Source organism: Telmatherina bonti, assembly GCF_933228915.1.
Source record: "Telmatherina bonti genome assembly, chromosome: 6".
NCBI lineage: Eukaryota > Metazoa > Chordata > Actinopteri > Atheriniformes > Telmatherinidae > Telmatherina > Telmatherina bonti.
The window spans coordinates 38,055,300-38,126,853 of NC_136624.1; the positions used below are offsets into that span (position 1 = coordinate 38,055,300).

At 40.5% G+C, this 71,554-nt stretch overlaps 5 protein-coding genes across 5 annotated transcripts in view; 1 reads left to right on the forward strand and 4 right to left on the reverse strand.

Moving 5' to 3' along the window:
• The window catches only part of rhobtb3 (Rho related BTB domain containing 3), a gene marked incomplete at its 3' end in the record, with an annotated part of 22,318 nt that extends 2,918 nt beyond the window's left edge, over nt 1–19,400 (forward strand). Inside the window, exons 4-13 of the mRNA XM_079242794.1 lie at nt 927–1,084; nt 1,297–1,405; nt 4,074–4,269; nt 4,355–4,551; nt 12,392–12,501; nt 13,636–13,741; nt 14,441–14,614; nt 17,171–17,337; nt 17,549–17,645; nt 19,282–19,400. Of these exons, the coding sequence (XP_079098920.1) occupies nt 927–1,084; nt 1,297–1,405; nt 4,074–4,269; nt 4,355–4,551; nt 12,392–12,501; nt 13,636–13,741; nt 14,441–14,614; nt 17,171–17,337; nt 17,549–17,645; nt 19,282–19,400 (1,433 nt within the window). The remainder of the gene's footprint in view (nt 1–926; nt 1,085–1,296; nt 1,406–4,073; nt 4,270–4,354; nt 4,552–12,391; nt 12,502–13,635; nt 13,742–14,440; nt 14,615–17,170; nt 17,338–17,548; nt 17,646–19,281) is intronic.
• Nucleotides 18,265–23,315, reverse strand: glrx (glutaredoxin (thioltransferase)). The gene is made up of 3 exons (XM_079242795.1): nt 23,054–23,315; nt 21,257–21,377; nt 18,265–19,421 (listed from the first exon to the last, which is right to left on the reverse strand). Exons 1-2 carry the CDS (start codon nt 23,258–23,260, stop codon nt 21,264–21,266), a joined length of 321 nt encoding a protein of 106 aa, XP_079098921.1. The 5' UTR covers nt 23,261–23,315; the 3' UTR covers nt 18,265–19,421; nt 21,257–21,263.
• Nucleotides 23,316–26,444: 3,129 nt separating this feature from the next.
• On the reverse strand, nt 26,445–42,725 carry ell2 (elongation factor for RNA polymerase II 2; the record flags this gene model as incomplete). The annotated part of the gene is made up of 12 exons (XM_079242916.1): nt 26,445–27,039; nt 28,301–28,345; nt 28,991–29,162; nt 29,268–29,331; nt 30,861–31,530; nt 31,617–31,686; nt 33,741–33,865; nt 34,488–34,747; nt 38,586–38,749; nt 38,862–38,986; nt 39,905–39,952; nt 42,552–42,725. The coding sequence occupies 12 exons, from the start codon at nt 42,723–42,725 to the stop codon at nt 26,923–26,925; spliced, it is 2,034 nt and encodes a 677-aa protein (XP_079099042.1). The 3' UTR covers nt 26,445–26,922.
• Nucleotides 42,726–49,950: 7,225 nt separating this feature from the next.
• LOC306757612 (globoside alpha-1,3-N-acetylgalactosaminyltransferase 1-like) lies at nt 49,951–52,533 on the reverse strand. The gene is made up of 3 exons (XM_079242719.1): nt 52,325–52,533; nt 51,822–51,884; nt 49,951–51,528 (listed from the first exon to the last, which is right to left on the reverse strand). Exons 1-3 carry the CDS (start codon nt 52,356–52,358, stop codon nt 50,570–50,572), a joined length of 1,056 nt encoding a protein of 351 aa, XP_079098845.1. The 5' UTR covers nt 52,359–52,533; the 3' UTR covers nt 49,951–50,569.
• Nucleotides 52,534–57,120: 4,587 nt separating this feature from the next.
• On the reverse strand, nt 57,121–68,894 carry pcsk1 (proprotein convertase subtilisin/kexin type 1; the record flags this gene model as incomplete). Its single annotated transcript, XM_079241621.1, has 14 exons — nt 57,121–57,540; nt 58,248–58,409; nt 58,554–58,687; nt 58,782–58,939; nt 59,684–59,917; nt 60,051–60,151; nt 60,243–60,455; nt 60,807–60,979; nt 61,884–61,972; nt 63,460–63,536; nt 64,583–64,729; nt 67,544–67,666; nt 67,766–67,870; nt 68,706–68,894. The coding sequence occupies 14 exons, from the start codon at nt 68,892–68,894 to the stop codon at nt 57,121–57,123; spliced, it is 2,325 nt and encodes a 774-aa protein (XP_079097747.1).
• Between the last annotated feature and the right edge of the window lie 2,660 nt (nt 68,895–71,554).

The window sequence follows — 71,554 nt, forward strand, 5'->3', positions numbered from 1 at the left end:
CTCCATGTCGTAGCTCGTAGCTGTAGGTTATTAGCAGTATGATTTATCAAATGCCTCAGCTCCTTTTGCCTCTCCCTCCCCTCTCCTCGTCTTTTCTTCGCTTTCACGATTATCCCTCCCCGACCGGTCCGACTTCACGTGCCCCTGCAGATTTTAGTCACTTAGATGCCCCAACTCGTATTTATAATCCTTCCTCCACCCGGTGAACCTAGTAAAGATGTAAAAGCTGCAGCAGAAGGATTTCTGGTTTTAAAGCGGTGAAAGGCAGACAGTAAACAAAGCTTAAGCACATAATAAATAACAACAACAAAGACAGAGTGAGATGCACACGATGAAAGCACATCGCTGGGACATCTGGTTTATATGCTGCACTAGGAAGGTACGCTCAACGTGCTCTGTAGCACAGGTGTCAGACTCCAGTCCTGCAGGTTTCTGTTGTCTCCAGGCTCCAACACACTTGACTGAAGCAGATTAATAGTCTGCCAAGAAGCTGCTGGATCCATTTGATTTGAATCAGGCGTGTTGCTGGAGGAGAACAACAAAAACCTGCCGGGTACGGAGCCTCGACGCCTGGAGTTTGACACGCTGCATGACCTCAAACACAGGCTGTCATTCAGTCAGCCTGAAGGATGAGTGTGTTCAAGTCGAATAATTTGCCCCAATGAAGCTTTCTTCCATCTGAAATGTTATTTACTGGGATCCATAGAGTCAGACGTAAAGATGTCTTCAGTATTTATCGCTCCATGTCCAGTACGGACATTAACTCTGGCGCTGGTGAGCATCGTTGGGTATTTTAACCCTGTTTATTGCATCCTGCTGTGTTCTGGTGCAGCTCAGACGTGGCATTAGTTCTGTATCACTTCATGTACTGCTTCTTGCATGTTGTAATGTACATACAGTGTGTGATTCCTCACCTCTGTGTTCAGATGAAGGCCCTCCATGCACGTGTCCGTTGTGTGCGTCTGACTGGAGCAGCTGTGTGCCTCACAGTGAGGGTCTGCAGCTGTCCCGGGACCTGGGGGCTACCTATCTGGAGCTGCCGTCTCTCAACCACGTCTTCGTCGGCCGCTACTTTGGCAGCGTGGTGAGAAATGAGGCAACACACCAAACCAAATGACTCAGTTTTAGATAAGGCCACTGATGCTGAGTGCGTTGTTTGTCGAAGCTGGCGTTTCCACGTTTATTTAACGCTTTAATGGATTGATCCTGCCAGGGAGCTGTTTTCAATGTGAAGAACTGATGACTTAACGCCACAGTTTTTGCCTTAACGTCTCTGCTTTTGTCTGTTTTGTTCAGCTAGAGTACTTCATGATTCAGTGTCTGAAACACAAAGCGAAAGAGAGGCCGGAGAAGAGGCGAGGAAATAAAGTGAACGAGCTTCGTCCTCCTCACTTAGAGCAACCAGGTGAGAGAATGAGGCTACTATAATCACAAAAAAATATAAATCAAAGCCTTTTTGCTCACGATAACATATGAATTGATTTTCATTTGAATAATTAAAACACAAAAACAAACAAAAACAAACTCTTTGTTTTACAAACTATTATGTTTGTCCTTGAAAAACGAGTAAAAAAAAAAATCAACAGATGATTAAAAAGTCGCAGAGTAATAATTTCCCAACTATTTAAAGAGTGATTTATAGTTTTGACTTTGCCTTCTAAAAGCGCAAATCTTCCGCTTTTCTATGCTGTTGTGTTGTTTTAGTTTATTTAAACGGCTCTTTTCTCTATGGTTTGTGAACATTTAGTGGGCTGAGTGGATTCTCCCCCCTTGAGCTTACTAAGCTGTAAAAAGCGCTGAGCACAAAGGTTTTAATGTGGATCAATATTCTGTTCTGAAGTGGGAAAAAAAAAGACAAAAAAGCGAGGTAGACTACTTTTCTTCACAGACATTAGAATCCATTTCAGACAACAAGGAGGTTAAGTGCCCGGAGTTGAGGAGGCTCAGTGTCTTCAGGCTCATCTTTAACCAAATTATCTCAATGAAATGACATATTTGACAAATATAATTTTCTAATCTGTGCAGCGCAAAGTGGGATTAACTTTTACGTCTGTCATTTTGTTGTGAGATACTAAATATGTGCATTTATTTCTCCATTTTGAACCCCTTTTTCAGAATCTGCAACTAATAATTTGGACTATTTTTGCAGAATTTGAAATATTTAGTTGTCAAAATGCTGATTTCAATTTAAATATTAGTTTATTTTAACTTAAAAAGGCAATTTGTGTTAATCAACAATCAAATATATAAACACTAAAAAGACAAAAGGCTACTATAATCACAAAAAGACTGTTATTAAATATAAATCAAAGCCTTTTTTCTGATAACATATGAATTGATTTTCATTTTAATAGTTAAAACAACACAAAACAAACAAAAACAAACTCTTTGTTTTACAAACTCTTATGTTTGTCCTTGAAAAAAAGACTAAAAAAAAAATCATCAGATGATTAAGAAGTTGTAGAGTAATAATTTCCCAACTATTTAAAAAGTGATTTATAGTTTTAATTTCGCCTCAGATTTCAATTAAGCTTCATAATAAGCTTAATTAAGGTGGGGAATGGGGTGTGTGTGTGTGTGTGGGGGGGGGGGGGGGGGGGGGGGGGGGGTCTACCCAGTTCCAGATTTACTGCAGACGTAATCAGGCTTCCTTTCAGCCAATCAGAACCTGCAAACGGCCAAGAGGCATGCTGATTATGAGGGATAAATGACTGCTGATCAAACTCGCAGAATTAGTCACATTCATGCAGACTTGGCAGCTTAGAGGGAGGAAGTTTCACCACTGGAAAAGCTCGGACATAACAAGCCCAGTTGGAGCGTTTGACAGCTGCGTTTCTGCGACTTCTTCTTCATCTTAACGCTCTACTTTCTTTTAGGCTCAGGGACTCTGCCTCCCTAACCGGATAAAAGATGTGTGACTGAATGTGAAACCATCTGCCGACCATCAGACGTTGCTACAAACTGGGAGTTTTCTGTCTGTGAACATGAAACGTCATTTAAAATAATGTAGCTGGAAGCGCAGCTTCCTCCACAAACACATCCAGCCGTATCTTCTCATGTGAAAATTCTGCTGAACGGTCTAATTCATAGCAACACTGGTTTTATCTGCTTTTATCTTGCTGCAGCTTCCAGCAGCCCTCCCTGGAAAATAAAGACACATGGAAATATTTAACACAGACAAAGCTGTTAAACTGGTGTTAAATATTGATCCGACCACTTTGGTGCTGCTGTGTGTGTACATCTGACGCGGTGACTGAAAGCTTAAAGTCCTGCCAGAAGCTGGTGGATTTATCGCTGCATGTCCGACGCTGCTTAGCTCAACTTACATTAAAAATGACGTGCACTGATTCAGGAGCAGCGCCGTTTTCATGGCTGAATCAGAGCAGCCATAAAAAACAGAGATAAGATGCAGAAAAGGGCAGCGTTTACTCAGCACAAATAGGATGATAATAGGAAGCCCCCCCCCACGCTGCTTTCACCCTCCTGTTTCCTGCTTTATACTTTTTATTAATCTAACTTCATGAATTCATAAATCACAGCCTGTTTTAGGACACTTGTGTCTTTTTTTCCTCGTCTTATTCTCTGTTGTGGCTTTTTGCAAGTTTATTATTTAGTATCAGCTTTGCTTTGATGTTTGTTTTTTTTTGTCTTGCCACCAAAAATAATCCAAAATCTAGGCATGAATGATAATCGGTGAGGTTTATCATTCATGCAGCCCAAGCTTGCTCCTTTTCAGGACTTTTAGTACAAAGACAAACATATCTTCAAGCAGTTTTTTCTCACTTGAGCAGCAGAAAAGGACACAGCATGACTTTGGTTTCTCTCATCCCTCTCTTTATTGGCTAAAAGACTTCACTGACACTATTGCTGTCACAATCACTTTGTCTGCATCCGCTCCGTTTCTCTCAGACAAAACTTCAAGCCAAAGGAAGAAGGGATCAATGGCAGAAGTGGACATTATCTGTACTGGAACACTTCTGATTGGCTTTGAAAGCAGATTCTGCTTCATGTTAGAGAAGCTGAATTTCAGCTGTGATTGTTCATTAAAAAGTTCTTCTCTTCTCTCCGTTCAGCTCGTCTTCCTCCTATCCGGGTGGAGGAGTCCAGCTTCTCCCAGGACATGCAGTGGCTGCTGGAGCGCGGCGTGCAGTTTGCCGACGTGGCTTTCTATGCCGGGGATTCTGGGAAAGAACTGGGGTGGGCGCACGCGGCTGTACTGTGTGCCGTCAGCCCGTACTTCAGGCAGCTGCTTCTGGGGCCGAAGACCAGGTAGGAGAAGTCGGGTTTAATGAAGGGCATCACCAGCAGGAGGTCAGCTGTTAAAGCTGGTGCTACTGTGTCCATCTCTGATCAGGGAACGTCCACAGTCGAGGTGCGTTTGCAGAGAACGGGATGGAGGGCCCCATTCGCTGCTTTCCACTTGGGACGGGGGCATTATCGACGACATGCCACGGACGGATGGGCACGTGACGGGACGCCTTACACGGCTGGTGGTGAAGGATCCCCTCTTGTGCATGTGCTTGTGGGAGACACTCATGTTTATTTACAGAGGTAACCCCAGCAGCCAAACACAGTTCTACTGAAAGTGACATCTTAAATCTGTTGTTTTGTACCTTTTCAGTTTGTCTGGCATATAAAAGAAATGCTGATCATCTTTACAAGATGCGGGTAATATTTAACAATTACTGATTTATAAAGCGCTTTTCTGCTGATGAATCCATTACTCTTTCCACGTTCATACTTGTTGGTGATAAGCTACATGTGGAGCTTCAGCTGCCGTAGGGCAGACTGATGGAAACGTGGCCCTCCATCCACCACCGTACATTCATACGCAATCATACCCCCACGATGCCGATGCTGCAGGCAGGCTGGGTCAAACTGCCCAAGAACACAAAGCCGGATTAACTGGGATGAAGCAGGACTAGACCACCAACATGTCTCACTTCAAGAGCAACTGCTGCCCCCCCCCAGTTTACCATTCAGAATGATCCTGTTCAGATTATATATATATAAATTTAAAGACTTATTTTTTTTTAAAGCAACATACTAAGAGATTATCCCATAATTATTAATAAAATCTCCTGGTTGGTTCATATCAAAATCAGCATCTTAAATTCTATCTGTATTCTTTTATAAGATGATTTTCTGTTCTTGTGTCTCCTCAACGTGTTATTGTAAAGATAATGGATTATTGGGTAGCTGATCAAGACCTATGATTGCGTAAAATTTACCTGTAAACCAGTGTAGAAACCTGTTGTTGTTATGGGGTGGCGGTGAGAACGGTGAAGGTGTGGACCCAAACGCAGAGATCAGGGAAACAGGGATGAAGGTTCCAGAAGGTTTGTTCAAACCAAGGCACTCAGGGGACTAACCAAGTACAACCAAGTAGTGCAACAAAATGATCCAGCAACCAAGGAATGAAACTGAGGGGTATAAATACAGTGGGGAACCAAACAAGAAACAGCTGAACGGAATGAACTGAAACAAGACCAGGTGAACTCAATGAACAGGAAACCAATAAAGCTAAACAACAAACAAGGGAACCAAACAGGAAACACTACAAAATAAAACAGGAAACCTGAACCAAGGAAAAAACACAAACCACCACATCATAACAGTTGTATCAGTACTCTTTGTCTGCAAACATGGAGATGTTTGTGCCCCTTGTTTTTCTTAGATTTAATTTGTTTTCATACAAGTAGTAAACAGTGAACTAATTTATCCAGAAATAATCTAAATCAATGCTGAACATGCTTACACTAGCTGAACAGGTAGCGTTTTAGTTTTAGCTTGTGCTAATAGCTAATTGCTAACACAAGGTGCCAGCAGTTTGATCAGCACAATTAGGGTTCATTTCACTGACATAATCGATGTCTTCACGGCTTCATGACAGTCCATCCAGTCTCTGAGTCTGATATGAGGTGGTGGAAGGATCTATACCGCCATCCCTGGAGTCGATTTATTAGCTCGGCTAAAATCAATTCATACACTGAATGTTATTGCTCATCATATTTAAATGGACATAAGACTAATCCTTTTGGGTCAATGTGGACTCCTCATGCTAGTGAACAGCTGGAAATGACAGCAGTGTGTTACAGGGAGGCGAAAGCAGTTAAATGACTCCATCACCAAACGCTGGACCAACTTAAACAACAACAACAGAGCTGCAACACAGAAGAGCTTGCCATCACCTGATTAAACCCTTGTGGAGTTTCCCAGATCGACATCCTGGCGGCAGGATCAGATCCACGGGAAGTGCCAAACTCAGAAAGCATCTCAGCAATCACACTACACGGGGAGGAAATCTGTTATTTCCTGCTACTAAATGGGATCTTTAGTACTGCATTCATAATATTCTTCAATGAAAAGCCTAATATTTGCAGATATATCATGTGTATCAGTAAAAACGGCGCTGCACTGCTCTGATGCTTCCTTTGTTGTTAATATAAAGTCATTGTGCACATCTGAAGCAGAGACTGACAAAGCTAGACTGAGATTCATGTGAAGGATGAGAGCAGTTTGCTTTTTTTCCTCATAATTTAGATGTGATGATGAATTCCTCTTGGCAGCAGAAGGCAGTCAGCATCCTGTTGGGACTCATCCAAAGCTCCATTACGCCGAGGAACAGAAATCAGTCAAAGTGAAAGTGCTTAATAGTAAACAACTGTAGTATTTCAATCTGGGATCATTCATTGAGTGATATTGTGATCTTGCTTTGTGCTTGGCTTCCTCAGGCCACTTGTGTGGCTCAGTTCTGTTTGTCATTATGGAAGTCAATGAGGAAAGATTGGCACGCCGGAGAAAGCAGAAACTTCTATCAGTTCAGGGCTAATGGGATTAGTTGACAGAAGTCCTCACTTACATCAAGAAATGACGCATTTCTGAATAATTAGCAGACCTGAATATGAACAGAGGCATAAAGCTAATACCTTCAATGTTCTCCTGTCACATGTGAAGCTTAGTTTACCAGGTATGTGATGTCAGGCTGCAGCTTCATTTCTGCAGAGCTGTGCTTGTCGTACATGAGATCAGAGGACTCCTGCATGCCTGCACTTCATCACGGGGCGACGTGTCGTGCACGGATCTTCCCGGCAAAAAGCTTTTCTAGCATCTGATTCATGGCGGCTTGTTAACATGTACGAGAGCAGCACTGATGCTCTGAAACAGTAACACATGATGTAGACACAAATACATAAGCTGGTGGAGGCTGAGCAGAGAGAAGAGGAAGATTATAGGGGGAGACTGATCCTGTGTGAGTGACTGCATGAATAAGAATAAGAGAGCCAGCGGTTGAAATATGGGGGGGAACTGTGTGTGTGTGTGTGTGTGTGTGTGTGTGTGTGTGTGTGTGTGTGTGTGTGTGTGTGTGTGTGTGTGTGTGTTTCAGGAAGAAAGGAAAGTACTGTGTAGGGGGAAAATCGAAGGTGGCAGGATGTGAGGATGAGATGAGAGGGAGAGTGCTGGAGGAAGAGAGAGCAAGGTGCTGCTTTCCTGCAGTTCCATAAGAAAATGTGCTTTGTAAGAAGCTGGGCACACTGTTAACGTGTGTGTGTGTGTGTGTGTGTGGGGAGGGGGCTTGGCCAGAGCAGGGGAATGAGGACTATGAGTGCACATGCTGAGTGGAATGAGAATGTCATGTTCCCACAAAGCCTGCAGGCGGGCGATGTTAAGTCGCGTGAAAATGACTGAAGTTAACCTTCAGCTGCACGTTTGACGGATCAGACAGCGTTTGCACTGCATTGCATGTCTTCGTGTTTGCTTGACTTTAAAGGACGCCTTCATTGTGCACTTCAGCTGCAGCTCATTTCCCCTCTACAGTAAACACGCAGCAACACACTCTTGCTATCATTCCACGCTCCGGTTTTTTTTGTCACTTGACCGTGTGAGGACAGTGAGCGAGGCTACGACTTTACTTGTGTGATGCTAACTCTCCCAGACTCTGTCTCCTTTTGTAATCTGCTGCTGAATCATTCAAATTGTCATTTGGTGGCAATTTTGTGTGTTTTGTACGTGTTCTGCGTACACTGTACCTGTGTGTGGCAGTTAAATCAATGTGTGTGTGTTTTCACTGAGGTTTCATGCAGCATGCTTGTTTTTGTTTGTAACTTTTACAAACTGTTGGGGAATAAAAGGAGCATCGGGTGTGATTGTGACAGTATTTGTTAAAGCAGACTAATCTGTTTGCTGGATTCTGCTGAGGTCTGAACGTATTTTTGAACGAACGACGAAGCACGAGCACGGTTGAGGTGAATAGCTCAGATATTTGCTTTAATCTGTACGAACTGGTCCCACATTGCTCGTGTGTGTGTTTGTTTGTTTAGAGGACTCTTGCTTGTGAGATGCGGAAACGATCTGAGCACTTTGCAGCTTTTTCTTCCTCCTTATTTACTCCATGCAGTCGGTTTGTTTAGTTTCAGTTCCAGATGTGTCTGCCTGCATCACACATCAGCGACTCCTGAGCTAATCTCTTGCCCTGCATCTGAGGATTCTGTGCCACGCTGCGGCGTTGTCCCTCTTTCGGCACAAAACCCACCATTATGGCAATCAAGCTTCCTTTTTTCCTCAACAGTTTCCTAATATCGCAGTGAGATGGAGTGTATCACTCCCATCAAGCTGTGCGGATGTTCAGGGTTTGTGGAGGAGTGCAACACAGAATGACGGTGTAGCTGCTTTTCCCAGATGTTGCAGAAACGCAGAATGGATTTACTCTTCCAGGGCTTGGGTTTGCTTGTAGGTCTGTGTTTTAATTGCAGATATAATGCCTTGTCATAAAAGTCTGCAGGCATTCAGGATTTCTGCATGCTGACTCATAATAACTGGATTTATCTTCAGCAGCATCATAATGTTTTTATTTCTTTTATATGCCATTAAAATGTCTCATATTTTTATGCGCTTCACTGCTTTATCACCAAAACCCACCATCAAGTCATGAAGTCATAACCAAAAGGCTTTAAAATAATAAGAAAATATGTTAAAATGCAGAATGAATGAAATTAATAAACATTACATGGTAAACATGGCAGGGTTCCCCTTCAGTTCAGCCAAACAGAACTGACATCATACAGATAAAGAATATTGTTTATTCCTAAGAAAAAGTACATAGATTATGTTTGTCACCTTTAATAAGTATGATGATCCATACCTTTTAATATGAAAAAGAACACAGTGCAGATGCTTCATTTAATACCTCATAATAATAATAATAAATTGAATAAAAAAATGTTTGGATGCCTGAAATAAATCCTCACTGCTGCAGTGAGGATTTTGCATGAAGTTAAAGCTCACTCTCTTCTGATATTAATTTTTATATCTGTGGATTAAATGAACAACTTGGAACAAATCCATTCCCAGTATTTATAAAAAGGAAAGAAAGGGAAAGAAAGGCGAGGTTCTTAAAGGGGCAATGCGCAGAAATGGGTCATTTCTGGATTGAAGGAATAAAAAACTGTGTATGTGAGAACTAGAGGTGTAATTTAATCTGGAATACAGCGTGACGTCACACACCGTCTGTTCATGTTGATCTCAGGCTTCATGTCCGGCTGCATGTTTACGTACGTCCGTTTGTGTCTCCGCCTCCTCACGCAACCTTCGCCCCTCCCTCCTATAAAAAGCTGGTGCGAGCGAGCAATGGGAATGCGTCTTTTCAAAGCGAAATGAACCGTTCACCCGAAGACGACCAGGATCAAGCATCACCTCTGAAAACGACTGCGGTCGTTGCTGAGGAAGTTGTCGGATAAAGAAACGGGCAGAATGGGATTAACGTTGGCTCTGTTTAGTGCTGAGAGAGCTAACAGTTTGGCTCGGAGGTAGCTCCTCTTCTTCACCTTTTAGCAGAAAAACTTTATCAGTTAGTTCAACACGCTCCACAAAGTGCTGGAATGATTGCATTCAGCGTTTGCACTTTGCACGTTTGTTTTTAGACGAGGCGCGTGGAGGGAAGAGGAAGAGGAAGAGGTAGAGGAAGAGGTAGAGGAAGGTGTGGTTCATGACACTTTGTTTTGGTCTACAGGCCCTGCTCAACAGGAAACATTACGCTGAAACAGTTTTGCATTTCGCTCCTTTTAAAATACCAAAACAAATCAGCATCTGCATCCCTTCTGATGGTTTGGTGCCCCTCTCAACCAAAGAATGCCCCTTTTTTTTTTGCGGTGATTTTAAGCAGGATTTTCTTTTTTTTTATCCAGTTAATAGTATGATCACCTCACAAACGCCTCCTTCTACAAGAATGACAACTTGACAACACTTTCTGTAGCCAACAAAGAATCCTAGTTCTGGTTCTTCTTGTCAGATTCTGGACCCGTCTGGCATCGCTACTGATTTATTTACAGATTTTCACTTTTAGGACACAAACCCTTCAGCTTGTGTCCTGTTAGGAAACTCATTGTTGAGTTTATGATGTGTTAATATGAATCATTGTTGTTTTTTGTTGTTGTTTCTGAAGAGTTTGAGCAGTTTGATTTGTGGAAAACTTCTGAACTTTCTACCAGCAAAACATTCCTCATATAACTGCAAACAAACGGGATTTAACTTCATCTTCGTCTGCAATACATCAGATTTAACTTAGATGCTCGTTTGCAAACTTTTCCATCTGGATGTTTTGTTGCAGACACACAACAGGTTTTTGCTCTCCCGTGAAGGTGAGATTTGTGCAGGTATGGCTGCAGTAGAACAACGAACCGCCGCTACACAGTCTGGGGATTTATTTGCCCTTCTAGCGTTCCAACCTGCAGTTCTCTCTGAAACTTTTTCCAGTGTTTTCCAGACATTTTTTACTTTGACTGCAGTTGTTTTATTTACATTACAAACAGCAGACATGGCTATCAGATAAACATATCTCTATCTTCCTAAAGGCTTCTGCTGTTCTGGGCATTAATTATTTTTATTTTGTAAATGCTGCATTAAGAAGATCAGAGCTGCTGAATGTTATGATTAGAGGAGTCAGTAGAATTTTTAAATAATTTTCTTTTATTTTTATTCAACACTAGTGTAGATAAGCCATTGCTGAAACACTTCAATGTGGTATGAATCATATTTGATGCAGTTGCTGAGACCTTTTTCATTAATTTATGGTAAAAACTTTGTTGGAAACCCTGTCATGCACAAGCTGACGCTTGTCTTCTGCCCCCTGGTGGACATAGTTTGCGGTTATAGTTTTTATATTAATGTCCAAAATAAATATGTTCATTATTTATTTACATTTTGGTAAAGGGACAAAATAAATTAAAATTTTCTCCTAAGTTTTCCTTGAGTCAAGCTTTAAAGGTTAAAGATCTATGAACAAAATCTTTCATTCTGCTGAGTTTTACAAGGTGCTTCACTTGTTTTTTAATAATAAAAAAAAACTGCAGAAACATAATAATAACCGTGTTTATTATAGTTAAGAGTGTCAATTATCTTTAATATTTTGGATTTCTGGTCAAATTTTACTCCTATGACTTTGCATAATTGCAATTATGAAACTTTAAATAAAGACAAAGAAAAAATGTAAAGGATCTTAAGTAAACATTGAACCGAAAAACTGGGACAAATTAGGCCAGGAGTCTTCAACCTGCAGTTTTTCAGCCACATGTGGCTCCTCAGACCTTCTTCACTGGCTCCAGAGGAAAATAGCATTTGCATTCGTTACCAACGGTGCCGACTTACACACGTTTGATTTGTGCCAAGAAATGAGCAAAGAACAGAAAAATTGTAATATTAAAAGAAATTTGCAGAAGAAAAATACATTTTATTGCTGAATAATAAGAACATACTTTGCAGTAAATGGATCATGCCCAGGTTTTGTTGCAGCTCAGCAGACAGTAAAGCTGCTTACAAATGGAAAATACCCAAAAGAATCATTCATTATGATTTCTGAGCATCTTTTCTGGGACACGAGAGAATTTAGGGACATGTCAAGTACAGGAGCATTAAAATGATGACAACCGTTGAGATTCAGCCTCAGCAGACACAATCATGTCGGACTCGACTGTTGTGCACGTGTAAACTCTGATGGTCACTCTAAGGGGAAGTTGTCTTTTTTTCTAAATCATTTCTTATCTATTTAAGTCATTTAATCTTGAGGGACAGGTGGTAAAAATGTTTTTTTATTGGCAAACTTTGCAGACTACTGAACCAGGTAGAGCTATTACAGTATTTTTTTATGCAATATTTCCAACGATAGTGAAATGTGAACTGGTTGCACCATCCATGACCAGCTAAGATTATGTAAACAGGAGCATTTTAGAAAAACTCAACCTTAACAAAGCAGACGCCGGGTGTTGAGTGTACGGTATGTGGGTGGTCAGAGCGCGGTGCTAGGCTCTGTAGAAAATAGTTTGCTTCTTCTTCTTTTTTTAAAAGAACTGTACTTTTGTGGACTGGTTGAACCAGTGTGACTCTGGATGTTTTGTAGGAGCATGGGAGTGGGAGCACCTCCAGGAGGCCCTGGAAGAGAAGCTGAAGAATTCGCTGGCTGTTGCTCAGCTTCTGGAGCGCATACGAACCCTCATTGGCAGAGACAGGGTGAGGTCTATAAAAAATACCTTGTTTTCACTTTCTTTAACACTCCCACACGCCACACAAATAACACAGGAATATGGTGCATCGGATGTGGTATCCATCCCTCCTCAGCAGCGGTTGGAAAGCTAAGCAGCTCTTTTAATTTATGCTTTTGTACCTTAATGATTATGTAACAGTAATAAGCATATTTACACAATTAGTGTGTGTAATCACCTCTCAGATAGTGTGAGAATTAGCACAGAATAAACAAGAGTTTTCCTCCAAGGAGCAAAGTCACAACACCGCAGCTGCGAAGACGGGAAGTTTCTGCTTTGTCTGTAATTAGAAAGCACGAGGTGGTTATGTAGAAAAAGCAGCAGACTTCAGGATCAGCAACATGGCCGCGTCTGACAGGCCTTTTGGCGCCACATATGCTCTACCAACCCAACAGGACAGAAGTAGGTCTTCTACCTGAGGCAGTGAGCTGATGCACAGAGATGGAATGACCACTTTAACGTGATGAGACACCATAATGTTCTGTCACGATTTGATCCGTTTCTCTGCAAACAGCTCCAGGTCATATGTGAAACTGGCTGTCTTTAACGCACAATAAGTTTTATAAAGATGCTTTTTTAAAAAAAATCCAAAGCCTTGAGTTTGCTTTTGTCTCTCTGCAGCAGACGTGTGAGAATGTGGCTCGTTTGTGCTTCAGTGGACTAATAAAGGTCGTGCAATGGTAATGAGATGCATTTGTGGACGTAACAAAAACCATGTGGCATGAAAAGCCTCCCTGACACCGTCGGGGTTTCACATCATACCTGTTTAGTTATTACAGAGGGGGTCATTTTTCTCATGAAAAGCTTCAGATGAACACTGATGTTGTGATAGTCGCTGGTTTGGACAACCGTCTGCTTCCCGCTCTGTTTTCTGTGTTGCCAGCTCCAGTCATGTTGCTCTTGGCAGTTCGAGTGTGTTTGGGTAGCGCTAAGCAAGACTGGCAGAGGGGCCATCTGTATTCCAGGGAGGGATTCGCGATAGATGTGCAGAATGGCAATTTTTCTGCTAATGAGTACCTGACAGCAGCAGAGGAATGCTAACTCCCAGCGTCTTGAATCTTTTGGCTTCTGTGTGTGTGTGTGTGTGTGTGTGTGAACGCAGGGCTCCAGAGACACTCCAAGCGCGCGAGCAGCTCAGCTGGGACCCCAGACTCTCGTCAACCTCTTCAATTCTCCTCTATACTCTGATGTCATCTTCATGGTGCAAGGTAGGATCAGGCTGATCATCTAAACGTAGACATTTTTCAGTGCACGCTCAGGTCACGCACGGCAGAGGAAGGTCACATTTTATCATGTGTGATTGAATTATCATCTAAGTCGCCCGGCCTGGTCATCCTTTTGGAGGCTAAATACGATAAAACGGTCTGAGCGATGCGTTTATTCATGTTTCATCTTGATAAAAGCTCCTCTTTTCTATTAAACCGGAAAAAAAAACAACCTAAAAAAAGCCCCATGAAAAAAAAATTAAAAAGCATCGAGCTTTTCCTGTACGTGCACCTCTGAGCTGAGAGGTCGACGTTTAGAGGTCACAGAGGAAAGTAATCAAGGAATATTTTTAGAAAAAGTTATTTTATTATTATTTTTTATTTATTTATTTATTCTTTTATATAAAAAAAAAGTTATTTTATTTTTGCTAATTTGCTGAAATATTGAGCAGAAAACTGTTGCTGTTAATGACACCTAATAACGGTGACATTTAACAGGAAGCATAAACACAATGAGACGAGGAGTGCCCGTTTCTGATTACATTTTATTAAACTTTTTAGCTGCTTCTGGTTCATTTTGACACCATTTTCTATCTGTTAATATTAAATACATCACCTGTAAACTGTTAAACTCTTTTCAAATGTTGCTCTGAAACATTCAGCCACATTGTTCATCATCATGTGTGTGCGTGGGATTTTTAGGTAGTGTCCTGCCTGCACACCGAGCAGTGCTGGTGGCCCGTTGTGATGTGATGGCGGCCATGTTCAGTGGGAAGTATGCAGAAGCCCGGAGCAGAGTGGTTCCCATCCACGGCGTCTCCTCGGATACCTTTCTGTCCTTCCTGGAATACCTCTACACTGACTCCTGCTGTCCTGGTGAGTTTACTACAAACATCCCAGAGGTCAACAGTTCTGCATCAGTGTTCACACTTAAAGCTGCTTTTTACAAACTAATGGAAACTAAGCTTGAAGTTACTTTGCATGCTGTGCACGGCAGCTTTATTTTCGTACGTAGGAATGAGCACCATAAGAAAACACTTCAGGGATGTGCATGTTTTCCTTTAGCCTTCGGGAACGAAACAAACTGCAGCCCAATCACCCATCTGTGCGACTGCAACCTGCTGCCAGCATCATTCTCAAGAGGCACTTAGACACCAGAAGCTTTAGCTGTAGTGAGCACAAAATCCTCTCATGGCATCGCTGCTTTTGCTCCCTTTGATGGTAAAAACTCGTGTTGCTATTGTGGTTTCCTGCCGTCACACGCTGCGCTTGAAAGTAATGATTGCAGGTACAGTTGTGCTCATATGTATTCATACCCTTTCATTAAAGAAGGACAAAAAACAGATTTATGAAAATCATGACATTATTTTCTAATTCTGGTTCAATAGAAATATTTTTCTGATAAAACAAATAAGATAATTTATTACAGATTACATCAGTCATAAACTAATATTTAGTTGAACAATCCTTTAATGTTTCCGCTCCAGTCAGGTGTTTTCTGTTCCTCTCAGTCAGACTTCTGCACCTGTTGACAGGTATTTTGTCCCACTGTTCAACAGAAAAGTCTCTCATTTGTCCAGGACCAATTTTTTTTGTTTTTTTCCTTTCTTCAACTCAATTAAATAAAAAAAAAAAAAAAAAAAAAACAGTGTCTTATGTTACTAAATTATATTTTTGCAAATTTTTAGTTATTGTTCCTTTTTTAAGTCTCCAGTTATGAGTGACTGTTGTAAATTCAGCCTTTTCTTTAATGAAAGGGGATGAATACATATGAGCACAACTGTAATACTAGCAGGTCATGGCGACGAGCTACAGAGCATTACATGCATTACATGCACAGTTGTACAGTTTAAGCAGAATTAACTCCCTGCAGAGTCAGTGACTACAGAGTGGCTTGTTATGTTGGTCTGCTGCATGTCTGCATTGCAATTCTTTGTCTTACAGGTCAGAAAGCAACACTGGAAGGATCTTTTTTTGATGAGTTTTAGAGTTTTTCTGTCCCCTAGTGGCAGGAGTTTGCTAAATACTGTTTGAACAAAGCTTTGGTGGTGTTTTAATGCAAATAAGAGATAAACTATAGCAAGTGTGCTTCGCACCATCAAAGCTTCAACTGCAGATTATTACAGGATTAAAAGGAGCAAAACTCTGCATCAGGCTCATTAATTATGAATATTGAGTTAGACGCAGCACTGAACGTCGTCTTCCTTTGGAAGATTCCATAACAAAGCTTGTGCAAAAAGAAAAGCCAGTTCCCAGCAGCTGATGATCCCATTTCTTTATAGCAGGAAATCTTTCGATGGAAAAAATAATGAAAAATCCACCAAAAAATCCTTAAGATCCAGCTTAGTTACAGCTGGGATAAGCATAGTTTTTCTAGAGATAACAGCTTGACTGCAGGAAATTAAAGCCACGAAGCAGCTTCAGAGGCTTCTTCGGTTATGCAAGAGGTCTGCACTCAAGGTCAAAACAAGGTCACTCCATGGGCATCAGTGACAAAGGGTGTGAAACCACAGCAGGAGGGCTATCAAAGCATTTCATCCAGATAATGTGCTCTGTCCGTATGACAGAAGACACCCAGATGCACATTTGAGTAATTGCGCAGTGGGATGGAATAAAGCCTCTGTGCTCCTGCTGCTTCGCTGCTGTGCAGCAGCACATCTGAGCCACACATGAAAGGTGAGGGAGGTGGTGTGCGGAATAACTGACAGGAATCAGGCTCTCTGATTTGACAGTTAACATCATGCAACAGGATTGATAGCTCTACTTTGAATGATTTGCATGATAGAGAAGCTTTAGCCTCTGCTCAGTGGAGGATTTCCATTTAGTGTGTAGGACAGAATAATGGAAAATTCCCACTCGTTTACAGGCGGCTGAAATGAGTTTCCTCCGCAGGGTGGCCGGGCTCTCCCTTAGAGATAGGGTGAGGAGCTCAGTCATCCGGGAGGAGATCAGAGTAGAGCCGCTGCTCCTCCGCATCGAGAGGAACCAGTTGAGGTGGCTCGGGCATCTGGTCAGGATGCCTCCTGGACCTCCCGGGTGAGGTGTTCCAGGTGTGTCCCTCTGGAAGGAGACCCCGGGGAAGACCCAGGACACGCTGGAGGGATATCTCTCAGCTGGCCTGGGAAAGCCTCGGCATCCCCCCGCAGAGTTGGCAAATGTGTCTGGGGAGAGGGAAGTCTTGGCTTCCCTGCTTAGGCTGCTGCCCCCGCGACCCGACCCCAGATAAGCAGCAGGAGATGGATGGGTGGGTGTAGGACAGGGACAAAATGTTTAAAAAGAAGAAAAATTACTGAGAAATAAACTGGTGTGTATGTTGGGTATGAGATTAATGTAATTAAATAAAATCAGCCTATTTAAGTCTTTGATTTGACAGCTGAAGAATCTGCATGGCGTTACAGTGTGTCACAGTGGCGTGTGTGTCTCTGTGTCCAGCCAGTGTGCTGCAGGCCATGGCGGTGCTGGTTTGTGCTGAGATGTACCAGGTGAAACGTCTGCAGCATCTGTGCGAGGTGTGCGTGTGTGCTTACCTTCAGAGCATGCCCAGTAGAGAGCTGGCATCGACGGGTATCAGCGTGGTTCGACTAATCCGCAGAGCAAAGGTGGGTGCTACCACCATGTATGTGTGTGTGTGTGTGTGTACAAAGGGTTAAAGGCATAAAGTGGGGACAGATTATGTGCAGCTTTACTCTATAAAGCTACAGCTACTCCATTATGATGCAGATGATTCACATTTCCGTTGAACTTTCTAGCAGTTTGCATCTGCAGATACGTGTGATGGTGGTTTCATGTAGCCTCCATCTTTCTCTCCAGTGCCACAATGCAGAGCAGCTCTATATTTGGCTTCTCCACTTCATCGCCAACAACTACCTGATCTTCAGTCATAAACCCGACTTCCTGGAGCTCTCAGGTTAGTGACCCTTCAAACCAGTGTCTCATTTTTGGACCACCTTTACGCTTTTAGTCTTACATATAAAATATAAATATATGAAGATAGTGTTTAAAAATGGCTGAAAGGATGTGAAATACCAGAGGTGTAACCATGATGCCCATCAGTTAGTTGTGGATTAAAATGCAAAGGGTTGCATACAGTAGAAGAAGGTAAACCCAAATGATTCAGAACATATCAGGCTTTATAAAATCACTATATTAATCACTATATAAAGACATATTTTAATTTTTAAGACTTTTTTTTAACATTTGGTTTAGAGGATAGAAATATTTTGAGGTCGATCCTCCAGTTGGAGCTTAAAACATGATTGTGACATTAGAATTCAGGGTCTAAATGAAGTGACGTTGCGACGTGAACTCGTCATTCTCTATAGAGAAAAGCTGGAACAACTTCCTCGGCAGAGCGGAGTTGGGGGGTAAAAAGCATTTTTTCCAGCAGAGAATATGAGAAGAAAACATCTTTTCCTGAGATATGTTTTGGTTATCATCCATTATGAGCCCAGCGTGACATATATGATACAGATTCTGAGATATTTGGCGTCACTTTGCTACAAAATTTGCTCAAAATCCCGTGGAACACTATTTTTGTCTTTAATGGACACCAGAAAGCAGGAGATAACATTACTGTATAAAAACATTACATCACATGGTAATAAGTGGTAAACAGTAGAGGTTGGAAATCTAATTTAAAAAAAAAAAAAAAAATTAAAAAAATCAAATATCGGGATATTTTGTTTCACAATTTAAATGATTTTTTTGTTTCAAACAAAAAAATAAATCGATTTATTTTTTTCAAATAAATAATCCATGATAAAATTGTCATTTTTCTTGATCTTTTTACCTGGCCATTATAGCAACAGAATGATGGTCTGACTACTGTGTTGTTTTTTCCTCATTAAAATCAAGAAAAATGACGAGCAAAAAAAAGTTTTGCACATTTTTTTTTCAGTTTTAGTCTACAAAATCAGCAATATCCAAGGATCGTGAGAATTGTAATTTAAATCGAATTGGCACCCAAAAAAATCAGAATCGATTCGAAAGCCTAGCATCACAGCCCCAGTAAATATCCCTAAAAGATTTTGGTAAAGGAACAAATAAAGACCTTATTAAAAAAAATTAGACTTTTCTTAATTTTTCATGGTCTTTATAGGTTAAACATGCATTATTGGATTTTACACCACATGCAGCAGAATGAGGCAGTATTTACGGTTTAGACTGCAGCAATAAAGCTGCTTAAAGCAACATCTTTATGGTTTTGCATTTAAGAGACAAAAAAAAAGGTTCATTTCAAAGATTAACAGCAGCATTGTGTCGCAGAAGCACATTTTACTGTCATCATTAGCCACGCACAGACACACAAGACTCCTGTCGGCCTGTTGGACGGGAACTGAAGGGCCACAGCAACAATCAGAGGAAGGAAACAGCAAACAAATTATTAACTTTTCTTCATCTGCTTGTTGGTGGAAACAAACTCTTAAATGTTTCATCCTTTTTAACATCCTTTTTGAAAGCAGCAAGCTATGCAGTAAATATCACTGTAACAGTTTAATAGCATGGCAGTAGATTGGAGTTGTGTGTGTGTGTGTGTGTTCCAGAGGAGGAGCGCGAGCAGGTGGAGAGGCTACGCTGGCCGTCCAGAGGCTACCTGCAGGAGCTCAGCGAGTACCAGCAGCGACGGCGCAAACTAAGAAAGTCCCGCTGCATCGTCATGTGATCGCACCTGGACGCCGTAACCCTGTGGAAAGGGGGAGGGACAGAGGAGGGAATCCAAAGAGAAAAGAAGTAAAGAGGGGGAGAGGATGGTGGTTAACATGTGAAGAATCCTGCCGGGTTCAAGCTCGACTCTGAAGGACCACGCCGCAGAGGAGAAAGACAATAATTCTAAGACAAATCCAGCAGACGAGCAGCTGGATCACACCTCTCCCCCTCCAGAGGAAAAGACTCTTTGCATCAGGACTAATTCACCGTGGGCAATACAAAACGATCCATCCTTAAAACCCAACAAGGTTTTAACACGACCGCCTGGCCTCTGCCCGGAGGCTCTGTGATTCTTTTTTTACTGGATGAAGCTGAGGATGAACGATGATGCAAGCTGGCTGCATTAGGAGTATAAATAATACACGAGGCACCCAGGTGTTGGTTCGGGAAACAAACCCGCTTCATGCAGATTTGTTTGAAAGGGGGGTGGTTGTAACGTCAGGTGGAATAAGCAGAGAGAATGCGGTATCTTCTGCACAGGACTGCTGCGCCACACGTTAAACTCACCATGCAGCTGTTGAATCTAAAAAATTATGAACATGCACACCCAGCATTCCTAAAGCTGACGTGTTGGTGGCTAAATCAGCGTTTCAGTCGGTTAAAGCGACTGCTGGTAGCACCGGCACACTCAATCCCATCTGTAAAATAACCAAATGAGTTTGGCTTATGAGCAGGACCAACTCAATTACAAGTCCTTTATTAGACGCCTTCACATCTGGAACTCCATATGGGCGAGTGTCTCAGAGACAAATGGATTTCATTCTCTTTGCAGATGGACTACAAGCAAAATATGTTCCATTTCATTTACACTGAAAGATGCTAAGATTTAACTACACTGTGCCCGGATTAAAATGAAATGCTCGGTGCATCAAATCCCGAACGATAAACATTTACATTGTTTTAATTCAAAACCTGCAGAGCTTGAGTTGTAGAACATTTCCTTAGTGATGAATAAAAATAAATATCTATATAGAAATCAGTGCATATTTGTGTGGAATAACGCATATTAAAGATCTGTCTGTCAGAAAAGGGTAAAAGGCTTTTTGTAGCGTATTTGGAGGTTCATCCGTAAAGAAGATGCGCATTATTCGAAACCTTACTGCCTCTCGACACAATGTTTATTTTGCCCTTTTTTGGCTATATTGTTTTTAATCATAATGATATTATGATTTCTGGTGCTGCAATTATTTTTGTAATATGTGTGGACATTTTAAAAAAAAAACCACAAGGAGTAAAAGACAACAGGGTTTCACTGAACTACAGTCTCATATTTCACTGGTATTTTACCAAGAAGTAGGAAGAAAGGCTCCAACAAGATGAAATCAGTATTAACTTTTTCACCTAACTGTTTTTCTATGGATTAATAATTCTCTATGACAATAAACGGCCCATATTAAATATACCTTGTGTGTAGTTTTAGCCGTATCAGAAGTTTAATAGGAATCTGTGCATATGCTATCAGTGAAGCAACCAATGGTTTTGACAGCATGCAAGTGAGAACAGCCGGGATCTGGATGCAGTTGTTGTGTATCCAGTCTGCAGGTGCACAGCTGGAACCCAGAGAAACCCAAATCCACTGATGGGTTCAGTGAAAAGCAGGTGAAACTCTGGACTGTGACATGAAGTGTGTGGAGGCGCCACTGTGTCGGATCTGTACAGACTGTAGATAACAAGCCGTCTGACTTTAAATAAAGACGTTTTAGAATTAAGATGCTGATGTTTGGGTGTTATTTACCATGACTGGTTTATGATGGGAATTTCTGCTAGAAGCACACAAATGTGAAGGTGAGGTGTCTGTGCAGAGGCGTGTACCTGGAGGTCACTGCAGGGCCCCGATCTGCTCCAGCATTCCCTGAAGTTTCCCGTTCCTGTCCAGTTGCTCCACGTCACTGCCGCCTCCGATGCACTTCTCGCCGATGAACACCCGAGGGACCTGCATGTCAACCAGCAGAAGACTGCTATGACGCTTATAAACCCTGAAAGGTGATGCAGTTCAACCGGAAATATTTCTCCGTTTGGCTGGGACTTCTTAAAGCTTCAATCAATCAAACTTTGTCGAGCACTTTCACATACCTCAAAGTAACCAACGTGCTGTACAAGTAAAATAAATCAACATTAAAAGCACTAAAAATAAAGACAACTTAATAGTTACAGAAAAGACTGAGTGGTCCCGCTCTCCGGAGTTAAAAGCCAACATAAAAAGATGAGTTTTCAAGAGATTTAAAACCACTTAAAGTCCCAGCAGACCTCACCGGAAGAGGGAGACTGTTTCAGAGTTTGGGGGCTACAGCTTCGATGACACACCTGTAGTATGTTACTAAAGCACATATAAACTAGCTGGGATGGTTTATATGTGACTCTATGTGCCGGATGTGGCGACCTGGACTGGCTCGTCCTGCTACAGGACGAATCAGCCATGACTCAGCAGAGCAGATGGTGCAGCACTTCCCATCCATCAGGGTGGAGTCCTGCTCCAGACTAACAAAACACCTGCAGCTTTGAATGTTTCACTGTGTTTCACACACAGTTGAGTCATTCTTTTTCCTGCTTCAGTAACTTATTCATCAGCAAAATACCTTTAAAAAAAGTCATTTCTCTTTAAAACACTGCAAGGTTTGTTTATGTTTGTCCCACAACATCCCTGGTTTCTTCATACAACCACAGAGCTTAAAGCCTTTTGCAAAAGTGACAGTTTAGATGCTTTCTGACAACAATGCAACTGCATTCCCAGATTTGGAGGGTAAGATTTTAAGCACAGCCGTTGAGGTTTGCGCTGCTGATTATTCCTTTTAAAGCAGAAAGTTTTTCTTAAGTGATTTTTCTTAAGAAACAAACTGATTCTGTTACATATGGATGGATGTTAAGTTCACAAAACAAGCAGGGATTCCTGCTGGAGTTGTGTAAAGGGTTTTTCCAGCCTTACAAAACCAAGAGATGATTATTCAGACTTCTGCAGAATGAAACATGAGTCAGAAGCAAACCCGCCTACTGTTACCAGTATCTATGCCGGAGCAGCACTTCATGTAAGGAAGAAAATAAATAAATAATTTCATTTTAGAATCAGATTTTTAGCCTCAAACATATTAATAATTTAACTTTGTTTATTGCTCAAGAAACAATTTATTGTCTGTAATGTATGGAAGCCCAGAGTCTTTTTTTAGAGCTTGAAAACAAGCAAACTGTTGCATCTCTGCCTTGTTAAAGGACTTAAATGCGTGAACATCCAGGTGAATGCGTGAACGCGCTTACAGGTGCTGGGAAGTCCAGGTGAAAGCGTGAACGCGCTTACAGGTGCTGGGAAGTCCAGGTGAAAGCGTGAACGCGCTTACAGGTGCTGGGAAGTCCAGGTGAATGCGTGAACGCGCTTACAGGTGCTGGGAAGTCCATGTGAATGCGTGAACGCGCTTACAGGTGCTGGGAAGTCCAGGTGAAAGCGTGAACGCGCTTACAGGTGCTGGGAAGTCCAGGTGAATGCGTGAACGCGCTTACAGGTGCTGGGAAGTCCAGGTGAATGCGTGAACGCGCTTACAGGTGCTGGGAAGTCCAGGTGAATGCGTGAACGCGCTTACAGGTGCTGGGAAGTCCAGGTGAAAGCGTGAACGCGCTTACCGTGCGCGCCCCGGTGATCTCCAGGAAGTAGTCCTGCATGCTGTTCATGTCGCTGCGGCCGCTGATGTCGACCAGCTCCAGGTGTCCCGGCTTGAACCGGTATTTGGACAAAACCTTCTCCGCCGTGACGCAGAACGGGCACGTGGGCTTGAGGAAGACCACCACCTTGTCTTCTTTTATCTGGGCCTTCACGAACTGCTGCGCCATTTTAACCAGCTCGAGCTAACAGCTGGAAGATGTTGTGAGGAATGAAAGATGACCCTCACCCTTCCTCCCTCCTCCCCCCTCCCCCACACGTCGGTTTCGTTTCGCTATGACGTAATCACGTGTCAAACATCTTAAAGACGCAGGACCTGTTGCTTCACGAGCCGAAACACAGCGAAGACCTCTTTTCTGTTTTTGATCCAGTTTGATCATATCTAGTTTTTTTTTTTGTTTTTAAAAAAAATTTTTTTAGTTTTTCAAAAGAAGAGATTGAACTTTTCTGGTTAAATACATAGAAATGTTCCTGAATTCCAAACAAAACAGCATGAATGTGTGTCAAGGCTGGATTATCCAATGGGCATTATGGGCATAGGCCCAGGGGCCCATGTGGGGCCCACGTAGGAAAAACACCGGCAGTTTGGACACAAAACAAAATGTACATAAAAGCCAGATAGTTACACCACAGTCTCCAGTGGGTTGCTACTGGTACCACTGGTTAGAAATGTCATTTCACACTGTATCATTCACAATTTTCTGATGGGGAAGGGGCCCCCTGGAACACTCTGGGCCCGGGGGCATGTGCACTTTCAATCCGGCCCTGATGTGTGTATAATAGTAACCAATGTCGTCATAGAAATGGAGTTGTATAAAATGCTGCAGTTTCTCATCTGTAAACATGAGGTTTGGAGGTTTTAACAGAAGTTTTCAGAGACCTCATCCAGCCTCTGGTTGTAGGGTGAAGAAGTGGAGCATGCAGGTTTTCCATCTGCACGCACAGGTGTACAATCCAGATGCCATGAAGTAAAAGTCCCACCATGTTTTTTAATCTACCTGTGCATTTAGAACAGGTGTTTTCACCAACAGACTCGTCTACCTGCAGTGGAGCTGAGCTGATTACATTCAGGGAAGAGCTGCCAGACAGGGCTTTTACTTTATAGCACCTGGATTATACATCTCCTCTCCAAAGCTTCATCCCACACCAGAGGTTCCTCCAGCAAGCTGGAAATGATGTCTTTAAGTCATAAAATCAACTTCTGCTCTGGTCCAAAGCAACCTATGAGGCAGACAAGCCATCAGCGTTTGTTTGGACTATCTGACAACAGATCAACCTGCTGTTTACAGAAAAGTTTCCCAACTCAAAAATTCTCACATATGTGAAATAATTACAGAGAATAAAGCTACTGTATTTCCCAGCTCTGCATTAATAAAGTAAGAATCTACATTATTCTTAAACTGGTTTCCATCAAGCGCATGCTGCATGAATGGAGTCCACTGTGGTCCCTCTCACAGCCACATCACATCTACCAGCCATAACACCCACGTTTCATCCAGCTTTCATGCGGTTTCGTAAACTTTAAATGACCCATAAAAAAATGAAATAAATCCACACAATTTCCCAGTTTCACAAAGTTTATTTTTATTGAAATGTCTTGTACATCTTCAGGTGGGCAGGATGACATTTCAATCCAAATTCACTTGATTTCTGCTAGTTGCTTGTCTCTAAACACTGCTGGGACATTAAATTTCCTCATTAAGACTCATTCAGACCCCCTCCTCCCACAACGAGTCACATCGTAATAATCCACGTTATTCTGACCAGATCCAGGAAAGATTCTCCAATTAGAGCTGAACTCTTGGGAAGACAAGAGGACAAAAACGGGCTCCAACATCACTTTGTTGGGGATGACTCTGTAGCTCAGAGGTCTGTAAATTTAAGTTCAACAAAAAGACCTTGAACGCTGCTGTTCTGACGCGCCAACATACAAGTGCTGAAAGTAATTGGAGACAAGTTAGGGGAGCAGGTTGGAAAGATGCTGAAGTGATTGTGACAGCTGACCTGGACAGCCAGTCTACTGCAGAGACTGACTGACAGACAACGCCACAATCAAAAATATGTCATGAAACTCTTAAATCTCCAGTTTGCAAGGAATTGTTCCCCTTATAAATCGATTTTCCCCCTCAAGTACGCGACATTATCTCGGATGGAGCTCTGAAAGAAGCTGACTGAGCCCGGGTTTCGCTTCTGGATGTTCAGCAGTGAATCAACACACATTTCACTTTTCATCTCCATGGAAGCGGAACTTCCAGAAACCAGAAAGGCATTTAATGTTTGGCAAACATTCTAACACAAGTATGTAAACAATTTTCCCTTGTTGAAAGAAAAAAAAAAACTCCATCCATGAAAAGAAATCTGCATCAACACTGGGAAATAAAAAAATCTTTCACTGCTCGGGGGAAATGGAGCTAAAGCAAATACATTGAACACAGGAAGGACGCGTCCTCTGGAGGATAATAAAGCGGCTTCTTTTTAAAACGTACAGCAGACTCTCCGCCTCTGCATTCAGCTCAGGAGGTGGTTGTAGCGCTTCCCAGGGTCTAGATCAGATCCACTCTGGAAAAAAATAAAGATCTTCTGCATTTCAGGTTCTGTTCCTCCAACCAGGTGGATGGTGAGCTTCCTGGCTGGTCAAACACTAGCAGCTTCTTTTCTTTCTTTGTCCCCCTCAGATCTCTCATTTTCTCCTGTTACTCAACATAACTCACAACCATACAAACAATCACGCACTTTGTAACACTCCTTTCAGACATATCGCTTCCTTCCTCTTCCAGTCTGACATTTGCATGAGAGTGTGTGCGCACACACACACACACAGTCACAAACACTTGCATACATGAGTTTCTAGGCAGTTGTAGTTCCTTTGCATAATCTGTGGAGCCCAGAAGTGGTCCAGGTACATGTTTCTGAATGTAAACGCCATAAGGCACTGTGAACATTACATATTAAATGATGCAAGGAATACACCCCCCCCCCCCCCCCCCCCCCCCCCCCCCCCCACAGTGGGTCTTTATTGCCCCCTAACCCTGACCTCACCACCTCTTGTTGTCATGACAACTAAATTTACAAGCCATGCACACATTCTGTTGCTTCTCCTTGCCGTCACATTTCCTTCCTCTTCGCTCGGCAGAAATCGGTTGAAACAACATTTTCCAGTACAGTTTTTTTTTTTGGTTGTTTTTTTTTGGAAAAGAGGAAATGAGGCAGCAGACATATCTTTTCCAGGTGAGATGACGTTTGGATCCTGTGTGCAAAATGGTTTCATAAAGTCAAAAACACATAAGGCCTGTGGTAATTTCGCTCTCCCCCCCCCCCCCCCAGTTTAAGAAAAATTAAATATATCATCTGCTGACTTGCTTGAACTACGAGTCTCAAAATAAATAGATCTCCCTCTTTTTTTTTTTTTTCTATTTTACTTAAATACAACTTAATATTTTATTTGATGCTCAAAAATACTGAAGAGTGTCCTTCAAAATAATTAGAGTAGAGGTTTTTAGCAAACCTCGTACTCGTGCAGGCGGCCCCTTCCACTGGTATTAAATTCCACAGGAGCTAAATATTTAAAGAAAAAAAAACATTGAGAAATCAAATAAAGGGAGTAAAGTCTAAGTGAGATTTTCACTACTGCAGGCTACAAAATAAAAGCCTGTGGAATCAAAGAACATAAAATAAGGAGGGAATGAAGGATGAGAGGAGCAGGAAAGGGTAGGAAGTTGCAAGAGGCAGGAAGTGATGGGGTGTTAATAAATAAGCGCGAGTTGGTCACTCCCCTCCTGGTTTGACACTCCATTCACAATACTGATCAGTGAAGATGCCGCGCGCTGCGCTCTCAGCACCAAGCCTGGGCTCTGCGCTGGTCGAAATCAGCTATTAGCCGCTTGATGTGAGCCAGTTTGTTGTGCAGATACTCGCAGCGTAGTTTCTCTTCATGGTAGTTCGGGTTGTGCTGGAAAACAAAACAAAACAAAAAAAATTAATAAAAACATACTAAAATGTAAAATTCCCAACAGAAATCACATGAAGCCAGATCGGGTTGTGGTAACGATCTGCGTTCAGCAGAGCTGAACACAAACTGACTGGAAAGGATCCAAACAAGCAAAAGCAGTTTCACTCAATTACCAACTTTTACAGTTGTGCTCATATTTATTCATACTTATTCATACCCTTTCATTAAAGGAAAAAAAAAAACAAAAAACAGCTGCCTGTTAAATAAGCTGAAATTGACTTCAGTAAATAAAAATTTGATGAAAATCATGACATTATTTTCTAATTCTGGTTCAATAGAATTTTTTTTTTTTTTAAAGCAAACAAATAAGAATTTATTACATATTACATCAGTCATAAAGTAATATTTAGTTGAACAATCCTTTAATGTTTCCGCTCCAGTCAGGTGTTTTCTGTTCCTCTCAGTCAGACTTCTGCACCTGTTGACAGGTATTTTGTCCCACTGTTCAACAGAAAAGTCTCTCATTTGTCCAGGACACATTTGTTTTTTTTTGTTCTTTTTCTTTCTTCAACTCAATTAAATGAAAAAACTTTGTCTTATATTAATTATAAATTATATTTTTGTAAATTTTTAGTTATTGTTCCTTTTTGTAAATTCCTGTTGTAAATTCAGCCTTTTCTTTAATGAAAGGGGATGAATACATATGAGCACAACTGTAGTTTAAAACACACACACACATACACACAATGACCTCACACAATACATCCGTATCACACGTGTCTGAAAAACATCACACACACTCTGTGGCTTGCTGTATCGTCACTGCGGGTACATCTGCATGAAGCTGCGAGGAACATTAAAAGTGACCCGTGTCTGAGTGCTGTCACTTCAGATTTATGAAGTCATTAATGTGTATCCGTTGTCTGGAAAAGGTAGACGCTAATGGACCAACTTGTCCAACCGTGTGAGCACATAAATATTTAGATCAAGTGAGGGAAGAAATTTGTGGGACTCCTCGTCTTCTGCTGGAAGCTAATTCAGAAGTAAGTTGGAAGTATTAACCCTCTGACAAAAGCTGTTATGCATTTAGTTGCAAGGTTAAATTTTGGGTAATAGAAACTGCAATGCCATGCAAACAAACAAACACACAAACAAACAAACAAACACACAAACACACACACACACACACAAACACACACACACACACACACACACACGGTACCATGTACATAACACTGTGACAGCCTCTACAAATACCTACTTGTTTCATCTTCTTGTACTCTTTCAGGACTTCTTCTTGCACTTTCTGTAAACAAAAATATAAAACAGACTTTATCAGTCGGTGCTTCATTAGTAAAACCTGTAAGTTTTCATCAAAACGCAGGTTTACTGACTGAAATTAGACAACTACAAAGTAAAATGTGGCACTTTTCTGTTAATACTTTTCTTAGTTGTGCAGAACTGTAGGAACATTTCCACATTTGTATTTAATATACACTTTATTTTTTCCTCCTTTTACATCTAATTTATCCATTTACATGAGAAGCTGTACATTTGGAGAGGGCCGCAACTCATCCTGCATTTGTTATTTAGATGCATGTTGAGCAGGACAAGACAACTTGGATGGCTTAAATAAATAAATAAACACATAATTACACCCGTTGTTAACTTCATTGTGCAGTGAACTGCATCCTGCCATTTAACCTTAAAAACACTCGTATACGAGTTTTAATTGATACTTCGCAGCTCAACTCTAGTTGAAATGCCGACTATGATTCTGCAGGAGTAAACCAGACAGGCAAACACTGGAATGTGTGGAGTGTTGTGTTGTTTGTTATATTATTTACATGTATAATCCTTTCATTAACAGGAACAATCACAAAGCCTGAGTAAGGACTTATCTGAGAGATTTTATTTTTCCCAGAATACGCTGCGTGTTTTCAAACATGACCTGGTGTTCTTTGGTGCCAGGCGCCAGCTTGCGACACTGGGCGTCCAGCTGGGTAAAGCGGCGTGTGATGCTCTCCACACGGGCGTGCAACTGGCGGTACTCATCATACTCGGCGTTGAAGTCATCCTTGTAGCTTTGTCTCTGATCTAGGGACACCAGCGGTGCGTACTTCCTGTAAAACACAGCAGAACCTTTTAATTTTTCTTTTTTTGAAAGCAGTGACAACAGGCACTAAAAAACTGAAACACACTCCATAAATAATAACCAAACTACTCACACTACATAGTCAGGCGTCTCAATTTTGGATGAGCATTCGGTGGACTGGACCAGCTTCTCTTTGTCTGGAGAGACAGAGAGACAAAGAGGAGCACACAGATACTGAAACAAAATGAAAACATGGGCAAACATGACTTCCTGAAGAGATATTAATAAAACTGGAAACAACAGTAAAGCTGGTTCCATCCTCCATGAGAAGCCAGAACTTTCTTCTTGTTCTCGAGACTCCGAGAAGAAAATGACTTGAAGGAGCTAAGTCTAAACTAAGCTACTGAGATATCTGGAGAGTGGTTTGAACCGCCGCTTCGACGTGATTGACTTCCACTCAGATGCTTGATTTGAGGTTCATCAATCTTTGTTCCTTTGCAAGAATCTTGTTGCATATACACGTCTAATCGTGCTCTGCGGTCAAAAACCTTCCGGGCCAAACATCTACCCAACCAGTGACGTGTTCACCTGCCCCGGTAACAATACAGCGCCCTCTAAAAGTACCAATGAGAACGCAGTAAGAAATTGGTTTCTATGTGACGTCATTTTGTTCCTGCGGACGTGTTTGAAGACGGTTCTCGACACACCGGGCCGACAGAACTTTTTTCTTGAGGGGCTCCGAGAAGTATCGTGTGATTGGTCGGACATGTGAGGTGGGCGTGGTTAACACAGGCGTGGACGAAGTTGCTGGTTAAATATGAAACTAGAAAAGCACTCGGAGAGCGGAAACCTCCACCAAGCACAATGTTAAAGAATCCTTTTAAAACATTCCTGGATCCAAACGGTGATCCGGATCACCACCAGAATTTAATCAGTACTTCATTTTCACATTTCCAACAACTCTTGAAATTTTTATAAAAATCCATCTGTAATATTTTGAGTTATCTTGAGCACAAAGACACCGGGAAAAACATAACCTCCTTGGTGGAGGTAACAACCGGGTTCATTGCACATAAAGCAGACATCGCCCCCCCCGAAGAAGAAGAAGTTTTTTCTTGTTCTTGCTTCTCCTGGAGGATGGAACAAGCTTAAATGTGTTTGGTGCATATTAAAAACAACTTTTCCGGAGAAGAACTTCATGAAAAGTAGAAATAGGTTGAAAATATCACAGTTTAGGACTTTCTTGCTGCCATTCAGACCTTTCAAAGCTGTAAAAGAAAGGCTCAGAAAGGAACAAAAGTTTGTGGGAAAACAAGTCCCACTGGAACGTTGTGGAGTCTTTCCTAAGAATCAGAAAACCATCAAAAGAAAAAGATGATTGGATATTCTGACAAATCAACCATTTCATGGATCAGAGACAAACTGATGTTTATCAGTTTGTGAATTTGCTGCAGCTGTATGCTGGTGGCAGAAATGCATTTCCATATTAATAAGTTACACAAGACTAAAATATTCAGTGTTTTCTCGCCCAGTAAGACAACGTGCTCCCAGAAGAAAAGAAGTGGGACATGAATACATTTTAAATTACATTCAAAGAAGAAAAAGATGAGAAAAAGGGACATTTACTGCATCGGAAATGAGTCAATGTAGAAAACGGCTGAATTTTCTGTGCGTGTGATTCCCTCCCCTCTGCACCCGCAGAAGGGAAGGCATCCTGGAGACGTACCTTGTTGTTTGTGAGAATATTTGTCCAGAACGTCTCCAGTCTCGTCCTCAGCACTGCGCTTCTTTCTGGCTCTTCGACTCGCCTCAGTCGGCTCCGCTGCGATGGGGGGGTTTCTGCTGGATCTTTCTGCTCCTTTCCCCTTGTCCTTCTCTCGATCCTTGTCTTTGTGCTTCTTGGATTTCTTTTTGAACTTTTTATTTGTATTGCTGGATAGGGGGGGGCTGGTGATGACGGTGGAGGTAACGGTGAGAGAGGTGCAAGGAGGAGGGCTGGGGGAGGGGGCTGGTCTTGGGACAGCGTGCTGATAGCGGTCCTGCAGGGTCCTGTCAGAGGAAAAGGGGCTGGGTGAAGGATCTCTACAGGAAGAACTCTGGTCCATGGGCAGGTCCTGGGTGCCACAGCCCTCCGGGGTGCTCGGCGAGTTGGAGTTGGAGGCTGGGCTGGGCTGCTGGTGAGAGGGTGCAGGAGGGTGGGAGGAGATGGGGAGATGAGTAGGAGGGCCTGAGGTAACATGGAGGGGAAGGGACGAGCGTTTACAGCTGGGTGTGCCGTCTTCATCGCGGCGGTCAGAGGAGGATGAAGATGCAGCTGCTCCTCGGTTGCTGAGGTGAGAGATGCGAGCTTTCTTAGGAGCCAAAGGATCAATGAAGTCAAAGTCGGGCTGGCGCTTCTGAATGAAAACACACACAGTAACAAACACGACATCAACACAACGACGGTGTGTGTCTGTGGGAGTGTGTGTGTTTGTGTAAATACCTGAGGGGATGTGGGGACGCTTTCTTTGGGAGAGGTATTTGTGGCCATCTCGACTGAAAGACCTAATTTGCTGTGAAGGTGAAGAAAGATTGCTGTTAGAGGGAAGGCGAGTCTGAATCAGAACTGGTTTTCACTGAAGCAGCGGTTCTCAACCTTTTTACAACACAGTACCGCTTGTTAAAAATTTTTTTTTTTTTCCTTCAGCCTCATACCCCCAAAACACTGCAAGAAAAAACATGAGATACAGAACTTTGTCATTTATGTTTGGTTTATTAAACTTTTAACCGTGCAAAACAATGGAAATATCTACGACGCATTGTTTGCGTTGTCAAGGCGACAGTGACTGACAAATTGATTTGGCTCATGACGGACGGGCTTGAAATCATGTTGGAATGTGGGATTTTAGGAGGAATGAAACGGTGTAAATCTATATGTAAATTCAGTTAATGATTGTATACTTACATTAGATTAAATATACTAAATATTTATATGATAGTATATTTATATTATTTTGTTTAAGGATGTTTTAAAGAAAACATGTCAAAACATTTCACGTACCCCCTAGAATGCCTTGAACGCGTATTTGAACCCCTATTTGAGAAACGGTGCACTAAAACACACCTCCATGCTCCAACACAAAACCAGTCTAAAAAATCTGTTTTAAAAAAAAAAAAAAAAGAAAAAAGCTGCAGACTGCTGACGGGTGTTTGTTGTGCTTTAGCTTTTCTGAACTGAACAAGTCAAAATGAAGACAGATCTGTTCTGTGATGACATGAAACGAAGTGCTGGAAGAATACAGATGCTCCAGTTTACATGTTGTTGCTTTTCACTTCAACATCTTCTGAATCCCAGTCTTTGTTTAATCCTGTTTTTAATGAAATACTTTGTTAGTCCATCCTGGTATGAGCTAATTTTGACCAACTCATGGATGGATGGCTCAACTCTGAAGTCTATGTGCCGTTATGTTTTTGAAGACAGCACAAATCTACCTGCATTGATAAAATACCCTAAAAAACACCTCACTCTGCTGCTAAAACCAGTCCTGCAATGAAGTGCATTCCCTACTGGGGTTATGACTAAAGTGTTGTTGCTGGGAAAGTCCATTTAATGCTTTTAAATAAAAAAAAAGCTTGAGAGATTGAGAAAACGACAGTCTGACCGTACCATCGGGAGGAGCTTCTAGTTTACATTAATGGAATTAGATCAGATGTGAGCCTGATAACTAGGTACCATCATATCAACAGTGGAATGAGCACAAGAGCGCCTTCATGGAAAGGGTCATCTGCCGGGCTCTGCTGTCTGACTTTGATATGGAAAATGAACATTTTCTGGAAGTTTTACAGTTTAGTTGAGCACCTGAAATGTAATGCAGGCTGTAAGACTTTAAATTAACACAGTTTGAACTGCTCACTTGAGACGTTTTATTAAACATATTTTGCATTTGTTGTGTTTTCAGGTTAGTTGCTCCACAGCAATATTAAATGCATCTCAAGTAGTTAATACATCAAAAACACAAATGCTTTAGTTGTTCCAAGTATGTTTGTCTTTAAGATCAGAGCGTTGCTGGAAAATCTGAATGGGGCCGTGTGTTGGTCGTCTGGAGGCTCGTGCCTTATGACTGCAGAAGCATGCTTCAGTTCAACCTGAGGGTCTGCCTCCCTGCAGAAGCATGCTTCAGTTCAACCTGAGGGTCTGCCTCCCTGCAGAAGCATGCTTCAGTTCAACCTGAGGGTCTGCCTCCCTGCAGAAGCATGCTTCAGTTCAACCTGAGGAACAGCTGAGGGTCTGCCTCCCTGCAGAAGCATGCTTCAGTTCAACCTGAGGGTCTGCCTCCCTGCAGAAGCATGCTTCAGTTCAACCTGAGGAACAGCTAAAGGTCTGCCTCCCTGCAGAAGCATGCTTCAGTTCAACCTGAGGGTCTGCCTCCCTGCAGAAGCATGCTTCAGTTCAACCTGAGGGTCTGCCTCCCTGCAGAAGCATGCTTCAGTTCAACCTGAGGGTCTGCCTCCCTGCAGAAGCATGCTTCAGTTCAACCTGAGGAACAGCTGAGGGTCTGCCTCCCTGCATTTCATTCTGCATTTTACTGCCCATCATAAAGAAATTCCAGAAATACAGAAGTCATACCGAGCGAGGATCCGGTCAACCTGGGTCTTCTCATCTTCAGAGTAGCCAGGCCAGTCTCGCTGGACATCACGATAAATAAAGTCTTTCAGCGAGTATGTGTTGTCTTTGGGGTTGAGGTTTGCCACCTGTTCAGAAGAGACATATGTAGAGTTTCAAAGTTCAACTATGACAGTATGAAACCTAAACGACATGTTCAGAAAGTTCACATTTCCTGTGCCGGCCATCTGTACATGCAAAGTTTTAGCAATCTATGCATTAGTTTCTCATCAATGAAGCCTTTATTCTCAGACGGGATTTCCTCAGGCAGATGAGCACACTTCCATCTCATGTTGAACGGGGGTGAATTATCTCTGGGTCAAGTTAGACACTTGAAGGCCACTTATGGCGCTGAGTGGTCTGGTTACTGGCTGGAGAGGGGTTCAAACAGTGGCCTGTCTGTGCAGCACTTGCATGTACTCCCCGTGTTTGTGTGGTTTGTTTCCAGGAACTCTGCCCCCCCCCAGTCCTAAGAAACTGATAACTATAAATTCTAGTTAGAAGTGAATGTGACTGGTTTTGTGTCTCTGCATTGGCCCTGTGATAACCTGGCAACCTGTCCAGAACGTTGCTTCTCGTCTGCCTAACTGCTGCGACAGGCTCCAGCTTCCCTGCAACCTTTCGGTGAAATGAGTGGTATAGAAAATGGATGGATACTAGACATTTCTGTAACCCAGGTTGTGATTAACTCCATTTTAAGTCCAGTATTACTTGTTGCAAGGTGGTCCCCAGTGAGTTTCGGTCCTTTTGGTTGATACCGTCCCGCTGCAAACGGCCAAGCATTTCCAGCTTTTTGTAAGACTTCAGCGCCAGCAGGTGAATGATGCGGTCCCGGAGCGACCTCTGTGACACGGGGTTACTGGAAAGGCACTTGCGTATCGTGTTGGCTGGGTTGATAGGTGTGGATCGTTTGCGCTCTGGAACTATATCCGGAGCCGACAGCGCAGGCTTGCGAGTATGCACTTGCTTTCCTAAAACAAATGAAAAATAAATAAAAACAATGTTAAGTAACTTTTTTTGGAAGAGGTTTCAACATATTATGAGTCTTCCACAGCTGAACCTTCATATATTCCTGTCTGTTCAATGTCAGCTACACTAACCAGGACTGATGCTCTTACATAAACGTACAAATCTAAAGAAGCATCTACCTGATTTTTGTTATTGGATTTATCTTCAGAGTTTCAGTTTGAGACAAAATGATCTCAAAATGGTGACGCAACATGCAGATAATCTAAACCACAGAAATCTGAGCTATTATTTGAAAGGAGTTTGGATCACAGATAGGAAAGTGTTAAAGTATAATGAAGACTTAAGACACTGGGCCGCTGCTTTACCAGGTTGCTTCTACATTCCTCTATACTTCTCAGTCGCTGTTATGAAATTCTAAGGCTCTTTAAGAGATTAAGGTTTGAGGGAGGAAGAGGAAAACTCTCCCTCCTTCTTGCCAAAAAGCAGACTAGTGACAAAGCGAGCTCTCGCTGTTATCTAACAGACGAAAAGAAAGCGTGCCGCCTGGAAGAAAGTTTGATCCTTGCATCATTCTATACAGAGTTTAATAATCTACACCAAATGCCACAGCAGCATTTATAAAGACACTGGTCGAAACACTGAAACTTATTCATTACAAACAATGAAACACATAAGATAGACAGTTATAGTCATTTTATTTTAATGCTACAAGCCACGATTCCTCTTTAAGTTTAGTCAATGTGGAGCAAACGTCAAGCCAGGTGCTTATAGTTCCTGACCCACCTCTATGTCTATAGGTTACTCTCATTTTCCAGTTTCTGTCTGTATGCTAATGTAGCCCCAAGGCTACATTACAAGGAATGTACTGTACGCCTTTTAAAACAAGTAAATGAAACTGAGTTTGCATTCCAAGTGCCAGCTCCACATACCTCACAGATCATTCAAACTTGTTTAAATTCCTGTAGCTGCTCTAAATGCATCGATTACGTGTGTAAGAGAAGAAATATGTTTCCTAATGAATAAAATAAGACTGTTTTCTCTGGTCTTGATATGCTGGGTGGTGACACGACAAATGAAAATGTATTTTGTTCAGTCTCCCTTTACTGGTAAAGCTTCTTGAGATCTGAATGATGTCTATCATTCAAGGCTGTCTACCTATGAAGCCGTCCTGGACTACAATGGAACAAAACCATCAGCAAGGCTCCAGTAAACATACACCAGTAAAACATTTAGTCCACCACAAGTTTTTTATCCATAAAAATCTATTTTAAGTGAAAATCTGTGTTTTAGTTGCGTGTTCTGCCACAACAGATCTGCCTGTAATACAACAGCAAAACAACAGGAGTAGGTCAAACGTATGACTGCTGTCTCTGTTTATACCAAGTCATCATTAAAAAAATAAGTGTGTACTGACAGCTTGTTCTTCAACAAACCTGCAAAATGTCTTTCAAAACTCTGACACTGAAGAAAATGTAAGACTGGGTACCCCTCGACAGTTTCATGGAGACACAATCCAAACTTACAGCAGCTTTATACTGAGATGTCACACCGCCGTCTAACATTCATCCATGGAATATTTGTTTGGGATGAATTATGACTTGTGTTTGCAGCCAACAACGGCGCTTTTGGCTTTCTCTGCTTAGCATTAGCAGTCTGTAAGGTAACGCCAATAGCAGCTAACAGGCAGGTCTACATTGTTTGGTGAAACTCTGATTAATAGTCAGAGGTACAAACCTTAATGGCTCATTCAGACAGGTGGTACGGTTACATGTTGTTTTTTAATTCTGTATTAAATCACTCAGAATGAACATTATTTTCCTATGAGTTTATACGGAAATAATAAGTTTACATGAAACACGTCCTTATTAATTTTGCCTTAGATTGGCGGGTTGGGAAGGGTTCTGATTGGACAGTCGTGGAGGTGACTTATTGACGTTGACCGTAAATAAAGTTTGCTTCCTGCTACTTGGTTTTGGGAAATTACATAATAGGGATGAGAAAATCGAATAAAAAAATAAAAAAATCTGGATTTTTTTCTTTCACAATTGTAAAATAGATTGTTTTTTTTTGTTGAATTCATTTTTTCCCAAATAAATAAAGATCCATTATGAAATTTTAGTCATTTTTTATTGTTTTTATTGATCTTTTTACTTGTCTTCTTGGGCATTATAGCAGCAGAATGATGGTCTGGCAACTGGGTTGTTTTTCCTATTTAAAATCAAGAAAAAAAGATGAGCAAAAAAAAAAAAAATTTCATAAATTTTTTTGTTTTTAATCTACAAAAATCAGCAATATCAAAAAATTGTGAGAATCGGAATTTAAATCGAAATAATCTGAATTGAATCGGGACAAGCATATTGTCACAGCCCTGCCACATAATAATTCAATTCAATTCAGCTTTATTTGTGTAGCGCCACTTCACAACAATGTTGTCACAGGGAACTTTACATCAACATCATTTCAAGCCAATTCATAAATAACAACCGTTATTTCTGCTATTTTAACCGTTAATAATCACCTTTATTTTGATAATAATTTTGAAGCAGCAGCTCGACACGAGTATACTACGGTTTTACTTAGGAGGAGGAGGAAATAAGAGCATGGGAGGCAAAACAACATGGGGAATATCTGCGTCATCAGAATGGGACAAAATAACGAGCAGAATTAACTTAGAGTGGAATTAAGCCTAATTATGTTTTGACTTTTGCAATCGGAATTAGGTGTTTACACGGCCAATTTTCACCAGGGTAAAGCAGAATTAACTTGTTTGGAATTAAAATTCCCATGTAAACGTGGCCATTGTTTACACAGATGGGAAGGAGTAAAAACAGGATGGTTTCTTTTCTTATATTTTACGAGTGAAAATATTGGTGACACCTAACTTATAGCGTCCCGACTTTAAAAAAAAAAAAAAAAAAAAAAAGTCAACTATCTTACATATTTAAAATGAAGTAAATGTTTCTATCAGTTTTAGGAGCAGTTATAACAATATTTCTACGTCTGTAATTAAATACTGGAACATATATGTTTCTATGGGAGAATGTTTCCTCTGCCTTTTTAAAATGAGAGAAAATTATAATGAAAAGACAAACAAATATGTTAAATAATTGTGTTTAAACTATCACACAGTAACTGTGAAGGTCTGACAGGGTTACGCTCCTTTCTTCATATTAGATACTTTTTTCCAAGAAAATGTCAAAATGCTGGTAAAGTCAAAACTATTTATTGCTACACAAGCAAAGTCTAGGTATTTTGCAGACATTTATCCCCTGAAATAAACAAACTGCATCAAAATTTAACTTTTCTTTAATAACCTTTCTGATTGGGAAACATGACTAACCCAGTCAAGAAAATCTGTTATTATTCTGTACAGTTTATTGGTGATATTATTCCCCATAAACAGGATTAACAGCAATAGAAGCACATCAGAAATACTGACATTTAAGTTAATATACATTATAAAAACATATGCAGCTCAACCACTTTGACATATAAAGTCACCAAATAGTTTGATTTCAAACATCTATTTTTGCTGTTGTCAGCTGAAGAAAAATTTAAATATTATTTTTCCATCCATTTTTTTTAAACAATATTGTTCAAATAAATAAACTACCAAATCCACTAGCAGCTTTTGTTGTCAGACTCCTAGTGGGAAAGAAAATAATATTTTAGCCAGTTATAATAGTGACTTTTAACAGAGTTTGGCAGTCAGCTTCCATCTATTCAGCCTCATTAAAGACACATATCTCTTAAGGTTAAAGGGGAGCTGTTAGGATATAATATCACGGTGGACTTTGGGAAACCAGTAGCTGCTGCAGAAAGGCAAAGTGGGGGCCTTACCTCTGTACCGGCCCCCAGGCTTGATGACTTTGGTCCCACGCTCACGTGTGTCCTCTACAGCCTGGGTCATACGTTCCCGGGTCACCTGGTACGAGTCATTGGTGGCGCACACTGTGACCTTGTCCTGTACCGTCGCCAACAATGCCAGGTGTGAGGCCCCAGAGCTGGAGACAAAGAGGAGTATGAGAGAGAAATGCAAGGCAGAGAGGGATTACCTTCCAGCAACGTGTAGTAAGACAGCAACAGTTGATTCAGCTGAACGGTGATTATTATTACCTTGACGCATACTGGCGGATGCACTCAAAGCTTCCCTGAGGGTTGTCTTTGCCCACATTAGACAGGTAGAAATCAAAATTGTGGAAGTTGTCCGAGGAGGCGTCGGTCTTGGGGATTTTAATGCGCTGTAAAGTTATTTGGACAGAAAACTGAGGATTTATAATCACAACTTTCATAATTCAATCATGAACTTTAGCATGAGGCAGTAAGATCTACAAAATTAAGGATGATTATCAATCTTTGAAGCATCTAAAAGGTAATGTAAATGCTTCAGTTTTAAGACACTCTGGTTCAACCAGCACTGGATTTCCAAATCCTGGAGCTTGTCCTGCATGCTTTACATATTTTTACTGCACCAGACTTAAAACAGGAAAAAAAAAAAAAAAAAGGGCCTAAATTGTGGGTTTTCCACTGAACCCTGCAGAATCTGTTCATTAGATCACCACTGATTTTTTTTATTATTATTATTATTATTATTATTATTATTAATTTAAAATGAGGAAGAAAGAAGAATGCAATCTGCAGGGTCTGAGGCTTAAAACTGGGAAAACTGCAGCATCGTATAATTTCTTCCAGTTTTAAGCTTAAAACATGAGATAATGTACAATTTAAAAAAAAACTGTATAAAAACATAATATTTGCCAGGTACATGGCTGCAGAAGAGAGTTAATATTTAGCAAGAGTCCCTGACAATGCTGTATATATTTTTGTTGTTGTTTGTTTATTTGTCTCTTTCTTTTTGTACAGATGTAAAGAACAGTTAAAAATTTGGAAATAATATTTAACACATGTATGTATGTGTATATGAATCACAACTGATGGCAAAGTGGTGGGGTTTAATAAGCTTTTCTTTTTTTTTTTTTTTTTTTTTTTTTTTTACTTCTGCCCACTCCTTTTCAAGTCTGGTTTTGTTGGTTCTATTCTTTTTTTACTTTTATTTTTTGTGTGTTTTATTTTATTGGACTTATACTGAAATAAACTTTCCAATTCATGTTATGGACATCTTAAGAAGGGGTAAGAAAAGAACAAAACAGCGTACTTACCCCTTGGAGTCCCTTGAATTGTATTGTAGGCCGCAAAGAAGGTACATTCTGAAAAATTAAGCGACAGAATACAGATGAAAATATTAGCAACTAAATTTAAAATCATTTTAAACCAATAATTTGGAGTTAAAACCAGATGGGTGGGTCACAAAAAAAGCATTTAAATCCAACTTTATTGGTCTAAAACGTCCATAATATGTTGGAATATTTACCTAAAGCATTTAAAGTAAAACTAAAAAAAAGAGTTTTAAGAGACTTAAGCACCCAGGAGGTGGCAAGTTGTATCTGCAATCTTTATGCAAAAGAAGGAAAACAGCAACTATTACCCTACAACACCAAGAATATGAATGTGTCAGATGCAAAGTATTCATAAAGAATTCTTGTTTAATGTACACTTGTCAGTGTCAACTTGAAATGTAGCCGGTTGCCACAAATATGCAGTGGCTGCTCTGGAGCAGTGTATAGTTGGTTAGGATAGAAACGCACAAAAGTCCCAGTTTCTTCACATAGCCTGAGCACACAGAAGAACCAGTTAGCCAGAAACACTGCATCAACTGGTTGCAGTAGAATGCATTTAATCTACAAAAGCCATTCTTCAGTGCTGGTCAAACTGAAAAGGAATCATTCCAGGATAAAGTACATAATTTTATAGGACAGAGCACGTCCTGGTCGTAAAAGCTAAGCTAGTCTGAGCTGCAGACTCCCTCCCCCACTCACACACAGTTCTGATCACATTTCACATCACCACAGAAAGACAAAGATAGCCAGCTTCCATAGTTCCATGACTGGTTCGGCTACAACACACATTACTGAGAGGGAGAGAAACAAAAAGCAGGCAGTTTTGGCTGCTCAGTCAGCAAGAGATGGCAGGCTGCCGTTCAGCGCAGTGAACTGACCAACACACCCAATAAGGTCGCAGCATGAGCTGTTACAAAAGAATTCCTTCAACTTGGCGATAATGCAGTCCGAACAGACAGCAATCAGGGAATCATCTGTGAAAGTGGAGCCTTTCCTGGTTAAAAAAGTTATTTTTTAAAATTTTTATTATTGATCATGCCAATTTCAACAGCAAGTGACAGACATGCAGATACAATGTACTCTCTACTCAAGATAAGAGTCTACTGTAAAATGATAATCACAAAAGTGACACATTTGCTTAACTTCACATTTACTCAACAGTGTGTACATGTTTGTTTGCTTGAGTAAAAATAAACAAACAGCTGGTAATAAGTTTCACATGCAACCCAAACTTAAAAAGGAAGGGTATTTAGTTTTAGTGTATTAAACAGCAGCTTTTTGTTCCTGATAGACAATAAATGAGCTTCAATAATAAATAAATAAAATAATGCTATTCCACTGCAGCGCCAGATGAGATTATAATGACAAAGGCAACCAATCTTTACATTTAATCTGTCCATCATCAACTTTTTTCCTATATTTCTAACAAGTTTTTCTAAAAGCAACCCAACAGGGCTGACACAGAGCCAAAGTTTTTTGTATGCGACATACATAAACGCCATAAAAACACCACAAAAGCAATCACAGAGACCTCTGAACAGCACAGGCCCAAGCTAAGTGCACTGATCCCCAGGGAGGACCTGTGTTATGTAACTGAAAACATGTTGGCAACCTGGTCGAGTTTAAGTCAGGTAACTTGGATCCAGGCGTCTGCAACTGCAAGACTGCTGAGGCTTCTTCAGATTAGTTCACCTGCGTTCACCTCAACATGATTACGTCACCTGAACAGTTTAAGATTAACTAGTTCCATTTAATCTGTGCAGGTATGCAGCACCATATAGCAAACTCAGCTTGCTTGACAGAAGCTCCATGACACTCTGGCATGAAGCTGTATATTTGTTTGAGAAGTTTATTAAAGTGCACAAACAATTTGCATTCAGCAGGATAGCACTGAGTCATTGTATAAACTTCTTCAGCTAACTGATGTGGATGTGTGGAAAAAAAAAGGCAAATCTGTTCATAAATAATCCTTTTAAGAGCTCATTTGATTGAGAGTTTGTATAATTGGGTTAAACAGCTATAAAAAGAAAAGAGGTTGCGGTGTTAGTTTTCCCAACTAACTGAAACATGTAACCGTAAGACGACTAGTCACCGACATGTTTGGAGAAAGACAAAACTTAAAATACAGTTTCAACAGGTTTCAATAACATTTCCACCATGTCTCTAACACACATATGTTGAAGATGAAAGCTTTAAAAGTGTCCAGTAAAAGTTGCTTTGTAACCAGCCTATTGCTGGCTATGAAGCTGCTGATGTCCCTATAACTAAACTTAGTTAGCTGGTTAGAAGAGGGAAAAAGGGAGTTAGTGACCAGCATAGGGTGGTTTTATACCAAAGCAGAGCTAACACTTTCTAACTTAACTAGCAACTTTTCTAAGTTAATAATCACATGTCAGCTCTTAAAACCAGGTCAGAACAAGTAACAGAACCCTCATTTATCTCCATTAGACTTTTATTTAAACGAGATTAAAATAAAAAGGTTAAAAAAAAAAAAAAAACAAGCAGAAAGTCTCTCTGTGAACAGTTTAGCTAAATTAGCAGCTTTAGCTCTGCGTGGCAGCTTCCTGGCTGAGACAAGCGCCGGACTTCTGCCTCTTTTTCGACTGAAATTAATTTATAATCCACTCACCGTACAGTTCTGGTAGCTTTCTATTGCTCTCAGCGCAGTTTCGGTCAATTTGACGTGTAATACGGTGACTCTTTCTGCGCTCTGTTGGCCACAATTTAATCCGTACCTCCCATCCTGGGAGAGAACCGCCATGTTTACCAGCCCTCCACCATCGTCCCTGTGAAGCAGCAACATTTAGCAGCCGGGCTCCCTGCGACGCTGCTGGGAGGGATTACACCGCCTGCACCGCCTGCAGGACGGGGCTGAAGTTAGCTTCCGAGTCGTTATATGTGTAAAGGGCAATTCCACTGAATTTTTTTTTTGAAAACTAGACTACATTAGACCAGGTCCTGACAAAAAACTACAAGACTTAGACTCTTCAAAACTGCACTGAAATATTCTACATACTATGCAGATTCAAGAAAATGCAGTTTTTGATTTGTGAAACCTTTTTTCTATTTGTGAAAATCAAATTAGGCTAATTTTATGAAATTTTTGGCATCTGGAACCATATTAGACCAGGTCCTTAGAAAAAAACTACAAGACTCTTCAAAACTGGACTGAAATATTCTACATACTATGCAGATACAAGAAAATGTCGTTTCTGATTTGTGAAACTTTTATTCTATTTGTGAAAATGCAAATTAGGCTAATTTTATGAAATGTTGGGCATCTGGACCATATTAGACCAGGTCCTGAGAAAAAAAAAAACTACAAGACTTAAACTCTTCAAACCAGGACTGAAATATTCTACATAGTATGCAGATTCAAGAAAATGCCGTTTCTGATTTGTGATATTGTCACACTATTTGAGGAAAAACAAACTCCAAAGCAAAACGAGTTTAGTTCTCATTAAAATTCCTTTGCTCTTTGTCTAGAAATCCCTCTGCAAGGAAAATATAGATAGCATGCTGAAATTTAATTGATACTGTCACTAGCCTGGGTATTATAATATCGATCTGCCCAGTCTTACAGGCCCAACTTGCTTATCAAATCAGAAAACAAATCGAAAACTGCATTTTCTTGAATCTGCATAGTATGTAGAATATTTCAGTCCAGGTTTGCTGTCTAAGTCTTTTGGTTTTTTGTCAGGACCTGGTCGAATGTAGTCCAGTTTTCCAAAAAATTCAGTGGAATTGCCCTTTACACATATTTCCAATCAGAATTCCAATGAATCGGAAGCTAACTTCAGCCTTGTGCCTGCCTGTAGGGCTGACTGTTGGATTGGCCCTAACTTGCAGTAAAGACAGAGTGTTGCATATCTTATTTTGCTGTAAGAGTTTATTATGCTTACTAATTATTTGGTTTTCATATTTGTTTTTAATATAACCTTGCTGTCCACTTACAGATGTGCAAGAAGTCATGTCAGGTCTCTCTGACACATGTTAGAAGAACATTTCTGACTACAAGTTCCTCTTTCTCTGTAAGTATGTAACCTTCCTCTCAAACACAAACACTGCTGTTTTGCTGACAGAGTAGAACTAATTCGGGCCTACTGAAAATGTTAAAGGTTGCCTCTGTGAATACCCTGATCTGCAGAGAAAACTTCCTTTCAGTTCTGGTTTTGATGCAGTGAGTTGATACATACATACATACATACATACATATATATATATATATATATATATATATATATATATATATATATATATATATATATATATATATATATATATATAGATATATATACATATATATAGCTATATATATCTATATCTATATATATAGATATATATACATACATACATACATACATATGTATGTATGTATGTATGTATGTATGTATGTATGTATGTATGTATGTATGTATGTATGTATGTATGTATGTATGTATGTATGTATGTATGTATATATATATATATATATATATATATATATATATGTATATATATATATATGTATGTATATATATATATATATATATATATATATATACATATATATATATATAGATATATATACATATATATAGCTATATATATCTATATCTATATATATAGATATATATACATACATACATACATATATATATATGTATGTATGTATGTATGTATGTATGTATGTATGTATGTATGTATATATATATATATATATATATATATATATATATATATATATATATATATACATCTTCTGCCACTCATCCCCTTTCATTAAAGAAGGAAAAAAACAGCTGCCTGTAAAATAAGCTAAAATGAACTAAAGTAATAATAAATTAAAATTTTATGAAAATTATTACATTATTTCCCAATTCTGGTTTAATAGAAATCCTTCATTCATTCATTCATTTTCTGAACCGCTTATTCCAATTCAGGGTCGCGGGGAAGCTGGAGCCTATCCCAGCTGGCTTTGGGCGACAGGCAGGGTACACCCTGGACAGCTCGCCAGTCCATCGCAGGGCGTTTAATAGAAATATATTTTATATATATATATATATATATATATATATATATATATTAAAAAAAAAAAAAAAAAAAAAAAAAAAAAAAATATATATATATATATATATATATATATATATATATATATATATATATATATATATATATATATATATATATATTTTATATGTGTGTGTGTGTGTGTGTGTGTGTGTATTAGTCTGACAAATAAATCACTATAGAAACAAATAGAGTTGGTGGTCTTTATCCTGTGTTTCAGCAACTTTTTAAATTTTACTCTCATTTTTTAAAATGACAAAAATCTCTTTTAACTGATATGCCAGATGAAGCGACATCAGCACAATGGGTAAAGTGTTTTCCCTTGTCAGCTGGACTATCTACCAGTGTCAGTTCCCTTGACATGGTGATTAGTGGCGTAGCCCCAGGCAGGGTGGGGAAAGGCTTGTGTGAATCCAGCAGATTAAACATAGCTCTTCACCCCACCCATCCCCGTGACACACTTACATACAAGTTATATGTTTACAACTTCATGGCAGAAGCAAATTTGCTTTTCCTTAATCCCAAGATAAACTATTAAACAGTTGATTTTTTTTAAGAATGAATGCATGCATGAAATGTGAAATCTGACTTTATTGGCTATTATTAATGTGAATGAGTTCAGTCTTGCCTCAGAGTTTAACATTGTACCCTCTCTCCTTTGAATCTGCACATGCCAAGAACTTACTTTGTTTACTTCTGCAAGTGCTCTTATTTGTCTGGCATGTTACCTGCTATGCAAACACTAAAGTAAAGTCTTTCGGGTGGATTTGACTAATTGATTTGAGAGCTTCTGTGTTTATTTAGGTCAAAATGGTGTCACCTGATAGAGGTTTAAGAATACCTCAAAGAAACACCCCACCTGTTTTAGGCTAAACAACAAATACAGGATGCTTACTTGGAGTGTTACCAGGAATACAATGCCTGTTTTTTGATAATAGGTGTGTTTTTCAGCCAGGGTGACATGCTTTAGTAGCTGTGGCTCAGATACAATCAGGAACCGTAGTAAAAAATGCTCCTGCTCTGTTTCTGGACCACAGAGTGAACATTTATAGGGGCCATTTTCCTTTTAAGAATCTAAAGGAAAACCTTTTGCTGATGTAAACTCCACCAAATAGTGCTAATACCCTATAAAATCTCTTCATGGCTCCGTTCTTTATCATCATTGTGAACATTCAACGTTTATTTTGAAAGACTGAGTTGTGATTTAATGTAGATGAGGCTTTTTGACATAATGTCAGACTTATTTTCAACAGTTGGGGTGGACTGATGCTTAAGTCAACCTGAGTTAAGCGATGATGGGAAATATGTTGGGAGAAACCGTTGGATGCTTAAAATGTCTTCTTCTCCAGCTGTTTAACCCACAGGTAAGTGACACTAATAACAAGCAGGTGCAAGGAGGTGGAAGAAGATACACTAGCTAGCTGTGTTGCTACACAGCAACATCCTGGGCTGAATTTTATCCAGTTGCTCCAGCTTCCTCCCTGAGTGCAGATCTAAGTAGGACAGGTGGGTTGTAGACTCCTTACAGCCCTTTTGGGTTGAATGCTCAGTAAACAGCTTTGAAATTTTTTGCATTTAGACACAAAATCACACCCGATCAGCTGTATTTATCTGTGTGAAGCACAGGACTGATTCGCAACAAGAAAAGCCTCCTTCTGCACCAGTGTAATAACAGATGCAGCTGTTAGACAAATAAAGCTGCATCTAGGAGCGGCTGACTGAAAACTGGTCTTCCACAGACTGAGGAAAGCCACAGTAACACAGCTGTTAAGTATCTGTGCTGTTTGAAAGGCGGCTCTACATTTGTGCAGGAACACTAATGTTGCAGGTTTATTTTTCAGCACAATAAGATTTGATTTGCTGTAAGGAAATTTGTTAAAGAAAAGAGTCTTCTCAGTGATTTTATGCTGTCTCTTTCAGTGCGTTACTTTCTAGCCAATAGGCTCCCTCACCACCAGTAGACCACATGGAGGGGATTAAACCAATAAATCTTTAAACTGCTTTGCATTGTGGTATAATGGAACAGACAAGCCGGTGGCTTTACTGTTTATGCAGGATAAAAGTAAGCACGTGCAGTGTCACAAAAGTGAAATTATTTAAACAAACAATAAATTGTATTATGTGAGACTTGACAGGTTGTAGAGCATTTTTTCTCCAGTGAATGTAATTATCAGTCTTTTGTCTCTAAATGACCTGCGAACATGAGAACCTTCTTAGTTTTGGACTGGCTGGACCTGTCAGCTGTGTCTATCTGCATGCATGTATTATGGCTCCACATGGAGAGGCCCAACTAAAGAGACTTGAAAATCTGCAAACAAAATGTCACAAAGATGAAAAAGTATTCAGCAAGACTGTTAACCAAGTAACATTTATGGTTGTAATCCCAATTTAGCAACACTTAGGACCACCAATTACGACCTATAGGGGCCTGCTTCCTACAGTGATGCCACGCACGTTGTGCATCATGTTAAAAGGTTCAAAGTCCAGCTGGGAAAAACAGACCAGGTGCTTCAGACGTAGCACAGAGGTTATCAGTGGAGAAGCTTGAATCTTCACTCAGAGGGAAGATTCAAGCTTCCACAAGAAGTAAAAGAAATTTATGCTAAAGAACAAGAAAGCAAGCACAATGACTACTGGGAGTAAACTGCTGGTTAGTTGGAACCAGTATATTCAGTTTGATCCCCAGTAAAATACAGAAGAGCAACGATGAAGGGCAATGATCATGGGAGCACAAGGTAACCAGGATTTGATAAGATGACTCCAGGCTCCTTAGTCTTAACTGAAGAGGATGATTCTTCTTCCTGATAAAGAGGAATATTTGTTTAAATGAGATCCTGGTCTGTATTCAGTTCTTTGGATTTCTATTATTTATTATTTTGGAAAAGAGCAAATATTCTGCTGCTTTAAGGCACAATGAAAAAGACTAAATTAAGACTTCTGTGAAATAAGCAGGCAGTTTTTTAACTAATTCTGCAGCCAATGATAAGCTGCTGTTGAAAACTGATTGGATAGCAGCAGAAAATGAATACTCTTTTGCATGCGCTGATTCACGATATCACATCCTTATCCTCTGCATCATTTTGAGAGATTCTGAGTACATAACCAGGTTCGTGCTTAGTTTGAGCCAGAAAGGGATCAACATTTCATCATAAAGATGACTAATTGTAGATAACAACAAAAAAGAACTGCCCTTGATAGTTGAAGTAATTTCTCAGAAAATAAATTTCACACTACCACCAAGCAGTTGTGTGTCAGCTGTGACTGGAACGACTAAGTGAGAGGAACACGCTGGAACAGGCAGATGTGCCGGGCCCCTTCCCGAGCAAAACAATGCATCACCTCTCCCAGGTGTTGGCACAGCAAGGCTAGTAGCAAACTGTTCTCCTACGCCAGGGATCTCCAAATCTGGTCCTCGAGGTCCAGCGTCCAGCAGGTATTGAACGTTTCCCTTCTGAAACACACCTGATTAAAACCAAACTGATCTCTGCAGCTTGTCCTGACAAATCAGGTGTGTTGCAGCAGGTAAACATCTAATACCTGCTGAATACTGGCCTTAGCAGATCCAGCTTAGCAGATCCCTGGCTTACCCTGTCACTAGCACACTTAAACTGACAAGGCAAAGAATGGGACTGAAAAATCTGTCAGTGTTTGCATCTTTCTGGCCAAACCAGGTACCATTAACATGCTGTAAACATTTAGTTTTTATCTGTATGGTATGAAGAGACCAGAACCAGCTGTCCACCCTCCAAATTATTCTCACTAAAGACGAACTCAAACTGTTGGCTAGTGTTATAATTTAGAGGTCTACATGGAAAGCAACCGGCTGAGTATTTAGATATATGTGTTATTCTAAAATTCTGATTGACACAGTCATGAATAGCATGCTGCGTTTCTGTCAGTACAACAAACAACCTGAATGCTACACACTCAACCTTTTTACAATAGCTTGTTTTTGTAAAGTGGACAAACTTTCCTGCCGTGTATTTGATCCATACTGAAGCTCTGCCAAACAAGTGCATGATGCAGAAAGTTGGCAGGTTATTATTTATTATTTGGCACTTTGGTTGATGCCTTCTTGTAACTCGGCTTATCAGTTACAAATACTGGCTTATCAGTAGCTGAATGGCCTCATCCTGCTGCCCAGCAGTTTTCATTTAGTCCCATTTTATCCATGCATATTGCTCATGACACAGGCATTCATTCCCAAACTACTGCAAACATATTTTGCTGACACACCTGCACCTTTTTTTTTTTTTTTTTTTTTAACTTAGATGTTTATTGGAAATTATAAAACATGTTAAAACAATATATTCCCACACCTTGTGCATAAAAGGCATCTCAAGACTTTGAAAGCAATGTACACTAGCTAACTGAAAAAGAAGAAACACCAGGTTTTCAAGTCAGAATCATTGAGCTGAAAGTATCTGCTTAAATTTAAGCTTTTGACTCTGATTTTAGGAAACATCTGCACATGGCAGTCGTGCTGTGGTGTATGGTTATTCTGATATGTGAAAGCAGGGTGTTGTGAGACAGAAACTTACAGTCCATTGAGCAGTTCTGTTACAATTTGAATAAATCTTAAGAAAACGTGTGTACACACACTGACTCTCCAGATGGGATTATTTGAAGCTCACCTCCAACTCACTCCACGTGGCGATCTGAGCCTGAGGACAGATTCTGTTGGCAGTGGGAAAAAAACATCTGTTCCAGCTTAACCCTCCCATAAAAACACAGCACACTAGCAGGAGTATGCAATGTGTGAATGTGGGAGCATGCTTGCCTTTCTGGGAGAGTAAACAAGCAGAATCAGGTCATTTGGGTTTACTTTTTTATTTCTACTTATGATAAGTGACACAAACAATATTTTTCATAGAATTTAGACACATAACCTGGAGAAGCTGCATCCTGTTGGATCTGTTTTCATCCACCAGGCCTTTAAAGACCTTGAAACGGCAGCTCTTCCAGTTAATGATTGGCCACTGTGGGGAAAGTGTGCACTTCCACTGTTGACTCTTATCACTGCTGACCACAAAGCCACTGGAGCCGTATCTCTGAGGCTGACATTAATGGAGACAACAGTGTTTCGTTTAAAGAGACAGGTCAATTTCTTTCTCTTTTTTTCCAGCTGGGGCAGAGATAACAGCCATACAAAGGTGCTGTTGACACAAACAGTTGTTTAATTCAGTGCAAACTGTGCAGTTGGACTACAGACTGTTTACTAACCAACAAAACAGAAAATCAAATAAAACTCTGATTATTATGGAAATGACAGCCTGACAAGCTTTCTAATCATTTATTAGCTTTTGTTGTTACACCACTTGGGCTTACCAGTTATTCTTCACATAGAGGTTAAATAAGTGAATCCAGCCTGTAGAACAAAAGTATCAAGCTCTCTGGTCCTCCTGCGGGTTTTTCCAACTATCTCTGCTCTAATGCACCTAACGTCAGTGAATGAGTCCTTGTGCAGAACTTCATTTGCTGTTGGATCCATTTAATGTGTGCCAGGTGTGTTAGAACAGAATAAACCTGTAGGACAGCGGCCCCTGAGGACCGACTTTGGAGACCCCTCATATACAGCTGTGTAGCATTTATATGATCTCAACATTTGTGTTGCTCTCTCATCTGTATATCATAAGCTGCACATTGCCTTCCTAAGGAGACTAGCCTCCGTGCAGGCACCCGAGCAGCCAGCGGGGAGTCCCACCAGCTGTACTCTGGTGACAGCACACAGGTCGGCCTGTGGTCAATCAGATATCGGTTCAGGTAGCTTTCCTCGAGCCCTCTGGCAGTCACTTTGTTCGCCTGATCTTGAAGGATAAGTAGAGAACAGGTACGAGCCAGATTGTACATCTCAGATACCAAGCCGCCGTACAGCTCTGATGTGTAATAGTAGTCCCCTTCATCTTCCTCCACACAAGCTGATGAGACTTCTTCCACTTCATAAGGAAATGCCTTTCTTGGCTTTCCGTACATTTCTGGATGCAATGTAGCCACTAGTTCTCCTAGGATTTCCTCCTCTACTGGAGCCACAAACTCCTGGTCCACATCAGCACAGAAGATGTAGTCCACCTCGCTGCCGACTGGATCTCTGATGGCATCGGCAAGCAGGACCATCCGACGATAAGCTAACCTCTCCCACCCAGGCAGCTCTGCCACTTGGACCACCTTAATGCTCCGTTCAGGCCCCAGCTCAATAGCAGGCTCCAAAGAACGGGGATTGTCTGTGAGGATGTAATATGTGACCAACTGACCAGGGAGAAAGTGGGTTTCAGCTGAAGAGAGGAAACGTCGGACGAACTGGGCGTAAGTTCCCACCACAAGCACCAACAGCCCGACATGAATTTCCTGATTTGTGAATTTGGCTCTCCGCCACACTGAATTGCGGTTGTCACCCCAAACTAAAGGAGCACCCCATGGTGTCTCCATCTGAGATTGTGGTCCTGCTGCCTTGACCCCTGCCATGTCTGTCAATATACTCCCCTTTTCCTTTCCAAAGACATGATGGATGCGATGAGCTGATTCCAGATGGATGGGAACTTTACGCCCATGAAGGAAGTCTAAGGAGACAAAAGATATTTTACAGTTTCAAGCAAAGTGCATCTCCTAATGGAAGAAAGCCTCACAGGAGGACAAATTCAGAAGAAGAAGACAAATACTGAGACAAAATCAGTCACAAGAATCAGTAAACATACAAGATACATTTCTGAACATGACTGGAAAAAAAGTCTGCAGTTATTTGCTTGGAACATCAGTTTTGGTCACTTTAAGAGTAGACAGCAAAGTCATCTGCACAGCTTTTTCTGTCCTGGTACAAAGTGTTAGAACAGAACATATTCTTCTGTATACTCACATATGATAAGAGAGAGGAGAAAACAGCACAGAAGCAGTTGTATCCTGGTTGTTCTGATTGGGCCTGTTTGAAGGACAAACACATCAGACATCTGCAAATTCCCTTCAAGACATCTCAGAAAATGTGGAGAATTCACAGAGAAATGTCTGTTTGGGAGGTTGGCAAGCTTCTCACACAATGCAGTCTTTATATATCTTTTCTACTAAATGTAGCTGCATCCAAATGTATTCCACATTTCATAAAGACAGGGAAAGGCAGGAAGGCAGTGACACTTGGGTGAATAAATCTGGATATGTGATGCTGTAGGCAAATACACTAAATGACGTCTATGAATATATGTCACCCAAAGGTCTATCTGTATCATGAATCTACTGGCTGGATCAAATCTCCTTGCATGAAAGCTACTGGATAGCATGCAAAAGTCTCTAGTCAGTGAGAAGTGATAGGCAGATATGACCGAAGCTGAAGAGGTGGAGCAGAAGCGAAAGGCAGATTGTACTAACCTGTAGTTGTCTTGCAGAATGGGAACAGTGCCATGCTGTGACCGACTGGTGGATAAACACACAAACCTTTTTTTTTTACTGAAGGTTCTATTTTTGTCTCTTCTTACGTGCTTGTTTCTCTGTAGCTTGCCCCGTCTCTTCCTGGAACTATGTTGTTAAAGTTGCTGTTTTCCGCCATTGATTTTCCTGACTTGGCTCCACTTTCTTTCCTCTCTCGCTGCTTTTTATAATAAGTTCTGCTTCCTTTCCCCTTATTTCCCACTCCTCTCTCACATTCCTTCCTGGGCTTTTGCTGTATTCTCTTCTGGAGCAAAACCAAAGCAGCCAGATGTGTGAGGAAATAGGAGACGTGTGGGGAGGAGCTGATTAAGTTGAGAATAAAACACCAGGTGGGGGGACAGACACTGAGTTATACAGACACTGAAGAAAATTACAAGCATTTACGTTCTGCCTTCACACTTCTGTTGGAAGTCTGAACTTTGAGCTATAAAATGGTGAATTTCACAATTTAATTTTCCTTATAAAAAGACAAAACAAACAAACAGAACAAAACAATGAAACCCTTCACAATGTTCCACAGATGAGAGTCAAAAGTAAGTAAAAAGCCAGTTTTACAAACAAGACTTCCATCCCTGTGTTGGACACATTTTGTCCACAAGGTGGGGATGTTCTATTGGAAATAGACAAAAAACCATGAAACAGAGGCAACATGGCCTTGATTTAGATATTGTTAGAACTGTTATAAGTACAGTTGTGCTCATATTTATTCATCCCCTTTCATTAAAGAAGGGAAAAAAACAGCTGCCTGTAAAATAAGCTGAAATTGACTAAAGTAATAATAAAAAAATTATGAAAATCATTACATTATTTTCTAATTCTGGTTCAATAGAAATATTTATTTATTTTTTTGAAAAGCAAACAAACAAGATAATTTGTTACATATTACATCAGTCATAAACTAATATTTAGTTGAACAATGCTTTAATGTTTCCGCTCCAGTCAGGTGTTTTCTGTTCCTCTCAGTCAGACTTCTGCACCTGTTGACAGGTATTTTGTCCCACTGTTCATCAGAAAAGTGCTCTAATTTGTCCAGGACACATTTGTTTGTTTGTTTTTTCTTTCTTTCTTCAACTCAATTAAATGAAAAAACAGTGTCTTATATTACTAAATTATATTTTTGCTAATTTTTAGTTATTGTCTCCAGTTATTTGAGTGACTGTTGTAAATTCAGCCTTTTCTTTAATGAAAGGGGATGAATACATATGAGCACAGCTGTATTATTAATAAAGAAGTCAAAGTGATGTGTCCTGCAAAGTAAATAATTAAGTAATTATTTTCTAAATAATTTAAAACCTAAGTAGCAACACAAAGCAAATATAGTCTGGTTTCTGTCTCACCCCTTTAAAATGCATTAATCTGTGGTGGTGTGAGCTGTAATTCACATTTCAGTACATTTACTATAATTTAAAAAAAAATTCAGATGCTAAAACTCTGATATTTCAGCTTGTTTCAGACCATTATTGCCAGCATAGTGTAGTTAGAGAATGAAGCTTCCTGTAAATGAATGTAAAGTGGACATGTTATGGTAAATTTATAAAAAATGAATCACAGTTTTACGTGAGACATAATCATAACAGCTCAATGCACAATCCAAGCAAATTCAAGTGAAGTATCATAATTAAAAGAGAATATGTAGCATGTGATCATTTACCTTCAGTCAAGTGCCAAACACTCAGCTGAATACCAAATATGATCCTAACAAAGTTTAACTAGTGGAGATTTGTTGCTGCTCATTTGCATCAACAATCTAAAACGATAAAACATATTGTAAAGCTCTTATTAAAAGCCCTGCTGTGGTCATTTCCCCAATCACATATACTGTCATAAAAATGCTTCATTTAAGCATGTGTATTGTTTGTTATGATAAAGTTTTGGATTAGTATGCCAACATTTCATAAATGATCAAGAAGGATAGGCTATAGCTACATAATTTTTTTTTTTTTTTAAATTGTGACTAAAGTCTTGGATAAATTAAAACCATGAGCTGCTGATAAAATCTTACATCTGCAGTACTTTTATTGACAAAAAGGCCTTAATGCAGCCATGATTTCAGAAAAATTTATCTCAGTGGGATTATCTAAGGAAGTTCTCCAACTTTAAAGGGGTGCTATGATGGTATTTGGAGTTTTCTGAGCTTTCTACAGTGTTACAGTGTTGAATCCTCATCAGACATGTAAACGGCACTGTTTTTTATCACCTAAACGCATGTTTGAGTTTGAGTTTGAGTTCCAGCACGCTCTCCGTTCGGTTTCCATGGCGACGAAAAACGCATCATTTTAGAGAGTTTTTTCTACTTGGAAATCCTTGTGACGTCCCGGGGGATAAGGTTTGGCGATTGGTTACCTTCTACTGGTTAACAAGGGCATGTACAAATACATCAGGCGGGTGGAAAACGTGGGATAAAGTTATTTCCAACGATGGCTGGTGAGTTTACCAAAGAGAGACATCCTGCTGCATTCGTTGCTGTGGGTTGCTGTTTTCCACTTCGTTTTCAGGCTCTGATTCAGGTTCCAACATGTAGCGCTGTATGCTATGTGTTGACATTGTATTTTGTTTTTTTATTGAGTTCATATTAGCCTAATCCTTCTGTTTATGAGATGTTACAATGACGGCGAAAGCAGGTGCGGTGCGCGCTCCCGATGTAGTGCAGTGGCGGGAGGCGGGGCTTAATGCGGAAGAGTCTCAATCCACTCGTTTTGCCCGCAGGCTGATCTGACAGCCTACGGAGAGGGTCGGTCTGAAGTAAATAAAGCCATTTGTGACAATAACTCCATCAATCCCAGCCCTTCTGGGCTCAGAAATAAAAATAAATTAGCCTGAAATGCACATAATAGTTCCACTTTAAATTAATCAGTGAAATCCCACAAGAACAGAGCAAATTTAGGACATTTCTACGTACCTCTCCAGTAGGACATGCGGCAAAGCAGCATGTATTAGCTCAGATTGCTAACAAGGACACAGAAGGAATATGGAGAATGAAATGAAATGAAGTGAAATGAAATGTAATGAAAAATACTTTATTAATCCCTGAAGGGAAATTCAATTCAATGCAGATTTCTGTGTTTCACCGAGACATGGCTGCAGTGTTTTTCTATGTAGACACACTAGGATAAAAGGAAAAAAATATCTCACGACAACTTCCTCACTGGAAAAGACTCATGAGACACAAGTTGTCACTTTGCAATTTATTTTGATAAATCTTATACTTTTTATACATCCATACAGAAATGGCAACATAATATTAGTTTTATGTAAACAACTTTCGACTGAGGATGTAAGCCAAAACAAAACCATAAAGAAAACAGCACAGGCTACTCTAAAGGATGGATAAATTACAGGGAGAATGGGAAGCTTTTTGTCCCAAACATCATCTTTTTCCTGTCGCTTTGTTGGCAGAGAAGTGGGAGAATAGAGACTCGTCAATGCTTGACTGCAATTCACGTTCATAAACACTTAAACTAGCTTTTGTAACTTGATCTTCACCCTGTGGGGATGAGTATGCACATCAATTACAGCATAAAACAAGGCGTTCAACAGTAATGTGCTTGAACGTTGCAGAGCTGAGCCCCTGTTCTCACAAACTTGTGGTTAGCTTCTTAGTGTGATCGATCTATGAACACCAGAATATGATATTGTCGAAGACTCACAGAAATGTTTTTTTTTCCTGGCATGTTACAGGTAATAATGAACATTTTAGCCATTTGGACAATCAGTGAAAACACAGAAGCTTTTTTGACAACAGGTTTTGGCAGTGTGTGTGTGTGTGTGTGTAGTCAGAACTACACTGAACAGAGAGAACCGTGCCACAGTAAAATAAATGGGTTTTATATTGTAGATATTATTTCATGAACTACTATGGATCCTTAGAAAAATATTTCCTCTAATGCAGCATTGCACTTATATAAAATTAAACAAATTGCAAAAGGAAATTAATCTTGTATTTGGGTTCACGTTGTGTGTTTTTGTATTCGTCAGTGTCAAGTTTTTAATGTTTATTCTTATTGAATAAAATCTGCAGCACTACTGTTTTGTTTTTATCTGGATACCTGTATAGTCTTTCATGATAAATATAAAGTTTTTAGTACTTTAAAGAGTACAGAAAATAGTTCTGTGACTCTCTTGAGCTTTGTTGACACCCTGAGGATAAGTTTTTGACAACAAATTTAGGATTTTCTGACACACTTTGAAATTTAATATCTTTAAATATGATCTTTTTTTTTTTTTAACTTTAATTACTTAAATTGAGTTTATTTATCAGGAGAAATAAGCTTCATGTTATGGTGTGAAATGGAATTTCTAAACTGATGTTCAAAATGATGATTACAATCATCGTCTGAATAGTAGCTATAGATACAGGTACGATTACAAAACTGTGTCCTAAAGATGGCATGCTTGAGTAGGAAGTAAAGAGAAGAGAGACAAGGCCACCATAACTCCCTACTCTCTTTTCTTCTGATCAATGGATCTGATATTCACCACATAAAGATGCTTTTTACAGCAGAGAAGCTCCACATTAGTTAATCTCTTGAAATGTTTGAGGAACTTTTGCATGGCTAAATAAAGGAATTAAATATCCAATCAAAGAAAAGTAGATGAGAAATGCAGCATTTTGGGTATTTCATATCTTCTCCTCCACGCCCAGTAGCATTCATTTGCTTACTTTCACCTCCCTTCCCCTTGTTCCTCTGCTCCCAAACCAACACCACTCTTCATCTCCTCTCTGCACCTCCTGGCTCTCACTTCCGATCGTCATCAAGCATCTCAAACAAGGCCTGCAGGAGTCGGTCATCTCTGTGCCTGTAAGGTTTGTTGTTGTAGAAACCATCGCTGTAGTCACTGTAGATGCTGTCCTCGGGGCCACGGTACTTGTTGATCAAGTCCAGCGCCTGGAACAGCTTTTCTGGTGGAAGCCTTGTAGTGGGAGGGGAGAGGTTCTGGCTCAGCTGCTGCTTCCTCCAAACCGAGGAGGGCCTCAGCGCCAGCTGGGGCGGCTGCAACGCAGGGGTCTGTCGGTTAAAGGCTGTCTGCAGGAGACGCAGCAAGGCCAGAGAGGGGGAGTAAGAGGAGTTTGAAGGCTTTTCAGGCTCCTTCTCTGGATTTGAAGCAGATGCCTGGACAGCTTCAGCCTTCTGAGGCGAGTGGACCTGTGTGGGCTCCTGGATGACCAGACAAAGAGGAGACATGCCGTTATCACACAAACTGAGACAACAATAATCCTCGCTAAGTGTTTATGGATCTAACTAAGACTTTTGGTTCTGTTTTATATATAAGACACATAAAATTGAACTCAAAATGAAACCTTGACAACCAGAAACTTCTTTTGCTTGTGTTGGTAATGCTCATACATTTGTTCACTCATGTTGCTGAAGACTGTAAAGCAGTTTTTAAATTTATATTAACGTGGTACCAAAACAGCGGAGCAGGTTTCTAACTAACTACTATGTTTAGTAAACACAGATGACAGTCACAAATTAAGGGTTCAGACTTATTCTGACTGAAACATCAACTGCAATTTTCTATTTGTCCATTTTGCAGCATCACATTCACTGCAAAACCTCCTGGTTATTCATCTGAGTCATCTTGGTTCAGTATTTCAGCTTTCTCATGTTTGGTTTCGCAAAGTACCACGAAGCAAATCACAAGATTCCAGTTCATTGTACTGTTCATTCCTATATATAGTTTATTGTTTGGTCTTTATCTTTTTATTGACAAAATCTGCAACATGTCACTGTGTGACAACTTGCTGTAAAGAAATATTGTGGAAACTTCTAAGTTTACCCTCTTATACTCTGTATGTATCATCATAAATCAGGGGTTTGCTCTGACTCATCTCTGTCCTGCAGCATGAAGGCAATAGACTCACCTCCATCATGTCATCCATATGCTCCACACCTCGACGGTCATTCTGCACGGCGTTATAAGGAATGTACACTCGAGGTTTCTTCATGTGCTCTGGTTTCTCTGATGTTCCGTGGAGAATCAGCTTCCAGTTCAAGATCCTTCCCTTGTTCTCCAGACGCCCCGACTGTGGAACGAATTATCAATAGTTAAATCTTAAGCTCAACAGTTCCATAGATAATGTGTTTTTTTATTTATTTATTTTTTTTACAAATATGTACAAATATTAACGACAGATGGTCTTTTAGCAATGGATATGTGTGAAACTCACGGTGTCTGTGATCTTTAGGGTCCAAGTACCAGCAGGATCCTCTCCCCATGTGTGGACAGACATGAAGTCCCAGTTTCTGAAGCCGTTAGACGACGTGTCCCTTTCTCGCTCTGCCAGAAGCACCGTGGCCGTGCCTGAGGACAAACACACAGGAATGGATCCATTAAAACTTTGTCATTTTACTCACATATCCATATGTTCATGTGAACATGAGTTCATGTCTCTAACCTGCTGGGGAAGTAAGAGTGATGTGCAGATCCCCTCTCCTTGTGTACTCTATGCTGGCCTCCACCTGTACATGCTCCAGCGAGTGGATTGCATTGTCCTGGCCTGCACAGGCTTTGGTTGGAATCTCTACAGTGATCTCCCCAGCTGCCTTAAGTTCCCTGTGGAAGGAGTCAATATGGCACTGAATGTATGTCGCACAAACAGCTCTTCAAGACAACAGATGTCTGTCATGTGAGCCTTAATGCTGCTTATTCTGATTATTGCAACATACAAGATTTTATTTAAAAAAAAAAAAACAAACAAACAAAAAAAACACCAGAAAGTAAAATACAGCACTGCCAGACTTCCTTTTTCCTTAACCTTAACTCCATTATCTTAACTGTCACAAGGATAAATACAGATATATGCAGATTTTGAGGCATTTCTTTTGCCATTTATTTAGCTAATCCTCTTCTCTGGACATGAATAAAAGGATTTTTGTGTTCAAGCTGGCCTTAAACTGCAGGGGTTGAAGACCATTAAGCTCTGATGGAAACGTAGACCCAAATCCTTGGGATTAAACAGGGGTATAGGAGGGTAATAGGGAAACTGGGTTTCTCAGCAGCATCAGTTTCATGGCAGAAGTTTTCTATTAAATTACTTTGTCTGCTAATCCCACAAAAAAAAAGAAAGGAAGAAACCTTTTTCTCCTGGAAGTATTTAGATATTTAATCCCAGGGATGAAGATTTACTTTGTTGGAACTAAGAAGTCAGAACAAATGGAAATAAACTATTTTCTCTGCCAAGTTGTATTATTCTGCTACATCTCCTGTTTCTAACTGACCATTGGTTGGTAAGTAATATTCTAACAGGAAGGATAATGAGACAGACTGAAAAGCAGCTGCAGCAGAACCATCACACACCTTGGCTGGAAAGAATCATCCCTCACAATACACTGCTTCTTTTCTGGCACATGTTTCCAGGTGGCTGGATCAGCCAGGTCCACCAGGGCCTTGGCGTTGAGAAGTCCAAAGCCAAAGCGGCTGTTGACCATCAGCCCCGCTCTGTTCCTCTTCCAGCCCGGGTTGTTGGCCAGAGGATCATACTCCGAAGTCCACACAACAATATGCTGCAGGTCTCTCCAGGTAAGATTGGGACTAATTTAGCAAAGAAGCATGTTAGTGAGAGCTTAATTAAAGAAAAAAGGATTATTACATTGTAAGTTGTTGTTTACAGTTTTATGTAATACGTATATGTTTGGGACAAGTGTTTGGATTGCAAATTGCATACTTTTGCTCCAGAGCCAGGGCAAATATCCCAGCAGCCAGCGGGGCAGAAGCCGATGTTCCCGTGTGAGTCTGAGTGCACTCGTTGTGCAGGTCAGCGCTTGTCTAATAACCAGAAAGCAAATAATGAAATGAATCTCTTATCAAAGCTACAGTGACATGACGCAACACAACGTAAACGAGTGCAGCTACTTACAATCCTCTGGTCAGTGTAGTCTCCACTGCTGTACGCTGTAGCCAGGGTGGAGGAGCACTTCTCAGCGTACCACGGAGACAAGCCCTGCTGGGATGCACTGCTGATGGAGATGGTGTAGATGCTGTCTGTGTAACCGTCACAGTCACAGTTATCACCCTGTCTGCCACCGTTACCCGATGCCCAAACAAAGATAGATCCTTTCCCACCACGACCCTACATGAGGCAAGAAAGACAAGAGAATTATCACTTATTCCTGCTCTGAAATATATACTGTATATAATACAGAAGTATATAACAAAAGTAATTTAATGCATCTAATGTTTTGTTAATTATTTAGAGGTAATAGAATAAATAATCCTAACAGTTTCAGACTGTGTTATATGTTGATATTGGAGCAATTTCCTGCAAACAATCTCTGCAAACAACTACAGCTGATGACATCTTGTCAATAAAGCCTCATCCTTAGCAGCATAATTTATATTGATCCAGTTCTATTTAATTTCACTCACCTCTGGATATATTAGAGGATTGCATCAATAGAAACAGCCCATTGCTTTAATTTACCTTCTGAATGCCATATTCAAACGCCTTCTGGGCCAGACGACCGGGGCCCTCCACCGTCTTGCCATCGTCGTTTGGGCCCCAGCTGGCACTGTAGATGTCCACATGGTCCGGGTTGAAGCCAATGGAGCTCGCCTCAATGGCATCGGTCACAATCCCATCCAGCATACGAATCCCTGCGCAGAGGAGGAAGCGAGTATTAAAGCATGGCATAAGGTTTATTTTTATATATTACGAATAAAACCCATGTACATACGTGCTTTTCCTTAGAGTTGTAGACTGTAGCAGAAAACTCCACAAATATGATGATGGGGTGCTTTTAAGAGCAGCACTAATGTGTATATAAATCCTTTCTAGGTAGACAGGAGCTCAGGTATTTAAAGAGTTGATTATATTGATATTTGCCTTTCATAAAAACTGCATATGGAGTCTGCAAAAACAGCTCTGCATGAAATAAATGCTCGTATTTCCTGCTCTTTTGTGTCCTGCTGAAGAATAATTCCTGAGTAAATGTAACTTCCATCAGTGGTATAAAAGAGACATTCAAGAAATACGATGAAAAGATGCACTCTGAGAGCCTGGTTTCTGTTTTTCTTGTGTCAGTTTAGTGTTGTTTTAACCAGCGTTGAGGTTCGTCCTCAGGGCTTTCACACCCAAGAGACAAAGCGGAACAACTCCTACATCAGTCCCAGTTTCTGTTTCAAAGCTCACAGTGTGTGCGGTGTCACGGTTGAGTTCAAGACAGGATGTAAATGTACACACACACACACACACACACACACACACACACACACACACACACACACACACACACGGTATACAGGATGGACAGGAGATAAAAGTAGGTTTTATTTAGCCGACTGATGAATAAAAGGAGCAGATGCAAAGCAGCATGAGTGTGTAGATAACTAAGAAACACAGCAAAGAATGTGGTGATGTAGATTAAAACAAAACTAGTCTAAAAAGGACAAAATAAAATGAATTCTCATCACCAATAATCACATGATCACACCTTGAAGATGCTGACATGCAGAGGAGTAACGTGATGGAGTAAAGAGACACTTCTGTTCTGGCGCTTACCTCCAACCTTTGAGTTGTACGCCACCCCGACTCCACATTTATTGTTGTCTGCCTGCATTGCGATCTCCCCTGCACATCTAGTGCCATGCCTGAAAACAGATGACATCCTCAGTTAACCCTTTCAAACCCAACCTAAGAACAACGGAGCTTTTTTTTTTTTTAAACTGAAGTCTTTAATTGACTCTTTAACAAAATATAAAAATAAATTAACAATTTTTCTTTTCATTGCCATTTATTACATTACAATAGATTAAAACGATTGTAGTGTAGTCCTCTGCTTTTTGGTATCCACCAGGATGCAGGAGACCAGTATTTTATGGTGTACCAGGGTAAAGTTTCTATTATAAAGTGATGCAAAATGTTTAAGAAACTAGATGTTTTGAATATGATACGCTTAGCTTTATAGTAGGTGTCCAGAATCGCATAGAAAAAATTGAATATCTACATTTTTTGCTTCACAATTTTATAATGTATTTTTTTGTTATAAAATAATTTTTTTCAAATAGATAAAAAAAAATTCATTAGACTATTTTTGTCATTTTTACTGTTTTTATTGATCTTTTTATTTGTCTTCTTGGGCATTATAGCAGCAGAACGATGGTCTGCCTTCTGTGTTGGTTTTTTTCTAAGTGAAATTAAGAAAACTGATGAGCAAAAAAAGTTTTTGTACATTTTTTGTTTGTTTTTAGTCTCTACAAAAATAAAAAATATTGAAAAAAAAAGAGAATTGCAATTTAAATCGAATCGGTAAAAGAATTGTAACTGAATTGAATCAGGACAAAAGCACATCATCACAGACCTACTCTATAGTATTAATATGCTTTCTTTGTTTTTATATATTACATGCATTTTATTTTAATCTGGGAACTTTGACAATAGTGGAAGTGCAGGGATATTTCAAGGAACATTGTAAATGTAAAGATTACTGTGTGTTTGTTTAAAAAAAGTGTACACTTGAAAAAAAATGGTCATTTTTTAAAAAATGTGGCACTAAAGATTGATGGATGGATCAGGGTGTCATGTAGACAGAACTGGCTTGTGCACTGGGAACCACAACCTTTCCCAGTAGGCACAAGACTTCAATGTGACATTAGAATGACATCGTACTCCAACGTTGCATCACCTTGTAATTTGGTTGAAAATGAAAATTTGATTGACGTAATAATGTAAGATTCTTCTGACATCATAACCCAACGTTAGTTTGATGTCAACATCTGATGTTACTTTGACATTAAGATATTATGTTGAACTTACTGAACACCAACCAAATATCAACGTCTAATGATGTCAAATCAACATGTTAATACGACGTTGGGAATCAATTTCCAACAATAAATTTTGGGTGTCTGACGTCAGAACCTAAATCCAATCATAAATCAACGTCAAATGACGTTTTGTGCTTGCTGGGTTATTACATACAAAAGTACAGAAATGAGACTACATCGAGACAGAAAGACCCTTTCGACATGCAAACTGTGGAAAAGTTATCTTTACAAAAATCTTTTACAGCCCTACATCAGACATAGAGACATATTAAACTTCAACAACAAACAAGTAAGTAAATAAAAAGGCTTACTTGTTTTCATTGGTGGAGTCGTATCTGGGAAATGGGTCGGGGTCGTTGTCGTTGAAGTCGTAACTGGCTGCTGGGTCCTTTAGGAAACATAAAGCAAACCGGTTGAGTCTTTTTAAAAGCTGGGGTTACGTCAGAGGTCGCCGCTGATAAAAGCCTCGAAGCAGATTCCTATGGGCCAACCTGTTGCCATGGTGATGTCTACAGTAAGACTGGTGATGTGGAAAGAGTTGTGAGTCTGCACACAGTGGTCAATGTGGTACATGTCAGCCGCTGTCAGCACTGAGACTATTTGAAAATGTTGCTTTTACCTGAGAAATGGATCAAAGTTTTACAAACTAACATAAGTTATTATATAGGTTCTCTGGCAAGTTGTGTGTTATGTCTTTACCATGGTGGTCTGGGATGCAAAATCAAATCAAATCTACAAATATTCCTATGAGTTATGAAAAAACACCTTATTTTTTTTTATCCCTTGTTAGGTCCTGCCTAACAACAAGAGCTTTTATATTCAGTTAAATCAGATGCCTTTGACTCATTTTACCGCTATTAAGTTATGCAAAGGCATGCTGATCATATGCCTTGATTATTAAGGATGAGCGTCTCAGTTGATTGATCCCTGAATTAATCAGCATTACCTTAATTATAGAGGGAGTTGCAGTGATTCATCATGCTTCCCTTTTCCTCATCTGTTCGTGTTTTGGCTGCGCCGATGCAGCAGCTGGATGCTGAGAGCGTTGCGTTTTGAACACCACGCCACACATCAGGCTTTCAGAGTTCCTCTAAACAATGGAAACTTTGCCAACATGAAACCTTGCTGAGCTCCTGTTCATTCACGCCTGTAATGGCCTGCATTCTCTTTCAGACTGTCAAAACATTGTGGGTCCAGTGAGAAATCCTACAAATTCACCACCGCTGACAAAAGGTACAGCTGGAAGTATAAAAAAATATGTTTTTTTTCCCCCTTATAATTAAAATCTGCAAAGCCTCTTCAGAAGCAGTTGTTATCATATAGCAGATTCATTACTGTCTTTATGAATCTCTTTGTAAGGTGTCACTAGCTGCGTTGCTGTGGTAACGGCAGGCCCAGACGACAGAGGCTGTCTCCATGGAAACGGTGTCTTACGTAGTTGGAGTAGATGTCTGTGTGGTTCCACTCCAGCCCGTCATCGAGAACAGTAATGACCACCCCTTTTCCAGTGATGCCTTTCTGCCACACTGGGATCACGTGCAGGTCCAGCTTCGGCAGCGAGGACGACGTCCGCGTGTCTTGCTGGAAGACGGGGACAAAAAAAAAAAAAAAAAGAACATTATCCAATTACACATTTATAATTATCTCTGACTATTTCACTTAAACAGGCAGTTTTAAGTGTTTTCATGCAGACGGTCAGGCGAAGTGGGTCCCTTCCAGCCCACTGAGTCCGCCAGTGACCTTTACAGAAGCTCATTACCGGGTTGGCGGCTTTCCTTTTGTCAGAGCTTGAGTACACTCTCACTGCATGGTCTCTTGCAGGCAGATACTTGAAGGTCATAACAATTCAGGCTTTTGTGCTGTGCACTAGGACAAATCTACAAGTGAATTTAACCCCTAGAATGTCTTACAGCGCGTCTGTGATATTTGTGGTCATGCATGGAGCTTCATCTCACATTACACAGAAATCCATCCATGAGGCTAAGGAGGTGAAATGCAGCGTGGGGTGTGGCGAGCCTGCTTTAACAGAATCAGTAGGCAGTGATGGAAAACAAGCAGGGTTGATGCTTGCTTGACTGCTGCCTGCCTTGGGAAGAGTGTGATTCAGAGCAGGAGACAGCTAAAACTATAAAAAGAACGCAGCTTTTTCACTCTGTGCATTATGCACAGACACTGCAGAACGCCACTCCAAGATGTGACTCATCCCTGTGATTTACTGGCCTCCACATTGATTCCTTTTTTTTCTCTAAACCCATCCTTTCACATCTCTCACATATAGCCCATCCTTCTCGTTGGGCTGTTAACGGTTCTAACATGTGCCACACTATCAACTGAAAAGCTTTAACCCCCAACTAGCTGTTCACCAGTTGTCTCTCAATGCAAATAGCTCACTTGTTGATGCTGGATGTAGCTGGGGGGGGGGGGGGGGGGGGGGGGGGGGGGGGCTTGCATTGCTGTTACTGATACACACCAAACACAGCAGCATTTATGTGTCTCCCTGCACTGACTCGATGAGTGGAAACAAGCAGCAAAGCACCAAGATCTCTCAATGCAAAATGAACACAAACTGAAACCCATACTGTCATGGATACACACACACACACACACACACACCCCACATACACACACACAAGAGGAATTTCAGGCTACAAGAATGAGACAGTCACCCAGTCATTTTAGATGAAGATGCCAGTCTTAGTCGCCACCTCTGCCACCAACCTGCTCCTGTTACACGGCTACACCAAACTCCAGCCTCCGTACTAACCTGACGTCACTGTCTTGTAATCTATCACCTACATTCCACAGTCTCTAATGCGCCTCAGACTCTGCATTAACAACTTTAATCCCTTCATTCATTATCACATATGCATCACATATCAATTCAGGCAAGAGACAAAAAAAAAACAACATTTTATCATGTTGACAAATGTAAGCAGGCGACACCTGAGATCTCCTATATTTTTTCCAAATGGAAGAAGACGACAAATTGCGCTGCCTCAGATGAGCTACAATGCGTCTCTTCCAGCGATACACACACGGCCTGATGTGGAAATGCAATAAGTGGCACTTTAAGGCCAATTCCATTAGAGTCATCATCCCTCATCAGCAAAAATGATTCATCTCAATTTGTTTTCTTATTCCCAACAAGTGTGACTCATGCTGGGTTAGTGCAGGTGCAAAAAAAAAAAAAAGCCAAGCCTGAGAGAAATGATCTCTCTCCTCCCCGCGTGTGCACACACAAGCACTGACGTGTCACACCTTTTACTCGCTGCTTCAGCCAACTTTTATCCAGCCAGGGGTAAATATGTGAACAAGCAAACATACAGAGATTGAGGCTCACCTGATAAACCCTTTAATAAGAGATGAGACATGATACAGTCAGTAAACATTTGCTGCTGAACTTTTTGCTCGTTTTGCCTTGTCTACTTATTACTGATCATTTGAGCTGTAGTTGTTAATAAACAAAACAAAAAACTGAAACAGCGACATGATGCACGGTAGAGTTTTTCTTCCCTTATTGTGCACAGAGTGAGCTAATTTTCCTTCCATCATTGTTCCAGTGTGTGTTGCTGATACTTTTTCATTTACAGATTAAAATCTGGAAAGATTTTTGGCTTAGTTTTCATATCCCTACAAAGTCAATCTGTTAGTTATGGATGTGAAAGAGGAACATAGCACAGCTGTGACAATGCTGTGCCCTGCGACTCGGCCTATTCTGGGTAAATTGGGCCTTAATGCACGGCGCTCTCTGCTCCATCCTGTTGGATTATAGTCTCTCTACCCCTCTCATCTCCACAAGGGACTGTGTAACCAATTAAGCAAATGGCTCTTTTGGCTGAAACTGCTTGATAATATTCTATTGCTGCATTGTTGTCATGTTTTCTCTCAGTACATGTGTTTACTGTTTGTTTCTGCATTCCTGACAGGTCGCTTAGTGAACACACACATGCACGCATATAAACGTACAGCCACACCTGCTGTAAGTGTTTTGCACACATGCCCTCAGTGATCCCCAGCTTTATGCACACGAGGACAGCATGTGGAGTGATCCAGCACTCACAGAGCATTATGTATGTCTCGGGGGAGGGCAGACCGGCAAACAGAAGACCAAACCAGACCCAGATGACACAACATATGAACAGAAGCGCAGACACCAATCTGGATCTGAGGCTTAGAGTTCTGCAAGTTCGTTCCGTTCAGATCATTTCCATGAATTAGTTGATTTGTTTATTCATCTATTACATTCTCTATACTTGCTAAGTCAAATTCCTATTAGCTGAGAGGTGAGTTACACCCTGGATGTGTTACCTGTCCACTATAAATGCTGACATTAACCTCCGGAGTCAATTTTTATTGATTGGATCATGAAATGTTGATGTTTTCATAGCGTCTTACCAGGTACCACTGCTGGTTCCACATGGGATCGTCAAACAGCTTATCCACGTTGCAATCCCGACACTCCCTGAGGGCCGCTCGTTTGTTGCGTCGCTTTTCATACTGCTGCTCTGCCCACAACACCTGCACAAGCACAAACATTTCAGTTCATGCTTTGTGTACATGGATCAGGCTGAGATTATCTTTAAAATAAAAAGCAAAACGGAACAAAAGACCACCTACCCGATCATCCTCTGACAACTGCCTGGTGACATGGTGGGCGCTACGTTTCATTCTGCGAGGATGAGCGCGGTGTTTGAAGAGGAAGTGGTCTTCCAGGGCCCCAATCTGCAGAAAGGAAGACAAAAAGATTCTGGGAAATGACATAAGAGCAGCCATCTGGTGCCGAGGCTCATCACACAAATTAATTTTTGCTTTTTGTTTAACCTCCAGTAGAGTTTACAGTCTTTCATCATTAAAATCCCAAAGGTTTGTGAGCATATTTCCATGCATTTACAGATTTTTATTTCCATTTATTCAAATGAGAGACAAACAGAGCAAAGTAGGCCTGCAGTTGTTTGGATCTGGAGGATTTTGTAGCATTTAATGACCATATTAGTGTTGTGAACAGTAAAATAACATGTAAAGCATCAGCGTTGGCTTCTGATTAATCAGATTTTTGATAAGTAAAAACTGCAAGGAAAATAACTGCATTGCATATTTTCGTGACATAACAACAGATATTTATGAATTAATGAACTCTCTCTGTAATTCAGACAAAAGACCATGTTTGTATAAGAGGGGAATGAATTAGTCATGCTGGGGAAGTCAGGGATGCACACAACTGGCCTCTTCTAGTTATGGGTTGTTAGAAGTGGGTAAACAATGACTCATAGCTCGATTAAATCCCTGTCCTATATTTACACACTGTGGTGAAAATGTAGATGAAAAGGCAACTGTTGGGGTTTTTTTTTTCTTTTTAAAGCAAAGCAAAATAATTAATCAAGAAAGAGCTCAACACAGCCTGCTTTGCTACCAGGATGAAAAATCCATGAAACATTTGGTGTAAATGAGAAGCTGGGCGTTAGAATGAAACATATCAGGTCTCTGCAGACATCCTTTAAGCTCTTATTGGATTTTTCTTTCTGTTGTGGTGTGTCTCTCCATGGCGGGAGCGCCTTACCTGTCGGACCAGTTCGTAATCCAGCTCTTTGGCGATCGCCTCCGCTTCGGACAGCCCGCCAGGGATCTCCACTGCCCACTCGTTCAGGTACTGTCTGTCCCTGTAGGAAGACCCCAGCGCGCGCGGGAGCGCGGAGCAGAGGACGGCAAAAACGCAGCACATCACCGCTGGACGACATCTCACTTCCATGTCAGAGGGAATTGAACCAGATGAGAAAACTGATATTTACAAGCAGCTTTGTTTCCCCAAGAAAACCAACCAGAAAGTCCCGATTTGTCCTGATATGATGATAATAAATGATCTTCTATCGATGTGTGATTCTTATTCCCGGAGACACCGCAGTCTGGGATGGAGGGAAGGGAAAACTGCGCGTTGCTGCTCCGCCAAACGGAGGAAATACAGTTGATGGAGAGGCTGGGCTGGTCCGCGCGCTGCGCGGGGGGTGCTCACACGTCAGATTTCTGGTGCTCTGACGTCAGCTTGGCGTCTACCTTCAGTGAGATTGAGTTGTCTTTCCTGAGGGAGAAAGTCTACCCGGGAGGAGGGAGAAAGATAAAAATATCTTCATCCCCAAAAGGAGGAGAATGAATGCAGAAAAACACAACAAGCAAACAAATGTGCGCGCGGACCTATAAGCAGAATGTTTTGTCATCATCATCAGCATTTATCTCGTGTTTCCTCCTTTTCTCGTGGGTGTCACGGCTTGTGAAACATATCATGTCTAAATCTCTTCTTCATTTCTTTTCACAACAGATTACAGAGACAGAGATCTGGGAGGTTTAAGCTTTCCTGTCTCCGTCTTCAGGCGCGTCACCGCGAGACGTTTCAGCACCGCGGACAGCTCCTCGCGCACCCCGCTGACTCGCATCGCGAGATCCAGATGAAAGTGATGGGAACGCGCAGGGAGGTGAGGAGAAGTCTGTCCCTGCAGCTGCTGAGACAAGGAAGCCATTCCGTCCAAATTAAAGCAGCTGCTGTTGGGATTGAAATCAGCTGCATTCATGTCTCTTTCTGACACGTCTGAAATGTGATCAATGCAAATGCACGCGCGTCTATAGGAGAGATAACAACACAAAGTCCGCGGTCTGCGCGCGCTGCTGCTGCACAAGTTAAACACCTGAAGAAATTTACTTTCATGTTTTTCTATGGATATTTATGAAACGGCTTCAGGTTTCTTGCCTTTGTCTTTATATGTGAGACATGAAGCACAGTAAAAGCTGCAAGGATCTTTTTTCAGAACGAGAGGTGGCGCGTGAGCATCCAGGCCAGGTAACGTGGTAACAGACTGTTCCCCTTTCCTCATTTACCTGCAGGTTTCTAATACGCGCTTCTTCCTGCAGGTGATGAGCAAAAGTTACTTCACTAGCATGTGACGTTATTTTTCCATGTAGTAATATTACACCAAAATACTACAACAATATTACACTGCAATACTACAGTACTATTTCACTCCAATACTACAGAAATGTTACACTACAATACTACAGTAATATTACACTACAGTACTATAGTACTTTTACACTACAATACTACAATACCATCACACTGCAATACTACAGTAATATTACACTCCAATACTATATTAAACTACAATATTACATTACTATTACAATACAACACTACATTACTATTATACTACAATACTACAATACTATTACAATACAACACTACAGCAATATTACACTGCAATACTATTACACTACAATACAACAGCACTATTACAAGACAATACTACAGTACTATTACACTACAATACATTACTATTACACTGCAGTACAACAATACTATTTCACAACAACACAAAATACTTTTACACTATTTATACAACAGTACCATTACAAGACAATACTACATTACTATTACACTACAACACTACAGTACTACTACAATACAATACAACAGTACTATTACACTATAATACAACAGCAATATTACACTAAAATACAACAATACTATTACACTCCAACACAAAAGTACTATTACACTACAATACTACAATAGTATTACACTACAATAATACAATACTATTACACTACAATACTACAATACTTCTATGATATCTGTTAAAGTTTGCTTTTTGTGTTTACACACATGAACATCCTGTGGAAAGCCAGACACTCCAGGTTATTCTTTATTTGATTTGAAATTACACAAAATCATTTATATTATTGCAACTTTTTTAACCCAAAGGGATTATTTTGATTATTATTGATTATTGGTTATGATTATTATTATTATTGCTTAAGGAATATTATAAATGAGCGACTAAACAGCTGACTCAAAATAAATTAAATAAACTCATTAACTGTTAATAGGTGATATTTAAAATGCTTGCTATGTCATACACAATCTCATAAAGTTCGTTATTTTCTTTTAGCGCTTTTCAACAATCAGATTTGATCTATAAAACACTTTAAGGGCTTCGCATTACTAAATAAAGACTTTTTATGCACATTAATATCAAACAATTCTTTACACAACTAAAAAACATACACACTTAATTTTTAGTCTTTCTTTTCACACAGTACACAGTACACTATCTGCTTAAACATGAACTTAAACCCCCATTTTCTGTCTCTGACAAGATATAGGTATAAAAATATTAACAGAAATAAACATTTGGCTCAATGCTGCTGTGAGGAAATAACATCTTGGGTATCCAGCCTCATCAGGAGCCAGCCTGCCCATGACCACGAGTGTCATCACAGCAACCGCACCAACACTGGTGTAGTGCAGGACCCCCTGCCACCCAGGTGAGGACGATCACCATGGCAACAACCCTGCAGACTGAGCAGGCAGAGCCCCCCGATGTGGTGATGTGGAGCGCAAATAAAGCCGACAAACAGTGT

Excerpts from the sequence above, each read along its gene's own strand:
- glrx (XM_079242795.1), bottom strand. The coding sequence starts at position 23,260 with ATGGCGCAGCAGTTCGTGAAGGCCCAGATAAAAGAAGACAAGGTGGTG. Across the intron at positions 21,378-23,053 it reads AGATCACCGGGGCGCGCACG|GTCCCTCGGGTGTTCATCGG; the intron begins GTAAGCGCGTTC and ends GTTGACATGCAG.
- LOC306757612 (XM_079242719.1), bottom strand. The coding sequence starts at position 52,358 with ATGGCACTGTTCCCATTCTGCAAGACAACTACAG. Across the intron at positions 51,885-52,324 it reads ATTCTGCAAGACAACTACAG|GCCCAATCAGAACAACCAGG; the intron begins GTTAGTACAATC and ends TCCTTCAAACAG. Across the intron at positions 51,529-51,821 it reads TCTCCTCTCTCTTATCATAT|ACTTCCTTCATGGGCGTAAA; the intron begins GTGAGTATACAG and ends TTGTCTCCTTAG.